This window comes from Lolium rigidum, chromosome 3 (genome assembly GCF_022539505.1).
Source record: "Lolium rigidum isolate FL_2022 chromosome 3, APGP_CSIRO_Lrig_0.1, whole genome shotgun sequence".
Taxonomy (NCBI): domain Eukaryota; kingdom Viridiplantae; phylum Streptophyta; class Magnoliopsida; order Poales; family Poaceae; genus Lolium; species Lolium rigidum.
The window spans coordinates 185,784,409-185,856,497 of record NC_061510.1 but is presented as its reverse complement, the minus strand read 5'-3'; the positions used below and the strand labels follow the sequence as shown (position 1 = coordinate 185,856,497).

The window sequence follows — 72,089 nt, the reverse complement described above, 5'->3', positions numbered from 1 at the left end:
ATCAAAGGGTGGTGCATTGACATTACCTTGGGCTTTATCCTTACCTTTCTTGTCCTTACTCTTTGGCTTAGGGAATGTATGGCTACCCCCGGGTGTAGAGGTGAATTTTAGGGTGCCTTCTCTCACGTCTATGACTGCTCCCAATAATTTCAGCGAGGATCTTCCGAGTGTGATTTGTCCTGTTCCTGCACATTCAATGACAAGGTAATCAATGGATATTGTTATCCCAAGAATAGTTGTATGCACACCCGCAGCTATCCCTTTAGGAATTATAACGAGTTATCAATAAGAGTTATTCCTTCTCCCCCTTCGGTGAATTCCCAAAGTTTCAAAGATTTATGAATACCCTTAGGCATTAGGCAAAATTCAGTCATAATATCACAATTAGCACGAAGAGTTTGGTCACCTATGACAATTTTAATAGTAGGATTCCACAATGAAGGTTCGAGTTCACTAAAACTTGATCAAGACGGTTACGAATATATCCATAATTTTCATTTAAGCGAGATGCACTTATCTCAAGAGTGTTTAATCTATTATGAATGCTAATAAGGGCTGAATCAAGGTTATTAGATGAATCATGTGATGCAACCAACTTCTTTATGGCATTAAAAGCTTGATCCCCATTACAATGAAGGAAATCTCCTCCCACTAGAGCATCCAAGGCATATCTATAGCGAATCATAAGACCAAAATAGAAATTACTAAGGAGCAAACTTAGAGTCATTTGAGGTTCAGTTTTACGATAAGAAGTAAAAATCCAGGACCAAGCATCTTTAAAACTTTCCTCATCCCCTTGTTTAAAAGTAAAAACTAATTCCTCAGGTGAAGAAGTAACAGGTACAGAGCTAGACATGATAACAAAAGTAAACTAAATGCGAGTAACTAATTTTTTTGTGTTTTTGATATAGAGTGCAAGACAGTAAATAAAGTAAAACTAGCAACTAATTTTTTTGTGTTTTGATATAATGCAGCGAACAAAGTAGTAAATAAAATAAAGCAAGACAAAAACAAAGTAAAGAGGTTGAGAAGTGGAGACTCCCCTTGCGGCGTGTCTTGATCTCCCCGACAACGGCGCCGGAAAATATGCTTGATGGCGTGTATTTCACACGTTCGTTGGGGAACCCCAAGAGGAAGGTATGATGCGCACAGCAGCAAGTTTTCCCTCGAGAAAGAAACCAAGGTTTATCGAACCAGGAGGAGCCAAGAAGCACGTTGAAGGTTGATGGCGGCGGGATGTAGTGCGGCGCAACACCAGGGATTCCGGCGCCAACGTGGAACCTGCACAACACAATCCAAAGTACTTTGCCCCAACGAAACAGTGAGGTTGTCAATCTCATCGGCTTGCTGTAACAAAGGATTAACCGTATTGTGTGGAAGATGATTGTTTGCAGAGAAAACAGTGAAACAAGTATTGCAGCAGATTTGTATTTCAGTATTAAAGAATGGACCGGGGTCCACAGTTCACTAGAGGTGTCTCTCCCATAAGATAAAAGCATGTTGGGTGAACAAATTATAGTCGGGCAATTGACAAATAGAGAGGGCATAACAATGCACATACATGCCATGATAAGTATAGTGAGATTTAATTGGGCATTACGACAAAGTACATAGACCGCCATCCAATCGCATCTATGCCTAAAAAGTCCACCTTCGGGTTATCGTCCGAACCCCCTCCGGTATTAAGTTGCAAAGCAACGAGACAATTGCATTAAGTATGGTGCGTAATGTAATCAATAACTACATCCTCGGACATAGCATCAATGTTTTATCCCTAGTGGCAACAGACACAGCACAACCTTAGAACTTTTCATCACTCTGTCCCGGTGTCAATGCGAGCATGAACCCACTATCGAGCATAAATACTCCCTCTTGGAGTTAAGAGCAAAAACTTGGCCGAGCCTCTACTAATAACGGAGAGCATGCAAGATCATAAACAACACATATGTAATAACTTGATAATTAACATAACATGGTATTCTCTATCCATCGGATCCCGACAAACACAACATATAGCATTACGGATAGATGATCTTGATCATGTTAGGCAGCTCACAAGATCCAACAATGAAGCACAATGAGGAGAAGACAACCATCTAGCTACTGCTATGGACCCATAGTCCAGGGGTGAACTACTCACTCATCACTCCGGAGGCGACCATGGCGGTGTAGAGTCCTCCGGGAGATGAATCCCCTCTCCGGCAGGGTGCCGGAGGAGATCTCCAGAATCCCCCGAGATGGGATTGGCGGTGGCGGCGTCTCAGTAAGGTTTTCCGTATCGTGGTTTTTCGCATCAGGGGTTTCGCGACGGAGGCTTTATGTAGGCGGAAGGGCAACGTGGGGGGCCACACGGGGGCCCCACACCACAGGTCGGCGCGGCCAAGGCCTGGGCCGCGCCGCCCTATGGTGGCGGCCCCTCGTGGCCCCACTTCGACTCCTCTTCGGTCTTCTGGAAGCTTCGTGGCAAAATAGGACCCTGGGTTTTAATTTCGTCCAATTCCGAGAATATTTCGTTACTAGGATTTCTAAACCAAAAACAGTAGAAAACAACAAGCTGGCTCTTCGGCATCTTGTTAATAGGTTAGTTCCAGAAAATGCACGAATATGACATAAAGTGTGCATAAAACATGTAGGTATCATCAATAATATGGCATGGAACATAAGAAATTATCGATACGTCGGAGACGTATCATGCGCTCACAGCCGTCCAAACTGATTCCAGAGAGCGGCTCTTGGTCGTCTGCATCCCAAATATTCATGGCAGCCAGTGAGATCTCTATTGAGTCATCTGCATGAACGACCTCCACTTCATCTCCATCCCATCGTATGATGCATTGGTGCATTGTGGATGGAATGCAACAGTTAGCGTGGATCCAATCCCTTCCTAGCAGGACAGCATAAGTGCTTTTGCTGTCGACGATGAAGAACGAGGTAGGGATGGTTTTTCGGCCCACGGTTAAATCCACGTTCAGAACACCTTGTGCTTCTGATGCTTGGCCGTTGAAATCACTTAGTGTGACGTTGGTCTTGATCAAGTCTTCGTTAGAGCATCCCAAACGTCGTAGCATAGAGTACGGCATTATATTGACTGCCGCTCCCGTATCAACCAACATCTTGCTGATAGGCTGCCCATTGATGTAACCTCTCAGGTATAGGGCTTTCAAATGCCTGTAGCTCCTCTCTCGTGGCTTCTCAAAGATAACTGGCCGCGGACCGCAGTCAAACTGTGCTACTGGCACCTCTTCAGTCTTTGGCGTACGAAACTCTGTCGGCAGTATGAACACCATGTTTGTATCAGCCGATGTCTCTGCATCGGCTTTTGTCTGTTTGGGGCGCCACATTTTCTTTGGCGGGCGCGTCTCCGTCTCCAACGTTTGCTGAATTTTCACGGCCAGATCAGGCCGTGCTTTCCTCAACGTGTACAGGTACTGTGCCTCGGCTTCCTCTAGGTTCCGTAGCCGCTGCACCCTACGCTTCTGGGAATGGCTGAGTCCATCAGGGCACCACCTTGGCCGGTGATACCTATCTTCTTCTTCATCTGACTCCTCGAAGCCTTCATCTCAAGATGACTCAGCTCGTCCGTTCTGAGGTGGGAGAGGCCCTAGACGCTTGAACACTGAAACTTCATTTGTTCCCTTCCTTTGCTGTTGTAATATCCCAGGTATTGGGGTTACAAAAATAGAGGAAACAGATGTGTGCATTGCATTCATGCATAGAAAATCTGGGGAATTTTCGCGCTTTAAAGTAAAACGATCACGATGGCTCGAAGTTTCACTTGACCTTGGTGGAATTGAAGTAGCTCATCAAGTCAAGCGCTATAAACCTCAATGTGACTTTGTTAAAACCTTGTTTTGGGGTAGAGATGATTTGATCTAAGGGGTTAGATCAAATGGAACTAATAATCAACACAACAACACTTTACTCAATGATCAATTGCTTGATCTTATAAAAGATCATAACATTGAATTCCTTGCCATAACCTATGAACATCAATCTATTTGGAAATCAAGTAACAATAATTGGAGAAACTATTCTTCACTTATCTTCTCCATGTCTTAAACTAACCCATGCACATATCATAAACCCTATGATATTCATTCTACTCTAGTCTTGGAAACATAACAAGGAGATCAACCCTAGAAATACATTTCTCTATTCCAAATTATTAAGCATCAAACTTAGAGAGGTGAGAGTCCTATTAATTATTAGAGAAGCAATGAAAAACCTTGGAGATAAATAGCCATATGATCACAACATCATTTTCAAGAGAAACCTTAGAGTATTATTGAAGTCCTTCCCAAAGGAGTGAGACCATTCATACTAATCCTAGCTTCACCTAATTTTAGAATAGATGACAACCTTTGAACTAAACAAATAGGGGATAAACCATTTCATCATGGTGTGGGAGATAACCAACTATCAAATGAAATAAGGCATATCCATGATACATACCTTAGGAAGCCAAACCTTTGATCATTACAAATTGGGTAATGTACATATACCATAAGAATTGAGAGTAGAAGCAATTGAGAATAAATTATTCATGATAATGCCATGATCATGCTTTGGAGAAATAGAAGAATAAGTCATAAGTTAAACCTTATATGATGAGTAGATATCATTCACCACATGAACTTATAGGGAGATCACTAGTAATCACCCCTAGACTTACATTACAAATCTATCCTGTGAACCATTTGGTGATCATAAGTAGAATCCTACCATACCTACATTTCATAAAATAAAGAACCTAAGAAAACCTTAGAGTAAAACTCCATATTTAATATGGTGAGAAACCATTCATCCATAAGACCAAAGTTAACTATAAAAAGAATTATTATCAATGAAGTTACTTTAATAATAAATTGTGGATAATAATAGAAGTTAATTAGTAGAAGATAAACCCAATTCTCAAATCCTTAGTGATTAGAGGAGCACATAAGATATGAAGCAAGTAACCATATTATCTTGGTTAGGGAGATTAAACCCTAGCAAAGGCAATATGATGCCATCCCAACTCTATAAACTAGAATTATATCTCAACCCTAGTTTATGCATCACTATGGTGATCATAATATAAACCCGAGACCATAATTGAGATTCAAACCAATTGCCATTAGATAAATATGATTAGAACTCTAGACTTGCAATCTCATTAAATCTTAGGCTTCAATTATTGAACCTAAGATTAGCCTAGTGCTAAATACTATAATTAAAACCATATGTGTAGTGATCAACTATTTATCTTTGTACCCAAGATCAACCATGATAGAACAATACCTACCTTAGATACTTTCAAAGATAATGATAGTGTTAACCTTAAAAAGGGGGATTATAATAGAAGCTACAAAACCCTAATAAGTCTGGTGCTCACATAAAATCATATGTAAGTCATCCACTTCTCAAATGGAAACCAAGTCTTAATAATAACCTCTGAAATATATTGAGTTGAAATTATCAACTCTAATAAATCATAACAGAATTGATTCACAAGAAAAAGGAAATTAAAATAAAAGAATATAAACTCATACCTATTTGCTATTTTGAACAAAACCACAAGTATGAAATATAATCTCTACTATTAAAAGCAAACTGGTGAATGCCTGGTGTCACATTTTTAGGATGGACAATAATACCCCCCACGTCTTTATCCTGCGCGCGGAACAAAGAAAACGCAATAATAATACCCCCACATCTTTATCCTGAAAATGCCACCCCGCTTCTTATCCCTAAAATTCAGCAACTAATTAACAGCAACCGCGTATACCTCTCGAAACGCGGAACTAACCGCAAATCACGTCAAATCCTCACCCACACCGACGCCTCTTGCGCCGCCCAGGGCTCAGCCGCCCGCGCCCAAGCCTCCTCGCCCAGCCACGGCCTCCTCCCACGGGCTCCATCCGCTGTGGACGGTTGAGATCCTTAAAACTCGCTAGATACAGATAAGAGATAACCTTTCCCCACTGTACGCGTTGGTATCAATTTGAGGTTTCTCGTAACTGAATCACCAATCCGTGCAATCGTGCTGGCAGTCCGGACTCCGGAGAAAATCTTCTCGTTTATTCCGCCGCCGCCGGTTCTGGACGACAGGACGAGACCAGCTGACACGACGTTCACGTACTCATGGTCTCCTTCCGACGCCATCGTACTCAGCATCTTGGGAGGCCATGGCCATGGATAGCCGGCCGGGATGCATGATGCATGGGCATGTGGTGATGGTAGCCGAGGAGGAGCTCGCGTACCCATCTTCTTTCTCCGGGTGCGGTTGCGGCAGCGTGGCTAGGTTCTTTACATTATCAATTTAACACATTGCCGCATTAAACTATGTGAACAATATAGTCAGCAAAGAACACTACTTTCTGGCAGCAAGAGCCTTTTATCATCTTTCCATTCATGAGATCATTAAACCTCTCAAGTACGCAAGTATAAAATCCCACGAGACATCTTCATGGTAAGGGGAAATCATAATACATGTGCATTTGAAAGTTGAGGTAATTCATATGATGTTAATTGTTTCTAGCTGCTGCTCTTTTTATGCAGAAACATCTTCATGGTAGGGGTAAATCATGCCAACATTTTTACTTTTATCTTCGGTGCAGATTTATTACCAATTCTATTCTGGTACATATTTGCTTAGATAGTCAGATACAACATGGTCTACAAAAACATAAGCTACATAACATTATCAATGAAAATTTTGACTATTGTCGTAGAAAACTAATTATGCAACACACATGAAAAGTAACCTAGGCTCCATGCAGTTTGGCTAATAGGTGGATCCATGTCTTACGAAACATGCCCCCTAATTTAATGTTGCATTCAGAAATGTGTTTGTCGACAATCTTTACTATTAAAGGTAAATCTGAAACCGAAGAATGTTTCTACATCATTATATCATAGACAAAAGTTAAACCAGATATTTCACACACCAATCTAATAGATGATGGTTCTACATATTCTGTTTCCAGTTGATTTGATTCATACATTGATTTTGAAGACCAATGACTGCAGGTTATCACTGATCTGATTCATCTAATGAGGATAAAGACAATGACTGTGGGTTTACTGTCGTATGGTATTTTCAAGATTAAACTTCAGTGATAAGCTAATAAATTTGGAACTTGAAGTGTTGCAGATGAACTACTAATCTTTACTATTAAGGTGAAACATGCAATATCATGCTTCTCATGATGCCACACTTATCACAATTTACATACTAAATGTCACTATCGGTGGAACTAACAAACCTTATCTTCACTAACTAACACACTTGGGTAACAAAATTATCTTATCTCAACAATATTTTAACCTTCCTGAGTATATGCGCCGGCCCGGCGCTGCTGGTCAAGCTAACAACTCTCAACAAAGTAGCAAAACAATAACAATCCACGATGTGGGTCGTCTGTTGTGCTTGCGTCCTCGCGTCCTTGACCTGCGTCCATGACCGCACCTGCCACGACGTTATAGAAGGCCATCGTTCTAGATGGAGAGGCAGTTGGGGTCGAGCAGCTTGGCGGAGGAAGAGGCCTGGTGCGGGCACGGAGAAGAACTGATTTTTCTTGCCAGCTCACGTGACATCGGCAACCACGCCATGTCTTCCCTTGTAGCCACCCACCCTAGGAGGTGCTCCTCTAAGTGGAGGAGCATGAATTCGGTGAACGCACGCAAGGTGTGGAACTTCCCGTGGACTCAAGTTACATGGTTCTGAATGGACACTACCTGCTCATGTTCCGCTCTTGGAGCTCTTGCCGACGGAGAGGAGCAATGCGCCGGAGTTGAAGCCACTTGCCCCGGTGCTCCTCCGGTCAGACGAGGCAGGAATTATGTTGAACCCGTGACCTTCACGGGGATAACTCGTTGGCCATATTGACGCTCTCTGTCGGGCAATAAGAGGCATGTGTTCTCATATGTTATTTGAACTATCGGGCATTTTCGTCCGTTAAATGAACTACCGTTTTCATCTGTTATAGGAATTCTTGTGCTACAACTGGGCATATGAACTATCGAGCTATAACATGTCTGGGCTATTAACATGCATGCATTTTCATTTTCTATGGTCCACCATAAAGCTATGCATTGAACACAATAATAAATGATTTTTTCTAAATGGAGGATTTTCCCGAGCTTCTGCATACAAATGATGCACATATATTTTTATTATATTATTGAACAAAGACTTAAGAGAGAGATACAAAGATCAACTCGAAGCCACCATCCTATCAACATCGCTACACCTATCGATGAAGGGGGTAATCATGAACAGGGCTAGTGCCTGATATCACACCAATGCACATCATCTAAAAACCGAAAATCCTCACCAAACCACCTATTGGCGAGTAAGAAGCACAACCGGTCTAGCAAACCCTCAGCATGCACCAACGTACACACCGTAGAGGTTGCTACCTCTGTCTTACGCGAACCCATATCCAAGAGGGATCAATGCATTGACCTTTCCAGGGTGCCCTCGACGCCGCCATGACGCCAGATGGAGCCACCGCCCTGTGTGCATCCATCATCCCACATTCATGATCGAGACCCCGCTGCACCATGCCGCCGACGATGGTAGATGGCATGTTCTCCCCTAGATTTGAGGTTTCCACGGAAATAATGTAGAGAGAGCCACCCCACCATAACTTCCTACGAGAAATACGACACCCACGAGCGTTGTCGTCGATGGTGGCATACACACCCGCTTCAGCAGCCGTACAAGCGTCTCCCCCTCACTGTGGAAGGTGGAGGAGGCCACATCTCTGCGTGACCGGTGCCATGGCCACACACACGCCGTCCCGAGGCGCCCGCTCAAGATCCTCCGCCGAAGCCACACCTCGTAGCTATGATGGAGGGACATTCTACTGCCACCATCATTCCCCCGCACGGTCTTCGCCCCACTAGGATCCGACGGCGGCGGGAGGGGAGATGGGGAGGGTGGCGGCTAGGGTTCCATACATATAAATTTGAATAATTGGTTAAATTTGGATAAATTTGGATAAATTTGTTAAACCGTGGCGAAGCACGGGCATTCAACTAGTCAAATATAAAATATTTGTTCAAAATAAAGAATAGTGTAATAGTCATTGCACTATGTCTTAATTCAGTTAACATAACAAGAAACCTGTAAATAAAATTTGAATTCAAATCAGATTCAAATAGAAAATAGAAAACTAGAAATAGAAAACAGAATAAGAAAAGAAATAAAGTAAAGGAGAGAAACCTTACTCGCTGGCCGCAGCAGCCCACCAGCAGCTCGGCCCAAGGAGCAGCCCTGGCCACGGCCCGGTCCACCGTAACCCTTCACGTGGCCAGTACGCGAGGAAGAAAAACGGCATCGTCTTCTTCCTCCGAGACCGACACGGCGACGGCCACGGGCATGTCCTCGTCGACGATTCCGACCGCGTCGGTCAGACGCAACCGTCCTGGAGTGGCCAGCAAGTCGTCCTCGTCAGTGCTTATCCAAGCACATAAAAAATCGGCGCCCAAATCAATCTCCCAGACACCGCCACCTCCCGATCGTCATCGCTGTCGTGTCGACGCCTCAGTGATCGCCTGAAACTATAAATAGGCCAGAAAGACCGCCGTGAAATCCTTGTTCCTCGACGCCACTCCATTCTCTCTAAATCGTTCTCTACCGCTCGATTTCATCCGGAGACTGTCGCCGGCGCCGGAGAAGAAGCCGACGATTTAAGCCATCCCCGAGCCAACCGAGCAGTTCCGATGATGCGCCGTGTCAAGTAGAGCCTCCAGGAGGAAGATAGCATCCAGGGAAGCATTGGGGAAGTCCAATTTGTCGATTTCCTTTCACAGTTCATCTCCGGCCTAGGAGAAATCAAGCTCGTTCCCGCTCACGATCGACGCCATCGACCCTCTAGGAAGAATCACGGTGAGCTTCCGCGTTTCTAGCACCTTCTATTGTATCCTAGATCCGCCTGTAGCTCGGATTTAAGGTCTTGCCGGAGTGCGCCGCCGCGGTATGGTTCGCCGGAGCTATCTCCGGTGACCAATAGGTGGCGGAAACACCTCCCTCGCACTCGCCCTGGAGAGGGGATTCCAACGCACTCTCTTGCGCATCGACCCTCTAGGAAGAATCACGGTGAGCTTCCGCGTTTCTAGCACCTTCTATTGTATCCTAGATCCGCCTGTAGCTCGGATTTAAGGTCTTGCCGGAGTGCGCCGCCGCGGTATGGTTCGCCGGAGCTATCTCCGGTGACCAATAGGTGGCGGAAACACCTCCCTCGCACTCGCCCTGGAGAGGGGATTCCAACGCACTCTCTTGCGCATCCTACGTATCCGGAATCGCTGTCGCCATCGATCGCTGACTCGCCGGCGTTCGGTTGACCGGCGAGATGACATGGCAGTGGGACCCTTCCGCTGGTTTGACCCAGTCAACTGCCAACGAGGCAGCCGACTCGGACCAGACCCCACCTGTCTGTGGCGGTGGGTAGCCCTGTCCGGGTAGCTCTAGTACTTGTTTTCATTTTATTTCAATTCAATTATTACTGCAACTTTGAAAATTTATATAAAATTCATATTAACTCGGAAAAATTCAAATAAGATATCAAAATTCTTAGAAAAGAAAAATTTATCCAATAAAAATATAATATGAAATTTTTATTTTTAATAAAAATTTAATTGTTTAATAATTGTTATTTAAGCATTTCCTTTTATCCTTTATTGAATTAAAAATTCAATAATTAGGAAAAATTCTCCTAATTAAAGAAAACCAGTAACTAAATAAAGAATACATTAAAACTAATTTTATTTATTTATTTATTGTGTTAAATCCTTATTAAAAGGATTTAAACCCTTATTAACAATTACCTTAATTATTAAAATCTATAAAAATAATAAAATGATAAATCCAATATTATTTTTATTTCAAAGTTATTAATAACTTCAACTTTATAATTAAGTTATTAACCTTAGAACTATTGGGTAATTAGGAGACCCTAGTTCCATCAAGAATAAAATTATAACCCATAATGTTATGTGGGATACTAAAACCCTAATACCATTTAGAACCCTAGCTCCACTACTTCAAATAAACCCTAAATTGTTTCCAAACTTAAACCCCAAGATAATATGTGATCATGTTACCCCAATAGTAGTCATAGAACCATAATTAGCAATTAAATATTTGACATGTTCACATGAAATGTATGAGCCCTATTATCAATAATTTAGTATTCTAGGCATGCATCCCTATCCAACCTAAATGATCAAATTAGGATCAACCAAGCCTAAAACCTAGTTTCTAATGCCAAAACCATCATCCTTATTCATCCATGCTTAGCATCACACCATTGTGATGAACTACAATAGCAACCATGCCAATATGATGCATCCTATTCCATACACACTAAACCCTATTAGTGTGAGATAATTATTAAACATCCTATTTAGGAAACCACCATTCCTTACTTAGTGAATTCAATAGCAAACCTTAGACAACCTCAAACCTAATTGCAATACTTCTTATTACTTAAGAAGTATGTTCTTCAAAAGTTACTCTTTTGAGGTAAATAGGGAGTAGTCATCAACCCTGCCTAACAGGACCTATACATCCTAGCTATCTATCACCACTAAGATATATCACCATGATAGCAACCATGTAAAAATACTTGCTTAGGATGCCTAGGCTTAACTCAAACTACAAGCCCTAGGTGTTGATGAATCCAACTATGTTGTGATCCATCTTATACTTACTCCAGGAACTACTTGGAACCAGAATAAATTATAGCAACCTACAAACCTAATTACCATACTTGTTCTTTATCAAATTACATGTTCTTCAAAAGTTATTCTTTTAAAGTATAGGATAATCAATCATTAACCATGCCATATAGTACTAAAACTGACCACTGTTCCTTACTTGTTAACATTATGCCAATCCTCATTCTTTGTGTGCTCAATTGAATATTATGCTTTATTATCTACCCGTTTATAATACCAAGTAAATCACACCCGAATAAGAACCTTGTATGTGAATCACTCTAAAAGTGCAACACACCCTAAACCAATCATTACAACTCACCGATCCTAAATCATCGGGGTTAGGTCACGCTTAGAGCGATTGCATCTCATTCTTATGCATTATTGCATCCTTGCCAATCTTTTAAACATCGTCCTTACCGGACGATGTTGCTATTTCAGAATTCGGAGTTATTACGTATCGAAGACCTTGCCTGCATAATCTTGCAGTCAATAAAGGCAAGTTCATCACTTGCTCATGTCATTTGATTATTTCTATCAAATTACTTGCAAAGTACTATGGTTACCACTATTGCATAAAAACCAAAACCACTACTTTCATAACTATGAATATGACTATGTGGTGGGCAATGGAACCATGGATTGTGTTGATATGGTGGAGGTTCCATTGCACGGGTTTATATCCATCTAGGATTAAACAACAAATGTCGCCAGATGATTCTTGTGCCAGTAATACCCGTGTTAACCATAAGATCCGGAGTGGGACGGAGTAGTCAAAAGTGTTTCCACCTCTCGTTCATCAACGGATGCGCTTTACCGTAGTACACTTGTAATCCAAGGGGGCAAGCTGGTGAGGCTGGGGAGTCCTAAGTCCCCACGGCATAGTCCGTAGTACACTTGTCGCCCGAAGGAGCAAGATGGTGAGGCTGGGGAGTCCTAAGTCCCCACGGTATTGCGATCTATGATGGGTTGCAGCCACCGGCGTAGGAGTGTATGGTAGAGCCCAGCATTGTTGTCGTGGTCGGGGTCCACCTTGAAATCTACAGGAATAATGGGACCGACATGGACCCAGGGTCGGCGCATGCAACAACGAGTGGGTGTTCGAGGTAGCGGAGGAACATGATTGGCTAGACCTTATACCGGGCCTCACACCAAAGGAAGTGTGGACGAGCCTGCAACTCGGTTGGCACCAAGGTTAAGATCTCTTATGGGTAAAGCAACACACCTCTCGCGAGTGTAAAGAACCGTGACTGTCACTCCCTGTTCCGGGATATGGAACTGCGAACGCGGCCGGAAAGGAGCTCCATGAAGTTCTAGTAAACCGGTGAAGGCCGACGGACATAGTTCTTCTGAATAAAAGCAACCTTTTGAAGAAATGGTTATGAAAACTTGCATTGGTATTAGACTTTCTGGTCTAATGTCGTAGCTAGTGCATTAAACACCTCTTTCCTATAATGAACTTGTTGAGTACGCTCGTACTCATCCCACTCTTAAATCCCCGCTTAGGTATGGAGGCATCAAAGGAGGATCTACGAGTGCAACTCAAAGGCCGAGGAGTCAACAACTACTTCACGAGACAGGACCCTATCAGAGGAGTTAGATACCACATCCAACAAGGGGAAAACCTAGTTTAGCCATAAAAGGGAACTAGCTTCCTCAACCTAACTCCTATTTAGCTAGAGTCTATTCTTAGCCTCTGTAGTTAGTGTAATACTCTACAAATAGAGTTCGTGTTAGGATTAGACTACGAGTCATTCTCCTGGAGTTTATTTGCAGTTTTACCTCATTGTAAAGTAGGAGGCTGTGCTGATCTTCTGTAACAGAGTCTGTATGTAATTCTATAGACATGCCTTGGACCCGCATATGTTTCTGTTGTACCACTATGAGCGATATAATACTCGTGGAACGGTGTTTCATTGGTGTTATATCAGACTTGCATACTACACCATGCAGTGGTATGCCGGGTCACCACAGTTGGTATCAGAGCAAATGCTTTGACCTTAGGATTAAAACCCTTTAAAGGAGACCTATAGGATTGGTAGTGTCTATAGGAAGTTGTCTTAGATTAAACCAAATACTTCTTATGACTTGAGATGGATATTCACTTGAGAATAATCCTGACACACTTGAGTCAACATTTCTTACCTATATTTCCTAAGTAATGTTAGCTAGCTAATCTCAAATTATGTAGGATACTCATTAAGACCCTAAAATAATTGATGAGTAGACCACGAGTTGGTATACAATACATGGTAGTCCAAAGAGAGGATACAACCATAAGGAAGATATCCTAGTGGAAGATGTGTACCAACATATGTTATGATTAAGTAAGAGTTATCCAGACTCGGTAATAGGAGTTATATCAATTTATGAAGATAATTAAGATATCCTAATAGAAGATGTAGACCAAGTTAAGTAATGAGTAAGTAAAACTATCTAGACATGTGAAACAATTGATAGTAAGTGATAACTATGAGTCATATGAGGTAGTATAGACCATGATGAGTCAATCATGGGAAGTAAGAAAGAGGGATAGGAATAAAATATGTCTACTTCCATGGTAGAGTAAGAAATCATATATGATTCACCTGAGAGTCATTATGTGATGGACTAAAACATCATAAATAATTAAAATGAGTACAATAAGAAGCCAGTTGTTCAACAATAGTGCAAGAACTGTGTACTAAAAATATGGAAGTGTGCCAAGCACATCATGACCATATGCTTATAATAGAAACACTTGGAAGTATAGGAGTTATATCTTAATAGATATGTATTCAGAGTAACCATATTAGAACTAGAGGTATCATACAAAATAGTCCTCAATAGCACTTATATATGGAATATTACTAAGTTAAGTAGTACTTCCAAAGAAAATTAGGTTAACCTTAACCATCCCAAACCACTTTGTTTCAAGTATATCTCATTGCAAATGTGCAATTAAGGTAAAGGCTGAGACAAATAGTAGAATTCCCTAAATTCGTGCTAAGTATCACGATATAAACCTATGTTATGTGGTGTTATATACTACACATCGCAGCCTGATGTTTAGAGATGTCTTACTCAACTATATATTCAGGCTTATGATGGTGTGTATTATATGCACAAAGCTGAATCTTCTTGGATTTTATTGGATTTTCATTGTTTGACTAGATCCATACATGAAGTTTGACGTTGATATGCAAATGCATGTTGCAATATCAAGTCCTTACTTGATGCTATAGATCTAGAGGGTAATGGTAAACGTGTGAGGAAGTGACGAACTCTGAAGATCTTAAAGACAAGATGAAGGTTCATCAGAAAAAGGAAGTAAAGTTGTGGGAAGTAACCACAATACTCTGAAGGAAGTACAATCAGAAATTCATGCTTACCTCAACCGAGGAGTACTTTAGTACATAAGAAGCATGAAGGTAAGAAATAGAATGATTATGGTGAAGCTCAAGTAGATCCATAGTCAACATAGAAGAGGGAATGCATGGGAAATCACTTAGGATACTATAATCATAGTGTTAGCTAGTGGTTTTTCTTGCAAAATAAACCCTGAATGAAGGAAGGTGATATATGAAATCATAGCAGACATAAGAAGACCATAGTTGATACCAGAAGACCACAATTGGTATAATATCAATACTGTGAGATAAAGCAGAAGATGACTCGTTCAGTTGATCAAGAACCTATAATAGAATCCATTTATAGATATCAAATAGCCACAGTTGGTATAATAACCACAGTGGGTATCAGTTGGTATTACAAATAGTTCACGATTTAATTAGTTGTAACAAAAGTTTGTGAACAAATAAAAATCTTATCAGCCAAATAGCTAGATCTATAAACATTTAGTCAAAAGATTCACATTGGATGTCCACAATTGAGTGGATACACCACAAAGTTCTTTGCAAAACCTTCGAGGAATATAAATTATAAACAAGACCTATACCAATATTCTAATCATAAGTTTAATAGTTGGAAGAAAAGGAGTTGAAGACCTTAAGCAAACTCTAAGGGGTAGAGTAAAGATTGAGTTGGATGTTCAGTAACTCAATACTTTAAGCTATATAGAAGAAGAAGGTCTGAACTGAGAGGAAGTTCGATCTTATTTTCATAAGATTGTTGAACACTACTTTCAGAAGTATGTCAGACCAGAAGCCGAGGTTCATACCTCCAGGAAGTAAGAAGTGGACTATCACTTGAGAAAGTGAGTAGTATTTACTCAGAAGTACGGAAGTGCAAGTAAGCTAAGCTTAATTAAACTGGGAGAAGGAAAAATAGGAGACCAAATAAAGCTCAGGAAGGCCAAAGACTGAAGTAGATTGACCATACCAAAATCAAAGACTAATAGAATGATTCCTTTCATGGAACCTAAATACCCCAAAACAGTTATAGGTATCAACTATAAACCATGATTGGATGGACTAAATGAGTCTAATCTATTCTTAGGGAAATAAATACTCAAGACTATTTCCATGGTAATTACCTTACTAAGTACCATTATTGCACTTTTGGTAGTAAGGGAAAACAACCTATTTAACAATTAGGAGTTTATTATCATATTAGCTTTCAAATAAGACCAGTAGCACTAGAAGAAGTCTCAATCGTTGAATCTTCAATGAGAAATGAAACAAGCTTATAGAGTTGGAAGAAATCAAAGAATCAAAGTAAGAACCATGGTTCAGAGACAGACACTAATGGATTCCAGGAAGAATCTGGACAAGGGATATATTTAAATATATCCAACAAGATCAATACGGAGATCGAGAAAAGATATAGTCTGCACAAGTCAGATCCACACTCCGGAAACGTGAGAGAGTTCAAACTTCGAGGACGAAGTTTAGTTTAAGGGGTAGAGACTGTAATATCCCAGGTATTGGGGTTACAAAAATAGAGGAAACAGATGTGTGCATTGCATTCATGCATAGAAAATCCGGGGAATTTTCGCGCTTTAAAGTAAAACAATCCACGATGAATCGAAGTTTCACTTGACCTTGGTGGAATTGAAGTAGCTCATCAAGTCAAGCGCTATAAACCTCAATGTGACTTTGTTAAAACCTTGTTTTGGGTAGAGATGATTTGATCTAAGGGGTTAGATCAAATGGAACTAATAATCAACACAACAACACTTTACTCAATGATCAATTGCTTGATCTTATAAAAGATCATAACATTGAATTCCTTGCCATAACCTATGAACATCAATCTATTTGGAAATCAAGTAACAATAATTGGAGAAACTATTCTTCACTTATCTTCTCCATGTCTTAAACTAACCCATGCACATATCATAAACCCTATGATATTCATTCTACTCTAGTCTTGGAAACATAACAAGGAGATCAACCCTAGAAATACATTTCTCTATTCCAAATTATTAAGCATCAAACTTAGAGAGGTGAGAGTCCTATTAATTATTAGAGAAGCAATGAAAAACCTTGGAGATAAATAGCCATATGATCACAACATCATTTTCAAGAGAAACCTTAGAGTATTATTGAAGTCCTTCCCAAAGGAGTGAGACCATTCATACTAATCCTAGCTTCACCTAATTTTAGAATAGATGACAACCTTTGAACTAAACAAATAGGGGATAAACCATTTCATCATGGTGTGGGAGATAACCAACTATCAAATGAAATAAGGCATATCCATGATACATACCTTAGGAAGCCAAACCTTTGATCATTACAAATTGGGTAATGTACATATACCATAAGAATTGAGAGTAGAAGCAATTGAGAATAAATTATTCATGATAATGCCATGATCATGCTTTGGAGAAATAGAAGAATAAGTCATAAGTTAAACCTTATATGATGAGTAGATATCATTCACCACATGAACTTATAGGGAGATCACTAGTAATCACCCCTAGACTTACATTACAAATCTATCCTGTGAACCATTTGGTGATCATAAGTAGAATCCTACCATACCTACATTTCATAAAATAAAGAACCTAAGAAAACCTTAGAGTAAAACTCCATATTTAATATGGTGAGAAACCATTCATCCATAAGACCAAAGTTAACTATAAAAAGAATTATTATCAATGAAGTTACTTTAATAATAAATTGTGGATAATAATAGAAGTTAATTAGTAGAAGATAAACCCAATTCTCAAATCCTTAGTGATTAGAGGAGCACATAAGATATGAAGCAAGTAACCATATTATCTTGGTTAGGGGAGATTAAACCCTAGCAAAGGCAATATGATGCCATCCCAACTCTATAAACTAGAATTATATCTCAACCCTAGTTTATGCATCACTATGGTGATCATAATATAAACCCAGACCATAATTGAGATTCAAACCAATTGCCATTAGATAAATATGATTAGAACTCTAGACTTGCAATCTCATTAAATCTTAGGCTTCAATTATTGAACCTAAGATTAGCCTAGTGCTAAATACTATAATTAAAACCATATGTGTAGTGATCAACTATTTATCTTTGTACCCAAGATCAACCATGATAGAACAATACCTACCTTAGATACTTTCAAAGATAATGATAGTGTTAACCTTAAAAAGGGGGATTATAATAGAAGCTACAAAACCCTAATAAGCTGGTGCTCACATAAAATCATATGTAAGTCATCCACTTCTCAAATGGAAACCAAGTCTTAATAATAACCTCTGAAATATATTGAGTTGAAATTATCAACTCTAATAAATCATAACAGAATTGATTCACAAGAAAAAGGAAATTAAAATAAAAGAATATAAACTCATACCTATTTGCTATTTTGAATAAACCACAAGTATGAAATATAATCAAATATAAAATATTTGTTCAAAATAAAGAATAGTGTAATAGTCATTGCACTATGTCTTAATTCAGTTAACATAACAAGAAACCTGTAAATAAAATTTGAATTCAAATCAGATTCAAATAGAAAATAGAAAACTAGAAATAGAAAACAGAATAAGAAAAGAAATAAAGTAAAGGAGAGAAACCTTACCCGCCGGCGCGAGCCCACCACAGCACCGGCCCAAGGAGCAGCCCAGCCACGGCCCGACTCCACCGTAACCCTTCACGTGGCCGCACGCGAGGAAGAAAACGGCATCGTCTTCTTCCTCCAGACCGACACGGCGACGGCCACTAGCATGTCCTCGTCGACGATTCCGACCGCGTCGGTCAGACGCAACCGTCCTGGAGTGGCCAGCAGGTCGTCCTCGTCAGTGCTTATCCAAGCACATAAAAAATCGGCGCCCAAATCAATCTCCCAGACACCGCCACCTCCCGATCGTCATCGCCGTCGTGTCGACGCCTCAGTGATCGCCTGGAGCTATAAATAGGCCAGAAAGACCGCCGTGAACTCCTTGTTCCTCGACGCCACTCCATTCTCTCTAAATCGTTCTCTACCGCTCGATTTCATCCGGAGACCAGTCGCCGGCGCCGGAGAAGAAGCCGACGATTTAAGCCATCCCCGAGCCAACCGAGCAGTTCCGATGATGCGCCGTGTCAAGTAGAGCCTCCGGGAGGAAGATAGCATCCAGGGAAGCATTGGGGAGTCCAATTTGTCGATTTCCTTTCACAGTTCATCTCCGGCCTAGGAGAAATCAAGCTCGTTCCCGCTCACGATCGACGCCATCGACCCTCTAGGAAGAATCACGGTGAGCTTCCGCGTTTCTAGCACCTTCTATTGCATCCTAGATCCGCTTGTAGCTCGGATTTAAGGTCTTGCCGGAGTGCGCCGCCGCGGTATGGTTCGCCGGAGCTATCTCCGGTGACCAATAGGTGGCGGAAACACCTCCCTCGCACTCGCCCTGGAGAGGGATTCCAACGCACTCTCTTGCGCATCCTACAGATCCCGGAATCGCTGTCGCCATCGATCGCTGACTCGCCGGCGTTCGGTTGACCGGCGAGATGACATGGCAGTGGGACCCTTCCGCTGGTTTGACCCGGTCAATCGCCAACGAGGCAGCCGACTCGGACCAGACCCCACCTGTCTGTGGCGGTGGGTAGCCCTGTCCGGGTAGCTCTAGTACTTGTTTTCATTTTATTTCAATTCAATTATTACTGCAACTTTGAAAATTTATATAAAATTCATATTAACTCGGAAAAATTCAAATAAGATATCAAAATTCTTAGAAAAGAAAAATCTATCCAATAAAAATATAATATGAAATTTTTATTTTTAATAAAAATTTAATTGTTTAATAATTGTTATTTAAGCATTTCCTTTTATCCTTTATTGAATTAAAAATTCAATAATTAGGAAAAATTCACCTAATTAAAGAAAACCAGTAACTAAATAAAGAATACATTAAAACTAATTTTATTTATTTATTTATTGTGTTAAATCCTTATTAAAAGGATTTAAACCCTTATTAACAATTACCTTAATTATTAAAATCTATAAAAATAATAAAATGATAAATCCAATATTATTTTTATTTCAAAGTTATTAATAACTTCAACTTTATAATTAAGTTATTAACCTTAGAACTATTGGGTAATTAGGAGACCCTAGTTCCATCAAGAATAAAATTATAACCCATAATGTTATGTGGGATACTAAAACCCTAATACCATTTAGAACCCTAGCTCCACTACTTCAAATAAACCCTAAATTGTTTCCAAACTTAAACCCCAAGATAATATGTGATCATGTTACCCCAATAGTAGTCATAGAACCATAATTAGCAATTAAATATTTGACATGTTCACATGAAATGTATGAGCCCTATTATCAATAATTTAGTATTCTAGGCATGCATCCCTATCCAACCTAAATGATCAAATTAGGATCAACCAAGCCTAAAACCTAGTTTCTAATGCCAAAACCATCATCCTTATTCATCCATGCTTAGCATCACACCATTGTGATGAACTACAATAGCAACCATGCCAATATGATGCATCCTATTCCATACACACTAAACCCTATTAGTGTGAGATAATTATTAAACATCCTATTTAGGAAACCACCATTCCTTACTTAGTGAATTCAATAGCAAACCTTAGACAACCTCAAACCTAATTGCAATACTTCTTATTACTTAAGAAGTATGTTCTTCAAAAGTTACTCTTTTGAGGTAAATAGGGAGTAGTCATCAACCCTGCCTAACAGGACCTATACATCCTAGCTATCTATCACCACTAAGATATATCACCATGATAGCAACCATGTAAAAATACTTGCTTAGGATGCCTAGGCTTAACTCAAACTACAATCCCTAGGTGTTGATGAATCCAACTATGTTGTGATCCATCTTATACTTACTCCAGAAACTACTTGGAACCAGAATAAATTATAGCAACCTACAAACCTAATTACCATACTTGTTCTTTATCAAATTACATGTTCTTCAAAAGTTATTCTTTTAAAGTATAGGATAATCAATCATTAACCATGCCATATAGTACTAAAATTGACCACTGTTCCTTACTTGTTAACATTATGCCAATCCTCATTCTTTGTGTGCTCAACTGAATACTATGCTTTATTATCTACCTGTTTATAATACCAAGTAAATCACACCTGAATAAGAACCTTGTATGTGAATCACTCTAAAAGTGCAACACACCCTAAACCAATCATTACAACTCACCGATCCTAAATCATCGGGGTTAGGTCACGCTTAGAGCGATTGCATCTCATTCTTATGCATTATTGCATCCTTGCCAATCTTTTAAACATCGTCCTTACGGACGATGTTGCTATTTCAGAATTCGGAGTTATTACGTATCGAAGACCTTGCCTGCATAATCTTGCAGTCAATAAAGGCAAGTTCATCACTAGCTCATGTCATTTGATTATTTCTATCAAATTACTTGCAAAGTACTATCGTTACCACTATTGCATAAAAACCAAAACCACTACTTTCATAACTATGAATATGACTATGTGGTGGGCAATGGAACCATGGATTGTGTTGATATGGTGGAGGTTCCATTGCACGGGTTTATATCCATCTAGGATTAAACAACAAATGTCGCCGAGTGATTCTTGTGCCGTAATACCCGTGTTAACCATAAGATCCGGAGTGGGACGGAGTAGTCAAAAGTGTTTCCACCTCTCGTTCATCAACGGATGCGCTTTACCGTAGTACACTTGTAATCCAAGGGGGCAAGCTGGTGAGGCCGGGGAGTCCTAAGTCCCCACGGCATAGTCCGTAGTACACTTGTCGCCCGAAGGAGCAAGATGGTGAGGCTGGGGAGTCCTAAGTCCCCACGGTATTGCGATCTATGATGGGTTGCAGCCACCGGCGTAGGAGTGTATGGTAGAGCCCAACACTGTTGTCGTGGTCGGGGTCCACCTTGAAATCTACAGGAATAATGGGACCGACGTGGACCCAGGGTCGGCGCATGCAACAACGGGTGGGTGTTCGAGGTAGCGGAGGAACATGATTGGCTAGACCTTATATCGGGCCTCACACCAAAGGAAGTGTGGACGAGCCTGCAACTCGGTTGGCACCAAGGTTAAGATCTCTTATGGGTAAAGCAACACACCTCTCGCAGAGTGTAAAGAACCGTGACTCGTCACTCCCTGTTCCGGGATATGGAACTGCGAACGCGGCCGGAAAGGAGCTCCATGAAGTTCTAGTAAACCGATGAAGGCCGACGGACATAGTTCTTCCGAATAAAAGCAACCTTTTGAAGAAATGGTTATGAAAACTTGCATTGGTATTAGACTTTCTGGTCTAATGTCGTAGCTAGTGCATTAAACACCTCTTTCCTATAATGAACTTGTTGAGTACGCTCGTACTCATCCCACTCTTAAATCCCCTGCTTAGGTATGGAGGCATCAAAGGAGGATCTACAGTGCAACTCAAAGGCCGAGGAGTCAACAACTACTTCACGAGACAGGACCCTATCAGAGGAGTTAGATACCACATCCAACAAGGGGAAAACCTAGTTTAGCCATAAAAGGGAACTAGCTTCCTCAACCTAACTCCTATTTAGCTAGAGTCTATTCTTAGCCTCTGTAGTTAGTGTAATACTCTACAAATAGAGTTCGTGTTAGGATTAGACTACGAGTCGTTCTCCTGGAGTTTATTTGCGGTTTACCTCATTGTAAAGTAGGAGGCATGTGCTGATCTTACGTAACGAGTTTGTATGTAATTCTATAGACATGCCTTGGACCCGCATATGTTTCTGTTGTACCACTCTGAGCGATATAATACTCGTGGAACGGTGTTTCATTGGTGTTATATCAGACTTGCATACTACACCATGCAGTGGTATGCCGGGTCACCACAGCTGTCTGCATTCTGGGCAGTTATCAATTGTAGGCAATCGGCTCATTCCTGAGTCCCAGCAGTGTTTAAAGAAAGGACAGTCCCAATGCCTATCCATGTCTTCTTGCTCTCTTGACCTCCCTCTAGCGTGACGCTCGTACCCGTCGTTGTCTCTGTCATATCGACGATATTTCCTGTCATCTGCATCAGACCGACGATATCTCTCATCATCTACGTCATAGCGCCGACGTCGGTCATACTGCTGCTCATATTTGTTAAGGAGATGCGCGGAGAGTGGTCGTTGATACCGCACGCTTCTCACTTCTTCCGCAGTCAGGTACCGTCTGTTATCATATTGGGGCCGGTCGCGTGGATCGGCCTCCTCTTTATCCTTGCCACGGGAGTGACTGCTTTCTGCTTTATCCTTGCTATGGCGGTTCACAAGCCCTGCCATGTTGTTATTGAATGAGAAACCTGGCTGATGCTTCGTGGCATGGTTGAGCTCCACCATGTTGACGCCAGGAAACGGTTGCGTGTCCACCTTCATGGCAAATTGTCCGAAGATTAATCGGCCTGATTCTATCGCCATTTGAATCTGTCCGCGCAATACTTTGCGGTCGTTGGTGGCGTGGGTGAACGTGTGATGCCATTTGCGGTATGGCCTACCGTTCATCTCTTGTGATGTAGGGATTTTGTGGCCTTCGGGTAACTTCAGTTGTTTCTCCTTCGAGCAGCAAATCAAAAATCTGCTCAGTTTTGCTTAAATCAAAGTCAAACCCTTTTGGAGGCCCTGGTTGTTTCACCCATTTGCAGGACACGGGTACTGCCCCCCGAGCCCATTCAGCCACAGCGACTTCCTGATCTTCAGCAGCGTCTTCAACCTCTTCTGCCTCGACCAGGCCTATCGGGCGCTTGAACTTGTCCTGGTACAATTCTGGATGGCGCTGCTCATACGATGTTAATTTCTGGACCATATGCGCCAGTGAGTTGTACTCCACTTGGAAAGTTAGATCCTTGAGTGGCGCTGCGAGGCCTGCCACGGCCAGCTCGACTGCTTCTTTCTCAGATAAATGAACCGAATAACATCGGTTCTTGACAGTTCTGAAACGTTGAATGTACTCAGACACCGTCTCTCCTCGCCTTTGTCGAACCACTGTCAGATCGGCAATGCCAGCTTCGGTAGCTTCTGAATGATATTGTATGTGGAACTGCTCTTCTAGTTGCTTCCATGTCCGAACTGAATCTGGTGGCAACGAGGTGTACCACCCAAAGGCTGGACCCGTGAGAGATTGCGCAAAGAACCTCACACGTAGCTGGTCTGACGCTGAAACCATGCCCAACTGTGCCAAGTATCGGCTCACGTGCTCGATGGAGCTAGAACCTTCTGATCCACTAAATTTTTTGAAGTCAGGGAGCCGATACTTAGGCGGCAGTGGGATCAGGTCATACTCGTTGGGATACGGCTTGGAATAGCCGATTGTTTTCTTCTTTGGCAGGATACCAAACTGATCTCTCAAGATTGTACTGATCTGATCCATGGTATGAGCTGCAGGGGTTGAGCTTTCATGACTCATTGCGGTGGCATATTTAGCTAGCCACGCTTGTTTCTCAGCATCTGCTCCAGAACTCCCTCCTGCTCCAGTAATCCCTCCTGTTGTAGTCTGGATCGTATGCGCCCAGTTGTTGCAGTCCGGCACGTATGTGCACACGTATCCATGTGGGATCTCCTTGGGCGGCTCATACAAGAATTGGTAATCGCCAGGATCACCTCCAACCTTGTAGACGACGTATGCCGGTGAACCTTGTTGCTGTGGAGCCGCCAACGTGAATGGCAGTGGTGGCCTAGTGTGGAACGGTATCTCTCCCTGGTGAGTCCCTAGAGCAGGTCCTGACGGAGAATACTGATGCTTCATGATTTCTTGCACCACACGAAGCGCAACACGCTCAAGAGTGTTCACCAGGCTCTCAGAATGCCGATGTAGAGAATGAGCCACTGCGTAGTTAATTTCCTGGCGCAGGGCTCTGGTACGTTCCTCCGAAGGGAGAGACAGATCCAGTCCCTCGAACGCGCTTTCGGGTGTGAATCCTTTGAACCTAATGCCGTGCGAATGAGTCTTCTCAAAGAGCCGATGAGATCGGCTTCGAAGATGGCCTTAAGCTCATCGTACTTCTTCTTGTGCTCGTCAGGCAGATCTTCGTACTTGATCAGTTCGTTCGACATCTTGGCTGCAGATGTTGACGTGGTTGCTGCAGAAAATGTCCCACCGGGCGTGCCAGAATGTGTTGCCTGCCAAAACCCACCGGCGGGCAGTGGTTAAGCAACACGAAGAGCCGGGAAGCTACCAAGACTGCTGGGTGGGCCCTGGTGCCTCGACGTCGTCCCGCAATGCTCCGGCTCATGTCCTAGCGGTTGCAAGGGCGTGCCACCTGACCTATACCTGGTCAGGAAGGTGTTGGATTGCTTCGATTAGTCTCCTGCATGGTAGACACGTAAACATTAAATACGAGCCCGATCGGCTCTCAGGTTGCCATGTGGATCGGCTCAAAGAGGCGATTGCCCCATGGTTCACGTTGGATTTACGATGACATGGGGAACCTGCTTGATCAATACAAAGTTAAACCAATCTACGACAGTTTAGGGTTTTCACCGCATGATCGGAACATCCTACGCGTAGTTGAGCCTAATAGACACGAAAGATGATGGAAAACTAACCCTAAAAGAGGCCTAAAAACCAACATTAAGTCAATTCCCGGAACAATCCCTCTTAGGGCTAACAAACCACACCTCTCGCACTACCGGATCGTTCAACCCGTTTGTAAGGCCTAACCATACGGATATTAAACTAATCCTTGCAGAACAAGGAGCAACTATAACAGATCGGATCTACTAAATAACGAACAAGCAAGGTGCTGCCCTTACACCTAGATAGGTGTAAGGGCAGCTAGATATCGAGGGACGGCATAGCTAGGCAAATATGCATAAGGAAAGCATCAATGCGAGCCCCAAAACATCTACGATAAATAGTGCTACTCGCCATCAACAATGCTTCAGTACGAGCAACACAAGATAACGAATAAACGTATACTGCCTAGATCGCGAGATGCGATCTAGGCAGCATGATGCTTACCCGGAAGAAACCCTCGAAACAAGGGGTGGCGATGCGCCTGGTTTGTGTTTGTTGTGAACGTGATTGTCCTCCTTTCTCAATAACCATAGGTACATATTTATAGTCCAAGGGACTTTCTAATTCGGAAGTACACCCAACCGTGTACGGGCTAAACTCTATCTTTTAATTCTAAACTAAGATGCAATCTACTAATATTATACAGATACACGGGCAATCTAGCCCAAAATCTTCGCGCAAGGCCGCTTCATAGACGCTCCACGTGTATATCCTCCAAGCCCATATCAATTACGGCCCATCTCCTAATTTGGCCAAAATCTGGTGATAACAGGTTGCTACAGTAGTAACAACTTCCAAGACACAACAAAACAGTAGCAAAATAAAAACATGGGTTATCTCCCAAGAAGTGCTTTCTTTATAGCCATTAAGATGGGCTCGGTAATTTTAATGATGCTCTCGCAAGAAATAAGAGTTGAAGCAAAAGAGAGCATCAAAAGCAAATAAGAAACACTTTTAAGTCTAACCCACTGATGTCTACGGGTGCTTCTATTCTTGTAGACAGTGTTGGGCCTCCAAGAGCAGAGGTTTGTAGAACAGCAGCAAGTTTCCCTTAAGTGGATCACCCAAGGTTTATCGATCTCGGGGAGGAAGAGGTCAAAGATATCCCTCTCATGCAACCCCGCAACCACAAAGCAAGAAGTCTCTTGTGTCCCCAACACACCTAATAGGTGCACTAGTTCGGCGAAGAGATAGTGAAATACAGGTGGTATGAATGAATATGAGCAGTAGTAACGGCGTGTAGTTGATGGTGGTAATATGGTAGCAGTAGTAACGCAGCGATAGTAACGCAGTAAAACAAGTAAACAAGCAGCGATAGCGATATTTAGGAACAAGGCCTAGGGATTAGACTTTCACTAGTGGACACTCTCAACATTGATCACATAACAGAATAGATAAATGCATACTCTACACTCTTTTGTTGGATGATGAACACATTGCGAAGGATTACACGAACCCTCAATGCCGGAGTTAACAAGCTCCACAATTCAATGTTCATATTTAAATAACCTTAGAATGCAAGAAAGATCAACACGACTAAACCAAGTACTAACACAGCATGCACACTCGTCACCTTCACGCTATGTAGGAGGAATAGATCACATCAATACTATCATAGCAATAGTTAACTTCACAATCTACAAGAGATCATAATCATAGCATACGCCAAGTACTAACACGGATGCACACACTCGTCACCATTACACCGTGCGGGAGGAATAAACTACTTTAATAACATCACTAGAGTAGCACATAGATAAATTGTGATACAAAACACATTGCAATCATAAAGAGATATAAATAAGCACTTCACTACGCCATTCATAACAGGTGAGTAAGTATTCTCGTGAAATATAGCCTAAGAGACCCACACGGTGCACACACTCGTCACCTTTACACACGTGGGACAAGGAGTCTCCGGAGATCACATAAGTAAAACTCTCTTGACTAGCACAATGACATCTAGATTACAAGCATCATCATATGAATCTCAATCATGTAAGGCAGCTCATGAGATTATTGTATTGAAGTACATAGGAGAGAGATGAACCACATAGCTACCGGTACAGCCCCGAGCCTCGATGGAGAACTACTCCCTCCTCATGGGAGCAAGCAGCGGTGATGAAGATGGCGGTGGAGATGGCAGCGGTGTCGATGGAGAAGCCTTCCGGGGCACTTCCCCGCTCCGGCGGGGTGCCGGAACGGAGACTCCTGTCCCCCGGATCTTGGCTTCGCGATGGCGGCGGCTCCGGAAGGTTTCGTGGGTTTCGTCCTTCGTAATAGGGTTTTCGCGACGGAGGCTTTAAATAGGCGGAAGGGCAGCCTCGGAGGGGGCTCGGGGCCACCACACCATAGGGCGGCGCGGCCCCCCTCCGGCCGCGCCAGGGTGTGGTGTGGGGCCCCCGGGGCTTCCTCCGGCGGCTCTCGGGTGTTCTGGATGGTTCCGGGAAAAATAGGAACATGGGTCTTGATTTCGTCCGATTCCGAGAATATTTCGTTACTAGGATTTCCGAAACCAAAAACAGCGAGAAAACGAGAACCGGCACTTCGGCATCTTGTTAATAGGTTAGTTCCGTAAAATGCACGAATATGACATAAAGTGTGCATAAAACATGTAGATATCATCAATAATGTGGCATGGAACACAAGAAATTATCGATACGTCGGAGACGTATCGGCATCCCCAAGCTTAGTTCTGCTCGTCCCGAGCAGGTAAAACGATAACAAAGATAATTTCTGGAGTGACATGCCATCATAAACTTGATCATATTGTAAACATATGTAATGAATGCAGCAATCAAAACAATGGTAATGACATGAGTAAACAACTGAATCATAAAGCAAAGACTTTTCATGAATAGTACTTAAAGACAAGCATCAATAAGTCTTGCATAAGAGTTAACTCATAAAGCAATAATTTAAAGTAAAGACATTGAAGCAACACAATGGAAGATTAAGTTTCAGCGGTTGCTTTCAACTTGTAACATGTATATCTCATGGATAATTGTCAACATAGAGTAATATAACAAGTGCAATATGCAAGTATGTAGGAATCAATGCACAGCTTCACACAAGTGTTTGCTTCTTGGGGTGGAGAGAAATAGGTGAACTGACTCAACAATAAAAGTAGAAGAAAGGTCCTTCAAAGAGGAAAGCATCGATTGCTATATTTGTGCTAGAGCTTTTATTTTGAAAACATGAAACAATTTTGTCAACGGTAGTAATAAAGCATATGAGTTATGTAAATTATATCTTACAAGTTGCAAGTCTCATGCATAGTATACTAATAGTGCCCGCACCTTGTCCTAATTAGCTTGGACTACCGGATCTTTGCAATGCACATGTTTTAACCAAGTGTCACAATGGGGTACCTCCATGCCACCTGTACAAAGGTCTAAGGAGAAAGCTCGCATTTTGGATTTCTCGCTTTTGATTATTCTCAACTTAGACATCCATACCGGGACAACATGGACAACGAGATAATGGACTCCTCTTTAATGCATAAGCATGTGGCAACAATTAATATTCTCATATGAGATTGAGGATATATGTCCAAAACTGAAACTTCCACCATGAATCATGGCTTTAGTTAGCGGCCCAATGTTCTTCTCTAACAATATGCATGCTCCAACCATTAAGGTGGTAGATCTCTCTTACTTCGGACAAGACGGACATGCATAGCAACTCACATGATATTCAACAAAGAGTAGTTGATGGCGTCCCCGAAGCATGGTTATCGCACAACAAGCAACTTAATAAGAGATAAAGTGCATAAGTACATATTCAATACCACAATAGTTTTTAAGCTATTTGTCCCATGAGCTATATATTGCAAAGGTGAATGATGGAATTTTAAAGGTAGCACTCAAGCAACTTACTTTGGAATGGCGGATAAATACCATGTAGTAGGTAGGTATGGTGGACACAAATGGCATAGTGGTTGGCTCAAGGATTTTGGATGCATGAGAAGTATTCCCTCTCGATACAAGGTTTAGGCTAGCAAGGTTATTTGAAACAAACACAAGGATGAACGGTGCAGCAAAACTCACATAAAAGACATATTGTAAACATTATAAGACTCTACACCGTCTTCCTTGTTGTTCAAAACTCAATACTAGATATTATCTAGACTCTAGAGAAACCAAATATGCAAACCAAATTAGCAAGCTCTAAGTGTTTCTTCATTAATGGGTGCAAAGTATATGATGCAAGAGCTTAAACATGAGCACAACAATTGCCAAGTATCAAATTATCCAAGACATTTTACCAATTACTACATGTAGCATTTTCCAATTCCAACCATATAACAATTTAACGAAGCAATTTCAACCTTCGCCATGAAAATTAAAGGCTAAGAACACATGTGTTCATACGAACCAGCGGAGCGTGTCTCTCTCCCACACAAGCATTTATTCAACCAAAAACAAAAACAAAAGCAAACCGACGCTCCAAGCAAAGTGCATAAGATGTGACGGAATAAAAATATAGTTTCGGGGAGGAACTCGATAATGTTGTCGATGAAGAAGGGGATGCCTTGGGCATCCCCAAGCTTAGACGCTTGAGTCTTCTTAAAATATGCAGGGGTGAACCACCGGGGCATCCCCAAGCTTAGAGCTTTCACTCTCCTTGATCATATTGTATCATACTCCTCTCTTGATCCTTGAAAACTTCCTCCACACCAAACTCGAAACAACTCATTAGAGGGTTAGTGCATAATAAAAATTCACATGTTCAGAGGTGACACAATCATTCTTAACACTTCTGGACATTGCATAAAGCTACTGGACATTAATGGATCAAAGAAATTCATCCAACATAGCAAAAGAGGCAATGCGAAATAAAAGGCAGAATCTGTCAAAACAGAACAGTCCGTAAAGATGGATTTTATTAGGGCACCAGACTTGCTCAAATGAAAATGCTCAAATTGAATGAAAGTTGCGTACATATCTGAGGATCATGCACGTAAATTGGCTTAATTTTCTGAGCTACCTACAGGGAGGTAGACCCAGATTCGTGACAGCAAAGAAATCTGGAACTGCGCAGTAATCCAAATCTAGTATCAACCTTTCTATCAACGACTTTACTTGGCACAACAAAACACAAAACTAAGATAAGGAGAGGTTGCTACAGTAGTAAACAACTTCCAAGACACAAATATAAAACAAAGTATTGTAGCAAAATAACACATGGGTTATCTCCCAAGAAGTTCTTTCTTTATAGCCGTTAAGATGGGCTCAGCAGTTTTAATGATGCTCACATGAAAAATAGAGTATGAAGCAAAAGAGAGCATCAAGAAGCAAATTCAAAACAAATTTAAGTCTAACATGCTTCCTATGCATAGGAATCTTGTAAATAAACAAGTTCATGAAGAGCAAAGTAACAAGCATAGGAAGATAAAACAAGTGTAGCTTCAAAAGTTTCAGCACATAGAGAGGCATTTTAGTAACATGAAAATTTCTACAACCATATTTTCCTCTCTCATAATAACTTTCAGTAGCATCATGAGCAAACTCAACAATATAACTATCACATAAAGCATTCTTATCATGAGTCTCATGCATAAAATTATTACTCTCCACATAAGCATAATCAATTTTATTAGTTGTAGTGGGAGCAAATTCAACAAAGTAGCTATCATTATTATTCTCATCAAGTGTAGGAGGCATAGTATAATCACAACAAAATTTACTCTCCATAGTAGGTGGTACTAAAAGACCAATATCATTATAATCATCATAAATAGGAGGCAAAGTATCATCAAAGAAAATTTTCTCCTCAATGCTTGGGGGACTAAAAATATTATGCTCATCAAAGCCAGCTTCCCCAAGCTTAGAATTTTCCATATCATTAGCAACAATGGTGTTCAAAGCGTTCATACTAATATTACTACCAGCATGCAAATAAGATTCCATAGGTTTTTTAATTTTCGCATCAAACAATCCATGTTTTAAATCAGGAAATAGGATAAGAAGCTCATTGTTGTCCATTATGCCAAACTAGTGTAAACAAGAAACAAAAAGATGCAATTGCAGGATCTAAAGGAAATAGCTTCGAGCACAAACACAATGGTGCCAGAAAAGTACTGTTACCTGGAACCGGAGTATGAGTGCCTTTTTACCTTTCCTCCCCGGCAACGGCGCCGTAAAAGTGCTTGATGTCTACGGGTGCTTCTATTCTTGTAGACGGTGTTGGGCCTCCAAGAGCAGAGGTTTGTAGAACAGCGAGCAAGTTTCCCTTAAGTGGATCACCCAAGGTTTATCGATCTCGGGGAGGAAGAGGTCAAAGATATCCCTCTCATGCAACCCCGCAACCACAAAGCAAGAAGTCTCTTGTGTCCCCAACACACCTAATAGGTGCACTAGTTCGGCGAAGAGATAGTGAAATACAGGTGGTATGAATGAATATGAGCAGTAGTAACGGCGTGTAGTTGATGGTGGTAATATGGTAGCAGTAGTAACGCAGCAGTAGTAACGCGAGAAAACAAGTAAACAAGCAGCGATAGCGATATTTAGGAACAAGGCCTAGGGATTAGACTTTCACTAGTGGACACTCTCAACATTGATCACATAACAGAATAGATAAATGCATACTCTACACTCTTTTGTTGGATGATGAACACATTGCGTAGGATTACACGAACCCTCAATGCCGGAGTTAACAAGCTCCACAATTCAATGTTCATATTTAAATAACCTTAGAGTGCAAGAAAGATCAACACGACTAAACCAAGTACTAACACAGCATGCACACTGTCACCTTCACGCTATGTAGGAGGAATAGATCACATCAATACTATCATAGCAATAGTTAACTTCACAATCTACAAGAGATCATAATCATAGCATACGCCAAGTACTAACACGGATACACACACTGTCACCATTACACCGTGCAGGAGGAATAAACTACTTTAATAACATCACTAGAGTAGCACATAGATAAATTGTGATACAAAACACATTGCAATCATAAAGAGATATAAATAAGCACTTCACTATGCCATTCATAACAGTGAGTAAGTATTCTGTGAAATATAGCCTAAGAGACCCACACGGTGCACACATTGTCACCTTTACACACGTGGGACAAGGAGTCTCCGGAGATCACATAAGTAAAACTCTCTTGACTAGCACAATGACATCTAGATTACAAGCATCATCATATGAATCTCAATCATGTAAGGCAGCTCATGAGATTATTGTATTGAAGTACATAGGAGAGAGATGAACCACATAGCTACCGGTACAGCCCCGAGCCTCGATGGAGAACTACTCCCTCCTCATGGGAGCAGCAGCGGTGATGAAGATGGCGGTGGAGATGGCAGCGGTGTCGATGGAGAAGCCTTCCGGGGCACTTCCCCGCTCCGGCAGGGTGCCGGAACAGAGACTCCTGTCCCCCGGATCTTGGCTTCGCGATGGCGGCGGCTCCGGAAGGTTTCGTGGGTTTCGTCCTTCGTAATAGGGTTTTCGCGACGGAGGCTTTAAATAGGCGGAAGGGCAGCCTCGGAGGGGGCTCGGGGCCACCACACCATAGGGCGGCGCGCCCCCTCCGGCCGCGCCGGGTGTGGTGTGGGGCCCCCGGGGCTTCCCTCCGGCGGCTCTCGGGTGTTCCGGATGGTTCCGGGAAAAATAGGAACCCGGGTCTTGATTTCGTCCGATTCCGAGAATATTTCGTTACTAGGATTTCGAAACCAAAAACAGCGAGAAAACAGGAACTGGCACTTCGGCATCTTGTTAATAGGTTAGTTCCAGAAAATGCACGAATATGACATAAAGTGTGCATAAAACATGTAGATATCATCAATAATGTGGCATGGAACACAAGAAATTATCGATACGTCGGAGACGTATCACCCACTTCCTATGAAAAGGAATCTTGTAAATAAACAAGTTATGTAAGCATAATGCAATAAGCATAGGAAAACAAGACAAGCGCAACTTCAAGATTTTAAGCAAAAAGAGAGGTGTTTTAGTAACATGAAAATCCCTACAACCATATTGTCCTCTCTCATAAAGATTTTCAGTAGCATCATGAACAAACTCAACAATATAACTATCACATGAAACATTATTATCATGAGCTACATGCATAAAATTATTACTCTCCACATAAGCATAGTCATTACTATTAATTGTAGTGGGAGCAAATTCAATAAGATAGCTATCATTATTATTCTCATCACCATAATCATCATATATAGGAGGCATATTGTAATCATAATTAATTTTCTCCTCAAAACTTGGGGGACTAAAAATATCATTTTCATCAAAACCGACCTCCCCAAGCTTAAATTCTTCCATAGCATTAGCAATAATAGTGTTCAAAGAGTCCATGCTAATAACATTGCTACAACTTTGCAAACAAAGTTCCATGGGTTTTTTAATTCTCTCTTCAAACACATCATGTCCCAATACAAGATAAAGTTCATAAAGATCTCTATTTTGTTGTTGTTTTCCATTAAGCCTAACTAGTGAAGTCACACAACTTAGTGTTCTCAGGAGTATTCATTTTTAACAGTAATAAAGCAAACCGAATTAAATAAAGTAAAACAAGTAACTAATTTTTTTGTGTTTTTGATATAAAGAAAGCAAACAAGACAGAAAATAAAATAAAGTAAAGCAAGACAATAAACAAAGTAAAGAGATTGGATGTGAGAGACCCACATTGCAGCTTGTCTTGATCTCCCCGGCAATGGCACCAGAAAATTGCTTGATGGCGCGTGAAGCACACGACCATTGGGAACCCCAAGAGGAAGGTGTGATGCGTACAGCAACAAGTTTTCCTTCAGTAAGAAACCAAGGTTATCAAACCAGTAGGAGATGAAGGCCATGTGAAGGTTGTTGGTGAAGGAGTGTAGTGCGGCGCAACACCGGGGATTCCGGCGCCAACGTGGAACCTGCACAACTCAATCACAATACTTTGCCCCAACTTAACAGTGAGGTTGTCAATCTCACCGGCTTGCTGAAAACAAAGGATTAAACGTATGGTGTGGAGAATGATGTTTGCTTGCGATGAACAACAGAGAACAGAGATTGCAGTAGATTGTATTTCAGATGTAAAAGAATGGACCGGGGTCCACAGTTCACTAGTGGTGTCTCTCCAATAAGATAAATAGCATGTTGGGTGAACAAATTACAGTTGGGCAATTGACAAATAGAGATGCACATACATATATCATGATGACTACTATGAGATTTAATTAGGGCATTACGACAAAGAACATAGACCGCTATCCGAGCATGCATCTATGCCTAAAAAGTCCACCTTCGGGTTAGCATCCGCACCCCTTCCAGTATTAAGTTGCAAACAACGGACAATTGCATTTAGTACTCGCGCGTAATGTAATCAACACAAATATCCTTAGACAAAGCATTGATGTTTTATCCCTAGTGGCAACGAGCACATCCACAACCTTAGAACTTTCTGTCACTGTCCCAGATTCAATGGAGGCATGAACCCACTATCGAGCATAAATACTCCATCTTGGAGTCACAAGTATCAACTTGGCCAGAGCCTCTACTAGCAACGGAGAGCATGCATGAACATAAACAACACATATATGATAGATTGATAATCAACTTGACATAGTATTCAATATTCATCGGATCCCAACAAACGCAACATGTAGCATTACACATAGACGATCTTGATCATGATAGGCAGCTCACAAGATCTAAACATGATAGCACAAGAGGAGAAGACAACCATCTAGCTACTGCTATGGACCCATAGTCCAAGGATGAACTACTCACGCATCAATCCGGAGGCGGGCATGGTGATGTAGAGCCCTCCGGTGATGATTCCCCTCTCCGGCGAGGTGCCGGAGGCGATCTCCTGAATCCCCGAGATGGGATTGGCGGCGGCGGCGTCACAGTAACTTTTCTCGTATCGTGGCTCTCGGTGATAGGGTTTTCGCGACGGAGGGAATTTATAGGCGAAGGGGCAGAGTCGGGAGGCGCCCGAGAGGCCCACCCCATAGGGCGGCGCGCCCAAGGGTAGGGCCGCGCCCCCCTAGGGTGTGGCCGCCTCGTCACCCCTCTTCGTCTCCTCTTCGGACTTCTGGAAGGCTCCGTGGAAAATAAGACCGTGGGCTTTTGTTTCGTCCAATTCCGAGAATATTTCCTGTGTAGGATTTCTGAAACCAAAAACAGTAGAAAATAGGAATTGGCGCTTCGGCATCTTATTAATAGGTTAGTGCCGGAAAATGCATAAAAATTATATAAAGTTTATATAAAACATGTGAGTATTGTCATAAAACTAGCATGGAACATAAGAAATTATAGATACGTTTGAGACGTATCATGGGGGAAGAGAGGAGAGATTTTGGTGGTCCTGCAAGGTACAAAACAAAGAGAAGACAAGAAAATGAGAACACAAGGGAAATCAACAGCAGTCGAAAAATAGGAAACACAACCCGAAAGAAAACACTTACTTCGGGAAGAGCGTGGCTACCACTATATGGCTCCACGCGACAGGACGCTGGGACTTCGTGATTTTTGTTTAAGGAGGTAAAGCGGCGGACGAGCCTCTCCAAGTCCTTCACAGAAAGGTCCTTAGAAATATGGTCGACATCCTTAGCACCTGAATACATCCAAAGAGGATTTTTGCGTTTGTACACCCTAAAGTTCTTCCCCATCGGTATTTTGAAGCTCGTGGATGCGGGTCATCAGGGCGTCGGTGGCCGCCTTTTGTTCGGCTATGCCTTCTGTGTCCCAAGACTTGCGCCTCTGAATTTCTTCGATAGGATCAAACGGCGCGAGACCATACTCTTGGGAGAGAGAGGACTCGTCCTGGATGTACAGCCACTTCTTGCGCCAACCTTAGACGAAGTCGGGAAACTTCACGTCGAAATAATCGACATCGGGACGGACACAGATACAAACGCCACCTACATTGTAGGTGACGTTCCTCGAATTATTGCGCCAGAGGTAGAAGATGCGTTTTCAAAGGCCCCAATGAGGATGGATGCCCAGGAAACACACACAAAGAGTGATAAAAATAGAAATGTGGAGGAGAGAATTTGGGGTTAGCTGATGCAGCTGGATCCCATAGATGAACATCAAGCTACGAAGGAATTCATGGACACGAATGGCAAGGCCGCGAACGAGGAAGTCGACGAAGTTTACCCGGAATCCAATGGGAGGATGATGAGAGCTCTCATCTCCGGGCATATTCAGGGCCTCCTTCTTCAGCAGACCCATCTTCTTCAGCAACTTTTGATCTTGGGCGGAGATCTTCGACCGCTCCCAGCCTGAGACCTTGACCTTCTCCGCGAGCTCGTCGGTGACCGGAGCGCGGTTCTTGCACTGCTTCGTGCACGGAGCCATGGCGGAAACTTTGGTGGAGAAACAAGGGGGAAAGAGAGCGTGCGCGCGAGGAGCTCGAGCAGCAGCAATGGCGGAGAGAGGGAGATGAGATGTGCGGCGCATCGAAGGGGATGATTGAGGAGTAAAGGATGAATTTATAGAGAGAAGATGATACGTTCAGCCGTTGGATGAGAAGGGGGAGTGTTTTGAACCCTACGCGTGTCCAAAGGGTAAAAGGGTCTTACCGTTCCAAATTTACTAAAGGGAAGTTACTTCGCGCGTGCCGGAAATTACGGAGGATGTGTGTCCCCCACTTGCGCGACGTGTCGATGGCGCAGAGTGTTGGACCCACGACCCAGTGAGGTGACAGGAGTCGTGGCTTCCCAAGATGGGCATCGTGGCTATCGTCAGCAGTAACATCATTCAAAAAGCTTTGAGTGGTTCAACAAAATATAGCGACAACAAAACTTCGAGTTCTAAAAAAGAGAAACTTCGAAAGCCTATGATCAAATGCAAGCATCTGTTCATATGTTCGGGGGCTACTCTTACCAGAAGTATTGTCTATACTTCTGATAAGAGGATGAGGCGAAAGAAAAAATATAGAGTTGACAAAAATAGCAAAAGTTAAGCCTACAACCAAGTGCAAACACTCGGCTGTAGCCTCGAGGGCTACTCCCATTGGGAGCGCTGGTCGCGCACCCGGTGAAATATGAGGAAGAAAAAACAAGAGAATGACAAGACAATATAGAAGTGCAGATGAAGAATTATCACCGTACATCTTCGAGTTACACATAACTCGTCATGTACTCCCATCAGGAGATCAATATATTGTCATCAGACACATAGGGAGATCAAGATATTTTCATCAGACAACTCGAAGAAATTCGCAATTCCAACAGCCGACAAAGGCGTCCGACAATATATTCTCAGAGCGCGTCCGCCGCGGTAAAAACTCTGAACGTCGTAACATTTTATGAAGGTAAGTCCCTAGGATCCGTCCTGTGTGGCGTGGTATCACACCCGAATGCGTTCTTCCACTTTATCCGTATCAACAAATACAAAGAAAACTCCTAGCGGACGCATTAGGTACTCGATAAAACATAACTGGGATTCGATTCACGATAAGACCTTAAGCGGCGCGTGTCGAATTACGCCAGAATACCGAGTTCAAGTCCAGGGACTTGATCTTGAGGTAGGTTTATGCGGGTTTACCACAAGAGCAGTTAACTGGTACCTGACCCGTCAGATGAACCAACCCCATCTACCAATATCCCTGTACAAAATATATGTTAAGCAAAAATATTCGGCTCAGTGATATATAAAGATGCAACTCAATTCTACGATGGAGATTTTGTTTGATTCAACGATTCAAACAAAATCTCGGGGGCTACTGACATAGACTTCCCGAATGGGCCTGCCGAATAAAGTACCCGAGGTAAACTGAAGACCCATGACTTGAAGCTTTCAAGGCCCAGAAGCCCGGCGAACATCGATAAGGAATCTAGAGTTATGTTAGGAATCACAAATCATGTAATCATACGGGAAAGACTCGGATAGTTTTCCAGAGCTTGTAACTTGTTACTTGTATGACACGAAATCCCTCGGCTCTCCCTCCTATAGAAATGGGAGCCGAGGGGAGGAGAATCTATCGAATCTATTGTCAACACACACCCTAATTTCGGAGTCGAGCACCTTTTCGGCTGAACCTTCAAGATCTACTCGCCCTCTACTTTCTACGAAACCCTAATTCTACAATCCGTAGGCATTGACAAGTTGATACCTTGTCAGTGCTGCACCAGGAAGTAGATGAAGCCGCCTAGATGCAGTCGCCGCCGCCGCTGCCACCGTCGCCGACCGGAGATGCGTGCGCCTCTTGCCTGCTTGTCGACGGGAGGAGGAGCTCGAAATTTGGGGGAGGGGGGAGTGGAGTAGGGGGTTAGAAATAGGCCATGGGGCGCGGCGGGAGGTGACAGGATCCTTCCCGCCCCCTTTTCGCTTATCGCCGATGCGTGCTGCAACTCCCGTCATCTCCATCCTCGTCTCCGCACGTGCGCTGAAGATTCGGTTTTGCATCAGCCGCATTGGAGATTTGTCTGCACCGCTGGGAACTGCCGAACCGAGCGTTCCTCCAAGGCCTGGCCTGAAGGTGCTTTGAGAACCGGTTCGTGCAACAACGCCACTCAGCCCAGGAAACCAAACGAGCTAAAAATTGCTAGGGTGATGCAAGCCGAGAGGCGCCTACCAAAGGCACCCTATATGACTCGTATGGTAGCTGTTGGGCTAAGTTGCATTATTGCATGAAATGGACAGAAAAGCAAAAAAAAAAAAAAAAAAAAAAACATTGCGGGAATCCAATCAGGCCCTTAGTGCTTGCTCAGCCGACCTGTTTCACTTTCCCTTATCCAAAGAGACCAAACAAATCCCAGAACCGCACCGTCGCCTGGTATCGCCTCCGTCCCCCTCTTCCTCCCTCAGCTGCCAATGGAGACCAACGGCCCGAGGTGAGCCTCCAGATCGGCCTGGGCTCGTCAATGGCGTCACTGGCGCCGCACTTCAAGTGGGCCCCGTCTCCTTCCTCAGTCACTCACTTGCACCACCACCCTTCCGCATCGTCCACGTCTTCCAACTCCGGCAGGAGCTCCGGCCGCAGCCCCTTCGGCGTCCAGTGCGCTGTGACCTCTGCCGCTGCAACAGTCTTCCACGCTGACAGCGTCACTTGTGGGCCACTCCGCCTTGTTTACTCGTCTCCGGACACCGCGCCGGTTCTCCAGGTGACATTGTCTGCTTGGTTGTTCTTACATTGCGTTTTACATTGAACTTAACTGAAACGAGAAGGTTCGATATAACGAAGGAGTGGGCGTGATTACCCTAATTTTTCTCTAAATATGAAGGTCTCCTAGTTTATGTTGTTTGTGGGTGAGAATGTGAGCTGAATCAGTTGACCAGTTACGCTGGAATACCACAACAAAAAGAATTTTGCTCTAAATATGAAGGTCTCCTAGGTTATGTTGTTTGTGGGTGAGAATGTGAGCTGAATCAGTTGACCAGTTACGCTGGAATACCACAACAAAATTTGATGGACATCGAATAATGATACTTGTGGTGACGTCAGCACATCTAGCCAACGGGGTTAGACTTGCATTTGATGTTGTGTACACACCACTCTCTTAATTAAAAGACCGAGGGGCTCTTCCCCCCTCCTGCATCATACTTGTGGTGGCATTTTATATGAATGTAGCATATGATATCACTACATGTAGATGTAGTTATTTTTCTGAAACACCGTAAGGGGGAAGCCCCCTACCTAAACTTTTATTTAAAAGGAGCTAAGATAGGTCCGTGAGTTTTACATGCAGAGAATTACATGGCGGCCTCCGTGTCCGTGTCGGATACCTGGCCTGAAACTCGTGTCTGTGTCGGATACCGTATCTGATACAGATTCCTCCATGATACCCTCCGATACAGATAGAGCAGCGAGCCGACGGTGATGACCCGAGCAGCAGCTCGCAAGGCAGCCAGCTGCAGCCTAGCAAGATACAGTCCTTCCTCAGTTCCTCCTCTCTGGTGCACTCTTTTCTTCTCTTTATCTTCCTCCGATTGATTGTCATCTAATTGCAGCTCCATCTTCCCCTCTCTCTCTATATATATATCTTTTTTGTAGATTAGTATGTAATGGCACATCAACCTGTAAACTTTAAGGCTCCACTATGGAATCATGTTGCTATTTTCGAGAAATCAAATGGAAATGCAATTTCTGTGATCATGAGTGCAAGCCCATTTGTTGAAATCATCAGGGTGTTAAAATGTATCCCCGTATTGGCGATTTTTCAAAATGCCGTATTTTCATATCCATATCGGCCCGATACCTGTAACCACAGTATCGGCTGTATCCGTATCGATGCCGCATAACAGGGGAGAAACTAAATATAGATGCATAGGGAAGGGCGATCATCACTGCCATTCAGTTATCCAGCGCGACACAGCCTCCTTCTCTTCATTCTTTTCCCTGTGTGCCCATAATTTGCATGTTTCCATGCATTGCGTTTCCACCGTATGGACTGGAGCCTCAACATCATCAAAGACTTTTACGATTCATCGAGAGCCAAATCGTCCAGAACGTAGCAGTTACAGCCAAATCCCACGCTTTTGATTTTTTGCCGGGCATAGATGTCGCCAAGAACGACTGCTCTGTTCAGATTGATCTCAACTAATGCAAGGATTTCGATTGTGCGCCCGCATTCCAAAGCAAAGTGCTCCACGGTTTCTCTCTTTACACCCAAAAGGGCTAATTCATCATCCACAATGGTTTGTTTGAACAAAACCGATATGACTTTAATTCTACCCTTGATAATGAGCCAGGTAAACATGTTCCCTTTCTCTGGCGCTGCCCTCATGAGGTTATACAGGTTACTAACTGAAAAAGTATCAGATTTGTCCATTCTCCATTCTCTCTTATCCTCGTTTGAATTATTTAAGAAGACAGAATTAAGTGCCTCTTTCTTTCTTTCAGCTCTCTCAGAGGTAATGTGATTGAGGGGATAATCCACTCTCCACCCCTTCAACAATCAAGTACTGAGATATTTTTCCGGACAGCATGTAAGAACACCGCAGGAAACTGAATGGGAACCTCGTCTATTTATCCTTCCACAAGGATGTACTCTCCTCACTACCAAGCTGCACACAAGTTGCACTTCTGTATGTGTCTATGGACCCACTTATTTGCGCCCACAAGCTCTTGTTTGTGATAATGTTTGATCATCAAAATCTTTACCTTGCATATGCAAATTCAGAACCCATCTGGCCCAGGGGGAGCTAGGTTCCATAAGAATTCTTTGAACGAATTTTGTGAGCAGACATGTGCTTTGGATTTGCTTATTTTTGATGCCCAAGCCACCTTCCTCAACACTCCTGCACACAAATTCCCCTGCCACAAGACAGTCACTACCATTCGAATAACTTTTTCCTTCCCAAAAGAAGGATCTCGAAAGCATCTCAATCTCATCAATTACACATTGTGGGTGTTTTATACAAGACATGAAGTAAGCCGGCAGTACTGACAGCACAGATTTGGCAGTGTCAATCTCCCTCAGCGAGTGATGAAATCAAGTGAGAAACAAATATGTTTTTCCACCTACCGAAATATATCGCAAAAAGACCTCTCTAGGGAGCTTTGGATCTGACAGAGGCAGGCCCAAGTATGTTTGAGGAAATGAAGCAACTTCACAGCTAAGCTCTGATGCAATTTCTGCCCCCTCTTGCTCAGTCAAGTTGATTGGCACAAAAGTAGATTTCGAAAATTTTATCTTCAGCCCTGTGGTACTTGCGAAGTCATCGAAGATCTGTTTTAATTCTTTTGCTTGTTCAACATCCCCTTGAATCACAATCTGCGTGTCGGCGGCATATTGCAAGACAAGACACGGTTGATCATCCAGAACCGGGTGCCTAAGCGAGTCAGCTGCTGCAGTTTGTTTTATAATTTGTTGAAGCACTTCTGCAACCACAATAAACAGAAGGGGAGAGAGAGAGAGCGTATCCCCCTGACTCAACCCCCTTTTCACCTCAATCCATCTGCCCAGCAGGCTGTTTAGAAGAATAGCTGTTTTGGCCGAAGTGAGAAGTTCAGTCATCCACATTATCCACCTATCACCAAAACCTCTAGCTCGCATGATCTCAAACAGAGCTTCCCACAACCTGGTGTCGAATGCTTGACTTGAATCAAGTTTTAGAATCATAGCCTTCTTTTTCCTCTTTTTACAGGTTTGAACCAAATCCATAACATACATAAAGTTGCCAGCTATACACCTAGTTTTGACAAAGCCAGATTGATCTTCATTAATCAGTTTGATCATCCTTTGAAGGCGGGCCGCTAGAACTTTGGGAATCCATTTCGCCATGCAATTTAAAAGAGAAATGGGTCTGAAATTATTTGGCGAACTGTCATTCTCCTTTTTTCAGAGTAAAATCATATATGACCTGTTAATACTTTCCAGCCGAAGCTCTCCCCTGTAGAACTGCTCAAAGAACATGATCATATCTTTTTTAATTAAGTGCTAAAATCCTGGTAGAATCCTGACCCAAAACCATCAGGTCTTGGGCTTTTATCCGTGAGAATATCCTTTAAGGCATTCAAGATTTCTTTTCACTGAACGGATCAGTCATCCTCTCTAATTTCAAAAAGGTTTGGGTAGAGCTGCTGCAAGTCGATCACCGGGGCTGTCACGGCCACTGTCCCCATGATACCTTCTCATAAAATACACTGCTTACCATCCTGAGAGTAGTGGGGCAGGCCGTTAACTTGAATTACCTTAATCTGGTTCGATCTTAACCTAACAGAGGCCGTGGCATGGTAGAACCTTATGTCTTCATCTCCCAGCGCACAGCAATTGACTTTACCATGTTGCCTTGCTGCAACTGCAATCCAGTGTTCCCAAGAATTGACCAGGTCCATAAAACCTTTCCTGGGCTTCCAGCTGTTTTCATACAGAAAAACTTTTGACTTGGGAACAACCATGGAGGCTTCAATCTTCAAAGGACAGTGATCAGAGTTGACCCTAGGAACAGAGTGCAGCATTGTGTTTGGCATGAAAGCATCCCACTCTGAGTTGCCAAACACTCTTATCAATCCTTGTAAGTATGGGTGGATCTTGAAGATTAGACCAGTAAATTTTCGGTCAAGCAGTGGCAGTTCCTGAACCTGTAAGGGCTTGTTTGATTCATAGGGTTGGTATAGGAATTGTGTAGGATTTAGATCCTATGGGATTTTCTCCTACACTAGTTGTTTGATTCATAGGAACATATCCCATAGGAACTAATTCTATAGGAATCTTGTAGTGCAAATCCTATAGGAAAAAAACATTAGGTCATACCTCATGGAAAATTCTTTTGGCACAATCAAAGAGAACTCATCTTTCCATAGGATTCAACTAGGCATGAAATCCCAATCCTATGCTTTTCCTATTCCTATGTTTTTCCTATCCTATGAAACAAAAGAGCCCTAAATCTGTGAGCACCTCATTAAACCATTCTTGTTTCTGTCAGAGTAGCTCTGCCAGTGCTTCTATCTTCGCTGGAGCGAACAGTGTTAGTCCTCAGCGATAATCCACGAACCATCCACAACTTGCTGAACCTGTTTGGTCTCATCAAAGAACTCATCGCGCTCTGAGTCCACGGTTGGCCCATACACATTTATTGCCCAAAAATGAAACTCTGGATTCTCAGATTGGAGGTGAACAGTGAGAGATCTGTTTTTAGCAAAAGAGCTGCAACTTCTGAAGTTTTTCAAATTTCATGAAGATAGAATCTGAGAATTCCATGTAGATGTAATTTCACATTACATATTTACAAGTTCATAGCTAGTTCTACTGCTAGTAGCATTAATTGGCTTTCAGAAGATGCAATCAGTTGATAATTATAGGACTTGTAGCATTAGCAGGTCTTAGCATTAATGTGAAATTATGATTTTTCATTATATTTTGTAACATTTGTCAACAGAGAAATTTCGACACAGCTCTGGCATCAGAAATACTTCTGAACGAAGAGGCTGTTGTAACCGCTGCAGCTGCAGAGGCAGTTGCTCTTGCAAGAGCAGCTGCTGAAGCTGCCCAAGAAGTTGTTCATATGGTACAGAAAAATAGTTCCCCGCCCATGTTTAGACAAAAAAGGGAAGTGGAAAACTACTTGGCAAAAGAAATCCTTCGCACTGAAACATTATCGAGCAGTCTAAACGAATATAGTGATGGTTTTCTATTGAAGGACTTAGAACCATATGGCATTATCAGTGATGAAGCTGAGCTAGATGATGATACTGAGGACATTCAGCACATAGCTGTAAAGTCTGCACGTCAATCCGAGAGAAGAGCTCGGAGAACAAGGGCAGCAATAAAGGCAGGTGCAACAGTCCTTAGCTCACAAAAATTAGCAACATCTTCGAAGAAGAAGCGATCCAAAGGTCCCTCGACTAGCATGAATCCTTTAGGTTCCCTGTGGAAGATGACTGGCCGGAAACTTCTTACAGCAAAGGAAGAGGTTGAGCTCTCAAATGGTATTCAGGTGAGAGACGAGACCGCCATCTTACAAATAATCTGTATGTACTATTGGATCTTCTCATCTCAATGTTAAATTTGGCATTTGATGTATTTTGCCATGCTTAAGTTTCTACCTATAGACACTTCCAGAGCTGATGTCAGAAAACCCATACACTCTTTGAGTTTTCCTTTCAGTTCATGTTGCCAAGACGTTGAGGTTTACTCTGGTAATATTTTAGGTTCTACTGGGCCTTCTGCAAACAATATGTATACCCGGACATAGGCTGCACTGTTGTTTCCAGATACATGTACCATGCCGATGGATCAGTTAAAATTTGTTAAAGTGTTGTATTTTAACTAAAGTTTTAAACTTTTAGTTGTTTTACATCATGCGATTGTCATGGGCCAGGGGTGGGTGAAATAAATAAAATGAGTGAATTGTCTGTGCCCTTGCATGGTAATTTCTCGTGGCCACAATTGGCTCTTGGGTACTGTATCTCAAATGTCATTTGATGAAAATTAATGCATAATACTGATTTGGATTATGAAATGAAGAAATTTTGAGCATTGACTAAAAGACAGTTCACATTTCAAATAACACTTTGACTTTTAAATTATAGGGAAGGGTATGGAAGACTTCACTCTTGCACTCACACATGTGTGCCACACATGCAAATAGTTGGAGGGATCTACACATGTGTCTTATCTGTCTCATCTACAAGGCTTTTTTATTCTTTAAATTGTGTGTGTGTCGGGGGGAGGGGGGATATATTCAAGTGAAGTATCGAGGGGCATGTACAGTGGTTGATAAGACAGTCTTAGCTTATGCATGGCATGTTGAATAGAGAAGACAAAAGAGCATGTCATACAACTTAGAGTTACAACCAGCAATTATTGTTTGCATGCTCCTTAAATTATGGCATGATTAAAAATAAAATAGAAAACGTGTGACTTAGAGAAGGCATCTCCTACAATTGAGAAAAACATCTTATTTTTCTTGCTAAGAGACCATCTCTTAGCTAAGAGAAGACAACCCTCTTTTTTCGTTTCTCTCCTCCAACTCAGCAGGCATCCAACATGGCATTGCTAAGATAAGACTATTGTTCTTATGCTTTTATCAGCATATCGAAGCCTTGCATGAAAGGAAAACCTCAGTATGTATTTTTGCACAAATATGCTAATAGAATGGGCCTTGCAGAAGATTATTTTTGGAGGGGTCTGTAATAAATCAGTAATTGCACAAACTTTATAATTTCCCAATAGTATTGCAGTACGTTTTGGTGGAAGTGCAACATACAGATCCCTAACACGTTGCAGTTTTATCCTGTCTGAATACTTTTTCTTTATGCGGATGTAGACCAACTGCCACATGTTAACATCACCATTCACCAACAATACAAAATTAATTTGAGCATTGGTGGAAAATTTGGACTAAAAATCTGAATTAAATCTATTTCGAAACTAAAACCAAATTTCTAAAATATCATATTCTGAACTGGATGTAATATGTTGTTCTTTTTTATCCAGACTCAGTTTTCGAGCTTAATATGCAAGAAATTCCTTGAATTTGTGCAGGATCTCTTGAAGCTGGAGGCAATCCAAGCTGAGCTTGCAGAATACAATGGTGCTCAGCCAACCTTCCCACAGTGGGCAGCTGCAGCTGGAACTGATGAGAGCACTTTGAGGAAACGCCTGGATCATGGTATTCGTTGCAAGAACAGAATGGTAACATCTAATGTGCGACTGGTAATCTCTATCGCCAGAGAGTTTGAAGGTCCAGGACTGGAGCTCTATGATCTTATCCAGGTATATGGATGTAATTTGTAACTGTTGTGGTTAATAAGAGTGGTTACTGCTATGCTGTATTTAGCATTGGTATTTTATTTTTAGGTCTTCATTACAGGAAGGAATGCAGGGCCTTATAAGAGGTGCTGAAAAGTTTGATGCATCAAAGGGTTTTAGGTTCTCCACGTATTCTCACTGGTGGATCAAACAAGCAATGAGAAAATCCGTCTCCGAGCAAACCCAGATATTTCGCTTACCAGTATGTTCCCCTTCCTCCTTTTGCTGGTTACATGTTTTCATGCACTATTTTCTAAACCCAGCTGCTATGCTGATACTGGATGTGACTTTGTGCCTAATAGTACTATCATATGCATGGTGTGAGCAGAATTAAGTTAGACTACTGGTGAGGGTGAACCTATTCAATTTGGTGTCAATTCTAGTTGATGTTTAAAATGAGAAATATTAGTATATGCATCATGCCAGTTTTTTGATACATATGGTATTTTAACAATTAGTGTTGTCTTTTTTTCTTTCATATAAGGAAACACATTGCACATTGCTACAATATTACTTCTGTTGACTGCCACAATATTACTCATGTGGTTTTTGTTTTGTTTAATATTCTATGTTCATTGACGATTCAGGTTAACTTGATTCATGTTTGATTCTGCTACCATCTCAGTTCATTTGCTTCAACTTTCTTTACAGTACGAACATATAGCAATTTATATTTGATACTTATCTTTTAGCAACTGGTCCTCTTAGCTCCAATATTTCTTACATTGGTTTTTTCTGATTAGTAGGCTCACATGGTTGAGGCAAGTTATCGTGTGAAGGAGTGCACAAAACGACTTCGTCGTAAACTTAAAAGACGACCCTCTAACGAGGAAATAGCAGTGGACATTGGTATGCCTGTCAAACGAGTTGAGGCGGCAGTAAACCTCCCAAAGTATAGTGTATCTCTTGATAGCAAAATTGGTAGCACAGACATGACTTACCAGGTGCTGTCTCGTTCACATTTTGCATCTCGCATGTCGTTCCTGTCCTAGAACTCAAACGAGAACTTGCTTCCATTTTCAGGAGGTCACAGCTGATCCCAGCGCTGAGACAGCTGAAGAAATGCTGAATAGAATATCAATGAAGAAGGATGTGCATCAGGCACTCGATACCTTGAGCCCACGTGAGAGGCAAGTCGTCAAGCTGAGATTTGGAATCGATGATCTTAGGATAAGAACTTTGCAGGAGATCGGTAATATCATGGGTGTCAGCAGGGAGAGGATTCGTCAGATCGAGTCTGGTGCCTTTAGGAAACTGAGGGGCAAGAAAAAGGTGAAGTCTTTGAAGGATTATCTGGTCCCTGTAGGCAATTGGTGAACTTTTTCTCTGCACAAAGCATTTCTCTCTCGAATTTAGTTTTGTTTTCGAGGATCCTTGTACCATTTATGTAGGTCCAGTTGTAAAATACGTTATCAGAGTATTTGTTTTCCCAGAGTTCCATAATGTAGTTCAAACGAAGGAATAAATAATTTTTGCCCAGACCCACTCGTCTCTACTCTCGACATCAACACCCATTGGATGACATAGTACTTCATGCCGGTGCATTGTGTGTGGCACATTCTGACGATACTCCTACAGCTACATATCCTCTTGTACTTCAAATACAAGAACATCTTCTCTTGTATTTCAAATCCAAGGACATCTTTTGTATTTCAAATACAAGGACATCTCGCAAGAGCCTGTGTGTTTCAACTAAATTATCAGGTACCTTCGTTACTAGAAATCATTCCTAATATATATAAGAATATGATGCTGTCTAAATCAAATGTATTTAGATTATTTAGGAATGAATCTAGCATGAACGTCAAGCATTGGATTAGGAACGTGCATGGAGATGGCAGCATGCCTACAAGGATTCAGGATGATGTTGCCAGCGAGGATTTCGGAATATTGAAGCCACCATAATGAAGCAACGATGCTTGGACGAATTCTACAAGTTACCCCATCATAAAATTCGTCAAAGAGATATTTTTGTGCTGCGTCACCTTATTTTATGGGCCAGACCTATGTATTTTCGGATTAGGTAGTTTAGGGAATTTTAAAAGGCCATATGAGTGGATGAAGGCCGTGTATTTTCGGCCAACCCAATCTGGTTGGACGAAAATCCCTTCACTTTCTCGATATATATCCCTCTGTAGCAGTCATTAGAACTTGGATTTTGATTAGACTAAAAGTTAGCCATTGCTGCAACTTTTCATGTACTTCTTTTGAGACCAACGTCCAGAACAAGACCGACTATTCGGAATCACACCTTTTCAATAAACCTTTCATCTATATCCGCAAATTTTTTGATTACATTATTAGTTCTTACTTGTTCTCGATTTCAGGTAGAAATTAAGACCTTTTGATCAGGCTGGATCCGCAAAATCAGTACCTGAAGATTTTCCTAGAGATTGCATTGGCGCACGAGCTTTGCACGTATTGTCGGATCGTCAAGCACGAGCTCCACCAAAAAATCGACATATCATCCTCTTATCGAAAGATCGGAGCCCTATCAAATGGTATCAGATCCCGCCAGTTAGATTGGAAAGTTTGTCTCCTTTATTTGTCCTAGGCAGTCTTGGGCTGAAGATTAAAAGTTACAGAGCTACATCAGCTTATCTTTCACCTCAGATTCATACTTTGCACTTTCGGGCATTGTGCCAAGTTGTTTCCTCCACGATTTGTTCATCTATTCGTCACATGCCATATTATTATCTTTTCAAGCTACCAGTATCAATGAGCTACATCTGTTGGACTAACTATTGGCGGGCGTTCCATTAAGTGTTTTTTATGTGTCTTAGACTCGCGTCTCTAGTATAGTCTAGCCTAGAACCAACACTTAACAATTTTGAACAATTTTTAGCTTTACATTGATTATCGTGGTTGTAGTTTCACATATATTAAACCTACCTACAGCTCCACATATGTCTACACCGTGTGTTGTACATTTGTCTGACAATCGCTTTGTTCAATCTTCGGAGTTACTTGATACTGTTGGTTGCCGATCGCCACCTCCTGAATGGTAAGGAACTTGTAAGAATTTCACATTTTGCAATCCTGTGAGAGGCTTACCACCACATCCTAGTAGTTGATAGGAACACATACTTGTTATTTGTTTCTTGTTTTCTACTAATTATGACAGATTTCGGCATTACGAGTTCTTGGACTATGTCTATTCTTGGAGATGTTCCATATGATGTGACGAGTTCCCCACCACCACTACAACATCGAGGACCAAAGGTACAAAATAAAATCTTCCACGAACCTTCGGTTTATATGCCAATATTTGAAGGTTTCCTTGCTCCGATATGTATCTTGACTGGGAACTAGAAATAGATGTTATCCTTGCACGTCATTTTTGTGAACACAATCAAGTACGGGCTGCTGTTAGTACTTTCTATGTGTATGCTTCTACTTGGTTGGATGACTTTTGTGAATTGTATCCTAATTATATACCTACTACTTGGCCGGATTTAAAACTTACAATGAGATATAAATTCGTCCCTTCAAGTTATACTTGAAAAATGCTTCATAAACTGGAAAATTTAGAACAAGGTAGTGACACTGTGGAAGAGTATTATAATGCGTAAAAAATTACCTTGTTTCATTGTGGTTTAGAAGAAAGTGAAGAATCTTTTATGGACAGATTTTGGGACGGACTAAACCATGATATTTAGGATTTACTCATGCTTGAGAAATATTATTCTATCAATTGCATGTTTCGTCTTGCTTGCAAAGTTGAACAGAAAATAAAGAAACATCTACATGGGACCAACGAGTGTAAGAAAGCGATGGATTTTTCTGCGTCTCCGCCAACTATGATTGATGTTTCAAGCTACCTCCAACGGTACCTCGTTCATGTGAAAGAATTTTACACGTTAATAGCAAAGGTACTGATTTTGTTACTTCAAATAAAATTGATCACTGCCATGTCAGTGTTACTATGCCTTGTTTTGAGATAGAAAAAAATTTGGTCACACCATCTATATTAGAGGATTGGGGTATTAATTTAAATTTGTTATGTGATCAAACAACTGAGATAGATGATTGTTTAAGTGCACCTATTGTTGATTCTAATTCGTGCTTTGATACGAGTGAGACCCTTGAGATAAGTGACACTGAGAATGCACCATGTGACATGCGTTTTGAATCTGTGTTGGATAATATAAAATTGGTTCATAATGATGAAGTTTCAGCTAAAATTTCTCAAGTTAATTCTTTGTGGTCTATTATATTGGATTCTCCTATATCTTTGTCAGATGCTACATGTAACATTGCTGAACTTGCATGTTTAAAAAGTATATACATCCTAGATTTTACTTTTAATTTGATTGGAGATTATGGCGTAGACAATGCTTCTATGGTGCATACGATTTGCATCATGTGTGATGAACTTTCTTATTTAATGGAAGAAAAATCTATGAGTATGCTCAATCATTTTGATATGACTTCCGGTAGTGCTATAGACTTTATGCCAAATAGCTTGTTGCATGATCGCTTATCTAAGGTGGGTGTAGCATGTGATTTGGAGACTTCAAATCATGGTGTACCATTATTGGGATGGTTTAATGATAAACATTCTAAATTGAAAGTTAATACGATATGCTTCACTTATATATGCAAACTGAGTTTTGATACATGTTTGAATGTGACTACTAAAATTTTGAGCTACTACAATACTGGTATATGTACAAAATTAAATGGGCAACATGAGAGAGCTGTTAAAACGGATGACAGATACATATACCATGCATATACCTTGTCTCTTTTGTTAGCATGTTTACAGAATAAACATCGCCGAGGATGGCTTTTCTTTCAAGAAAGGGAGGATGATGAGGACATCATTACCTCCAATTTGAAGGCATATTTTGGTGAAAAAGATGAGACTATGTCGAGAACAACTTCAATTCAAGAAGGGGAAGATGATGAGGATATCACTATGATAGATACAACCGATACTCCTACAGCCACATATCCTCTTGTACTTCAAATACAAGGACATCTCGCAAGAGCCTATGTGTGATTTGGAGACTTCAAATCATGGTGTACCATTATTAGGATGGTTTAATGATAAACATTCTAAATTGAAAGTTAATACGATATGCTTCACTTATATATTCAAACTGAATTGTGATACATGTTTTGAATATGACTAGTAAAATTTTGAGCTACTACAATACTGGTATATGTACAAAATTAAATGGGCAACATGAGAGAGTTGTTAAAACGGATGACATATACATATACCATGCATGTACCTTGTCCCTTTTGTTAGCATGTTTACAGAATAAACATCGCCGAGGATGGCTTTTCTTTCAAGAAAGGGAGGATGATGAGGACGTCATTTCCTCCGATTTGAAGGCATATTTTGGTGAAAAAGATGAGACTACGTCAAGCTAGGACGACTTCAATTCAAGAAGGGGAGGATGATGAGGACATCACTATGATAGATACAACCGAAACTCCTACAGCCACATATCCTCTTGTACTTCAAATACAAGGACATCTCGCAAGAGCCTATGCATTTAAACTAAATTATCAGGTACCTTCGTTACTAGGAATCTTTCCTAATATATATGAGACTATGATGCTTGAAAGAGCAAAATCTATCCTTAGTGTTTTGTGTGTTTGATAACAACACTAAAATGAATTTCACCGTGTGCATAGTTTGCTTTGAATAGATTTGCAGGTGCACGATGTCCTCGCTGAACACCTCAGGATCGGAAGAATCAAGAGTAGCTTATAGGTTTTTTGGTTTTGTCTGTGTGTCGCGAGGTGACATGGTTGGAGAGGAAAATAGGAGAAATCAGTTCCAGCTTGACCGGTAGTACCGGTACCAAGAGCGGTAGTACCGCTATCGCTATTGGTACGTGTCACCAGTACCGCAGCTGCCTTCGCACGAGGGAAGGGCTTGCAGGATGCGTGCCGGTACCTTGACCGGTAGTAACGCTCCCAAGAGGTACTTCCGACCAGGTACCACTTTGGTACCAGTCATTGCAAGGTACGACACTACCACCCTGGTACCGCCATGGTACCGGTCTGGAGTCCGGGACTCGCAGAGACGCTGCCGGTACCTCGGTACCGGCAGCGTAGTACTGCTTGAGTCCCACGTGGCAGCACTGCAGGCCTCTCTCGAACCGACAGCGGTAGTACCAGTCGTGCGGGAACTGGACTTAACGGTTGGATTTTGGGGGGGGGGCTATAAAAGGGGCCCTTCTTCCCCAGCTCGTTTCAAGTCTTCTCTCTCTCTCTCTCCACCATTGTTACTGAGCTCAAAACCTTGAGGATCTCCCTCCCCATCCAACCAATCTTGCCCAAAGTTTGAGGATTGGTGGAGGATACCCCGATCTATAGTTCTACCAAGATCGATTTCACCAATACCACCTAGTCCTTAGTGGATCTTGATGTTAGGGTTCCTATTGTGGGATCTGTTGGAGATGAGCTCCTATGGAGGTTAGCTTGGAGTTGTGCTAGCCCAATAGGGTGTTGGGAGCCTCCGGCGTTGTGTAGCTCGCCCCAACCTTGTGAAGGAACCGCCGCCTCGACCGGCTACTTAGTGGAGAAGGGAAAGCTCCTTCGTGGGATTTCCTCGAGGAACAAGGTGAGGCCTGTGTGGCCGTTGGACCTTCATGGTCCACACCTCCTCAACGCAGACATACTCCCTCTTGTGGGAGGAACTGCGGGAAACACATCGCGTCTCCCCTCCGCTACCCCGGTTGTCCCGCTCCATCTCTCTTACTATCTTGTCGGTTCCTTTACTTGTTGCATCGCATAGGTTCATACTAGGTTCACCATAGTTGCTAAAGTTGCCACCTTTACTTCCGCATCGCATATAAAATTGAAAAAGATATAAAATTGTGTAGCGACCATTCACCCCCCCTCTTGTTCGCTACCGATCCATTCAAGTGGTATCAGAGCAAGGTTTTCTTGCTCGGGTTTTACCGCCTAAGAAATGGCTACGTTGGATGACCTCAAGAAATTGGAGTCATCCATCTTAAGCCAAATGAAAGCTATGTTGGTGGAGTTGGTTGCTCCAAAACCAAACCCCACCATAGATCCTAAGGCAAGTACCGATGTTTCTCCACCAAAAGCTAATCAATTTCCTCTTGTTGACTTTGTCTCTCAAAATGCCAAAGTCCCTCAAGAGGAGGAGCTTGGGGAAATCGGCACTTCATCAAAAGGGAAGGATGAACCACCGGTTGCAGAACGTTTAGGGAGTAATCATGCGGTGCCACCACAAAGTTATTACACTGTAAATGTTGCGATTCCAATGCTTCATATAGTGTCTCATGGTTCACCACCGCTACTTGAATCCAATAGTTTAAAAATTGGTAGTTCTTAATGCGTTCTTAATGCATTCTCATGTGCGCAGCGCTTCCAACGAGCTATGGCGTATCATTGAGGAAGGTTAATCACCAGGAGATCCAAGAAACTTGACAATAAGAGAATTGGTGGATGACCAACTCAACGCCACCGCCATCCACATGATCCACATGGCCGTCACACCCAAGGACCACGCTCACATCCGTTCCCTCAAGACCGCCAAAGAAGCATGAGATAAACTCGACAAGCTCTTCCTTGGAAATGAGAGCATTAAAAGCTCTCGTTTCGATGAAGTGAACAACATGGCTGACAACTTCGTCATGATTGAAGGAGAATCTCCCGAAGAGATGTACCGTCGCCTCATCGCTCTTGTCGTGCAAATGCAAGATCTTGGAGCAACTTTTGTGGATGACCATTGGATCAAAAGAAAGTTCTACAACGCTCTCCTCCCTTATGAGGAAGTCAAGTTGACGGACATCTGCCAAAATGCCTCCTTCCGCGCTATGACATCCGATGAGGTCCTTAGCGAAGTCATCGCTTTGGACATCTCAAACAAGAATGCGGAGGATCTTGTTGCATGTGCTCAGAACACCCGCAAGCCCAACCTCGCATTGAAGATGAAGGAGCATGAAGCAAGTGAAAGTGATGAGGATCCCATTGAGTGGGGTCCGGATGATCTCAAGACCAACTAGCATGAGTACATGGCGCTCGCCGCCAAGAACTTTTGGGATGGGAACAAGACTAGAAGCTCAAGGCCAAGAGGAAGCTCAAGATACTCGCCTCGTGACTCTCCAAGAAGTTTCTCCAAGAGCCCAAGGGAAGGGAAAAGGGGGAGGACTTGCTACAATTGCGGCGATAAAATCCACTTCGTCGCGGATTGTCTCTATGAGAGAAGGGAAGACAATGGTGGGAGGCTCCTCCGCAAGGACAAGTCCAAAACCTTCTCCAAGGGATTCTCCAAGTTCTTCTCCAAGCCGGTGACACCAAGGTATCCTTCACCAAGAATCCTAAAGCATTCATCATCCGTGAGGAGTATTCTCCAATGAAGGTGGAGAACATGATGACAAGAGCTCGAACAAGGAGGACGAGGGAGTGGCCGCCATCGCCATTTCCACTCCCTCCAACTCCCTATTCGACTCTCCTAGTGAGAACCTCGTCACCAACAATCCCGTTGCCTTATGGCAAAGTTATCATTGGAGGTAGCTTCACCTTCCAAACCTACATCTTCATCTAATGCCTTAACTATTGATGATGCCACTAGCCTTACTATTAAGCATGAGGTTGTGGGTTTGGATGCTTTTCTCACTAACATGCAAGGGGATACCAAGACACATGTTGAGGCTTTCATGGCTCAAATTGGTGCAGCTCAAGATCTTCTAGAGGAGAAGGAGAGGTTTGAGAGGGAGGCGGCAAATAAGATTGCCTCTCTTACTCAAGCTCATGAGGAGGAGAAAAACTTGCGCATGTCTCTTGAAGAAAGTGTTATTAATCTTGAAGTCTCTAACAATGCTATTATCTCCCAACTCACCAAGGATCGAGATTATGCTCTTGCCTTGGTGGGTGAGCTCAAGAAGGAGAGGCTTTCTCTTAATGATGACCACACTAAGTTACTTGAGGAATTGGAAACCCTCACCAAGGACTACAAATCCTTGGAGAGTAAATTTGAAATTCTCTCTAAGTAAAGTGATCACCGTCAAGGGGAAGCTCACAAGGAGAAAAAGTTCAAGTGCCTAACTCTTGTTGTGACGAGCTTGTAGATCAAGTTGCCTCCTTGAAAAGGCATAATGCATTGCTCTTGGAGGTCAATTCTCTCCAAGAAGAATCCTTGAATGAGTATTATCTCTTGAGAAAGGAGAAGGTACCATGTTGCAATCATGAAGAAGAGATCGCAACTCTAGAGAATACCAAGGCCAAGCTCTTGGAGCTGAATGGGATGCAAAATGAGTCCTTGATGGAGTGCATCCACATGAGCAAAGAGAAGGTTACTTGTTGTGATCATGAGGATGAGATTGCCACCTTGAAGAGGAGCAAGGCCAAGCTCATGGAGATCAATGCCATGCAAGAGGAAGTCTTGAAGGAGTACTTCCCCTTGAGCAAGGAACGAGTTTGTTGCAACCATGAAGATGATATCGCCACATTGGAGAGGCACAAGCGCTTGCTCTTGAAGATGAACTCTCTCCAAGAAGATGCATTGAAAGAGCATTTCCGGGTGAACAAGGAGAAGGAGGTCCAAGTGTTTGATATCACTCATCCTTTCCCGGAACATGAAGATGAAGTCAATCATTTGAAGGCAAAGATTGATAGGCTCCAAATCCAAGCCACTTACTTGGAATGAGTCCAACCATCTAGCTCTTGCTATGGACCCATAGCCCAGGGATGAACTACTCACGCATCACTTCGGAGGCGGGCATGGCGATATAGATGCCTCTGGCGATGATTTCCCCCTCCGGCAAGGTGCCGGGAAGAGCTTGAGAACCCCCCGAGATGGGTTCTATGATGGTGGCCGCGACGGAACTTTTCGTGGATGGAGGCTCGGGTATTCATGGTTTTCCCGAGATCGGGATTAAATAAGCGGAGGGGCGATGTCGGTGGAGGCCAGGGTGGCCCACACCACCCCTAGGCGCGGGGGGCCTAGGGCTAGGCCGAGCCAAGGGCAGGTGTGGCCGCCCTGCTGCCCCCATTCGACTCCCCTCTGGACTCTGTCTTCGTTAAGGAAAAATATTGACATCGGCTTTTGTTTTGTCCAATTCCGAGGATATTTCCTGTACAACTTTTCTGCAATACAAAAACAACAGAAAACAGGGAATTGGCACTGCGGCATCTTGTTAATAGGTTAGTGCCGGAAATTATATAAAAGTGCAACGAAGTGTAAGAAAAACATATATAAATTGGTGTAAAACAAGAATGGAGCATCAAAATATATATATACGTTTGAGACGTGTCAGTGACAAGGGTTGGTTATGGCATCACCGACTAGCACATGAAAACATGAGGACTTTGCAAAGCCTCCACAAGGGGGGCCACATTCTCGGACTAAAATAAGATGTTTCCTTTTGCAAAGATCGTGTTTGTAGGGATTGCGTTCAAGGAAAGATGCATGGAGCTCCACACAAGGCCAAGACAACCATTTCTACCACAAGGTACTTGGAGCTTCTACATGTTGATCTCTTTGGTTTGCCGTCTCATGAAAGTCTTGGAGGAAAGAAGTATTGCCTCATCATCATCGACGACTACTCGAGATATTGTTGGGTATTCTTCTTCAAGTACAAGAGTGAGACTCAACGGACCATGATGGAGTTTGCCAATCAAGTTCAACGCAAGTACGACACCACGATCCTCGCAATAAGGAGTGACAATGGGATGGAGTTCAACACTACAAGAAAACCTTCCAACAATGACGTTTTAATAGTGACGCTGCTGGAAAACGTCATGAGCCGTTGGAGGGGGGGACCGTAAAAAATAATGACGTTCTTGGAAAAACGTCGTTACCTGTTTAATCCAAAACGTCCTAGTATACTAGATTCTGGACAACCAATGAGATGGCTCGGACACACCTCCCACGGATTGCCTCATCGAGGACGATCTGAACCATCGAAACCTTTAACTTCCACATCCAACAACATTATTTTGGTGGTCAAGCCTTTTCAGTTTTTGTTTCGAAATTTTTTAAGGGCGAGCGCGGGTACCTCAGCTCCAGGAAATTTTTGGTGGGCGTGCACTGTAGGATAACGTTGCATAGAAAACAAAAATTTTCCTACCGCGAACACGCAATCCAAGCCAAGATGCAATCTAGAAGACGGTAGCAACGAGGGGGTATCGAGTCTCACCCTTGAAGAGATTCCAAAGCCTACAAGATGAGGCTCTTGTTGCTGCGGTAGACGTTCACTTGCCGCTTGCAAAAGCGTGTAGAAGATCTTGATCACGATCGGTTCCGGCGCCACGAACGGGCAGCACCTCCGTACTCGGTCACACGTTCGGTTGTTGATGAAGACGACGTCCACCTCCCGTTCCAGCGGGCAGCGGAAGTAGTAGCTCCTCTTGAATCCGACAGCACGACGGCGTGGTGTCGGTGGTGGTGGAGAACTCCGGCGGAGCTTCGCTAAAGCTACGCGGAAGATATGGAGGAGAGGGGCGGCTAGGGTTTGGGAGGGGGTGGCCGACCACTTCAAGGGGGCGGCCAGCTTGTGGTCTTAGGGTGGCCGGCCCCCTCCCTTGGCCCCTCATTATATAGGTGGATCCCCAAGAGTTGGTGTCCAAGTCTTCGAATAAGACCCGAACCAAAAACCTTCCAAAGGGAGGGGAAACCTAGCCAAGCTAGGACTCCCACCAAAGGTGGGAGTTCCACCTCCCATATGGGGGGTGGCCGGCCCCCTAAGGGGGAGTCCACTTGGGACTCCTCCCCCACTAGGGTTGGCCGGCCATGGAGGTGGAGTCCCATGTGGACTCCACCTTCCTTGGTGGTTTCTTCCGGACTTTTCTAGAACCTTCTAGAACCTTCCATAGAACCTTCCGCGACATTTTAATTCACATAAAATGACATCCTATATATGAATCTTATTCTCCGGACCATTCCGGAACTCCTCGTGATGTCCGGGATCTCATCCGGGACTCCGAACAAATATTCGAACTCCATTCCATATTCAAGTACTACCATTTCAACATCCAACTTTAAGTGTGTCACCCTACGGTTCGTGAACTATGCGGACATGGTTGAGTACTCACTCCGACCAATAACCAATAGCGGGATCTGGAGATCCATAATGGCTCCCACATATTCAACGATGACTTTAGTGATCGAATGAACCATTCACATACAATACCAATTCCCTTTGTCTCGCGATATTTTACTTGTCCGAGGTTTGATCTCGGTATCACACTATACCTTGTTCAAACTCGTCTCCTGACAAGTACTCTTTACTCGTACCGTGGTATGTGGTCTCTTATGAACTTATTCATATGCTTGCAAGACATTAGACGACATTCCACCGAGAGGGCCCGGAGTATATCTATCCGTCATCGGGATGGACAAATCCCATCGTTGATCCATATGCCTCAACTCATACTTTCCGGATACTTAATCCCACCTTTATAACCACCCATTTACGCAGTGGCGTTTGGTGTAATCAAAGTACCTTTCCGGTATAAGTGATTTACATGATCTCATGGTCATAAGGACTAGGTAACTATGTATTGAAAGCTTATAGCAAATAACTTAATGACGAGATCTTATGCTACGCTTAATTGGGTGTGTCCATTACATCATTCATATAATGATATAACCTTGTTATTAATAACATCCAATGTTCATGATTATGAAACTAATCATCCATTAATCAACAAGCTAGTTAAGAGGCATACTAGGGACTCTTTGTTGTTTACATATCACACATGTATCAATGTTTCGGTTAATACAATTATAGCATGGTATATAAACATTTATCATAAACATAAAGATATATAATAACCACTTTTATTATTGCCTCTTGGGCATATCTCCAACAGTCTCCCACTTGCACTAGAGTCAATAATCTAGATTATATTGTAAGGAACCTAACACCCATGGCATTCTGGTGTTGGTCATGCTTTGCCCTAGGGAGAGCTTTAGTCAACGGATCTGCTACATTCAGATCAGTGTGTACTTTGCAAATCTTTACTTCTCCATCTTCGATGTACTCGCGAATCGAGTGGTAACGCAGCTTGATATGCTTCAGCCTCTTGTGTGACCTTGGTTCTTGTGCATTGGCGATGGCACCCATGTTGTCACAGTATATGACTAATGGGTCCAATGCACTAGGAACCACACCGAGCTCTACAATGAACCTCTTCATCCATACCGCTTCTGATGAAGCCTGCGAAGCCGCTATGTACTCCGATTCCGTTGAAGACTTCGCCACCGTGCACCGCTTCGAGCTTGCCCAGACTATCTGCAGCACCATTCAATATAAACACGTACCCAGACTGTGACTTAGAGTCATCAGGATCAGTGTTCCAACTTGCATCGGTGTAACTTGTTACAACGAGCTCTTGGTCACCTCCATAACAAAGAAACATATCCTTAGTTCTTTTCAAGTACTTCAGGATATTCTTGACCGCTGTCCAGATGTTCCATTCCTGGATCACTTTGATATCCGCTAGTCAAACTAACGAGCATGCGCTATATCCGGTCTTGTACATAGCATGGCATACATAATAGAGCCTACTCGCCGAAGCATAGGGATCCGATTCATCCTTTCTCTTTCTTCTGCCGTAGCCGGTCCTTGAGTCTTACTCAAGACCTTGACTGGTAACATAGGTAAAAACCCTTTCTTACTTTCGTCCATTCTAAACTTCTTTAGAATCTTGTCCAGGTATGTACTCTGTGATAGCCCTATTAGGCGTCTTGATCTATCTCTATAAATCTTGATGCCTAATATATACGATGCTTCACCAAGGTCTTTCATTGAAAAACTGTTATTCAAATAACCTTTTACATCTGCTTAATAGTTCTATATCATTCCCAATCAATAATATGTCATCTACATATAATATCGGGAATGCTACGAAGCTCCCACTCACTTTCTTGTAAATACGGGCCTCTCCATGACATCTGTATAAAACCGAAGTCTTTGATCACCTTATCAAAGCGTCGGTTCCAACTTCTTGATGCTTGCTTCGAGTCCATAGATTGAACGCTGAAGTTTGCATACTTTGTCAGCATTTTTAGGATCGACAAAACCTTTGGGTTGTACCATATACAACTCTTCCTCAATGTCTCCATTAAGGAACGCCGTTTTGACATCCATCCGCCAAATCTCATAATCGAAAAATGCAGCTATTGCTAACAAAATCCTCACAGATTTTAGCTTCGCTACGGGTGAGAAAGTCTCATCGTAGTCAACTCCTTGAATTTGTCGGAAACCCTTTGCGACAAGTCGAGCTTTATAGACAGTAATATTACCATCAGCATTTGTTTTTCTCTTGAAGATCCATTTATTCTCGACAGCCTTTCGGCTATCAGGTAAGTCTACCAAAGTCCATACTTTGTTATCATACATGGATCCCATTTCGGATTTCATGGCTTCTTGCCATTTGTTGCAATCTGGGCTCATCATCGCTTCTTCATACGTCGCGGGGTCCTCATCATTGTTATCCACAATCATGACATTTAGACAAGGATCATACCAATCAGGAGTGGCACGTTCCCTTGTCGATCCGCGAGGTTCGGTAGTTTCCTCGTTCGAAGTTTCATGATCATTATCATTAGCTTCCTCTCGTTGCCGGTGTAGACGGTACAGGTACAACTTCCGGTACTTGCGCTACTCGATCAACGAGTATAGATTCATTAATCTCATCGAGTTCTACTTTTCTTCCGAGTCACTTCTTTAGTGAGAAATTCTTTCTCAAGAAAGGTTCCGTTCTTAGCAACAAAGATTTTGCCTTCGGATCCGTGATAGAAAGTGTACCCTATAGTTTCCTTAGGGTATCCTATGAAGACGCATTTCTCCGCTTTGGGTTCTAGCTTGTCCGGTTGTAACTTTTTACATAGGCTTCGCAACCCCAAACTTTAAGGAACGACAGCTTAGGTTTCTTATTAAACCATAATTCATACGGTGTCGTTTCTACGGATTTTGATGGTGCTCTATTTAAAGTGAATGCGGTCTGTCTCTAATGCATAACTCCAAAATGATAACGGCAAATCGGTAAGAGACATCATAGAACGAACCATATCTAAGAGAGTTCGATTACGACGTTCGGACACACCGTTTCGTTGTGGTGTTCCCGGCGGTGTCAATTGTGAAAGTATTCCGCATTTCTTTAAATGCATGCCAAACTCATAACTCAGATATTCACCTCCACGATCGGATCGTAGAAATTTGATCTTCTTGTTACGTTGATTTTCTACTTCACTTTGGAATTCCTTAAACTTCTCGAAAGTTTCGGATTTATGTTTCATGAAATAGATATACCCATATCTACTCAGATCATCTGTGAAGGTTAGAACATAACGATAACCACCGCGTGATGCTACGCTCATTGGTCCGCACACATCGGTATGTATGATTTCCAATAATTCATTAGCTCGCTCCATCATACCAGAAAATGGAGTCTTAGTCATTTTTCCCATCAGACATGCTTCGCATCTATCAAGTGACTCAAAGTCAAGTGATTCAAGTAATCCATCGGTATGGAGTTTCTTCATGCGTTTCACTCCAATATGACCAAGACGACAGTGCCACATATAAGTAGAATTATCATTCAATTTAATTCGCTTAGCATCAATGTTATGTATATGCGTATCACTACTATCGAGATCTAATAGAAATAAGCCATTCTTTTCAGGTGCTCGACCATAAAAGATATTATTCATAAAAATAGAACAACCATTATTCTCAGACTTGAATGAATAACCGTCTTGCATTAAACAAGATCCAGATATAATGTTCATGCTCAACGCAGGTACATAATAACAATTATTTAGGCTTAAAACTAATCCCGAAGGTAGATGTAGAGGAAGTGTGCCGACTGCGATCACATTGACCTTGGATCCGTTTCCAACGCGCATTGTCACTTCATCTTTCAGCAGTTGTCGTTTATTCTTTAGTTCCTCGTTTCGAGTTACAAATATGAGCAACCGAACCAGTATCAAATACCCGGGTACTAGAACGAGAACCAGTGAAATGAACATCTATAACATGTATATCGGATATACCTTCTTTCTTCTTCTTGACAAGGCCGCTCTTCGGATCCGCCAAATACTTGGAGCAATTACGCTTCCGAGTGTCCCTTCTCCTTGCGGTAATAGCACTCAAGCATCGGGCTTAGGGCCGTTCTTAGGTTTCATAGGAGGCGTGGCAGCTTTCTTGCCACCCTTCTTGAATTTTCCCTTAGACTTGCCCTGTTTCTTGAAACCGGTGGTCTTGTTGACCATCAACACTTGGTGCTCTTTCTTGATCTCAATCTCAGTAGCTTTTAGCATGCCAAAGAGTTCGGGTAACTCCTTGTTCATGTTCTGCATATTGTAGTTCATCACAAAGTTCTTGTAACTTGGTGGCGGTGATTGAAGGACACGATTAATCCCCGATCCGTTAGGAATCACTATTCCCAAGTCATCGAGTTTCTTCGCATGCCCGGTCATGGCGAGCATGTGCTCACTAATGGAGTTGCCTTCTTCCATCATACAGCTGAAGAAATGTTTCGATGCTTCATAGCATTCCACGACCGCATGAGTCTCAAAAATAGCTTTCAGCTCATTCATCAACTCATGAGGATCGTGGTGCTCAAAACGTTTTTGAAGATCGGATTCCAGACTGCACAGGATGGCACACTGAACTTGAGAGTACCGAGTTTTCCGAGTCTCGTAAACAGCTTTTACTTCATCGGTTTCAGTTTACAGGGAGGGTCACCTAGCGGTGCATCAAGCACATATTGCAGATTTCCGCCGAGAGAGGAAGATCCTCACATGACGGAACCAGTCGGTGAAGTTGCTACCGTTGCTCTTAAGCTTTTCTTTCTCTAGGAACTGGTTAAAATTGATTGGGGACGCCATCTCTACAACATATATTTGCAATAGTTTAGACTAAGTTTATGACAAAATGAGTTCAAATTTTAATTCAACATAATTAAAAATCTAGGTGAACTCCCACTCAAAACAATATCCCTCGCATTGTCTTAGTGATCACACGAACCAAATCTACCGCACCTAAACCCGATCATCACGAGAAAAGGTGTGATTTCAATGGCGAACACTCAAAGTGTTCATCATATCAATCATATGATTCATGCTCTACCTTTCGGTATCATGTGTTCCGAGACCATGTCCGTACATGCTAGGCTCGTCAAGGCCACCTTAGTATCCGCATGTGCAAAACTGTCTTGCACCCGTTGTATGTACTTATTGAATCTATCACACCCGATCATCACGAGATGCTTCGAAACGACAAGACTTGATAACGGTGCTACTAAGGATGAACACTTTATTATCTTGAGATTTTAGTGAGGGATCATCTTATAATGCTACCGTCGCGATCTAAGCAAAATAAGATGCATAAAAGGATTAACATCACACGCAGCTCATATGTGATATGATATGGCCCTTTTGTCTTTGCGCCTTTGATCTTCATCTCCAAAGCACGGACATGATCTCCATCATCTTCGGGCATGATCTCCATCATCGTCGGCGTAGCGTCAAGGTCAATGGCGCCGTCTCCATGATTGTCCTCCATGTAGCAACTATTACAACTACTTTGAAATACTACTCAACATGAAATATAAAGACAACCATAAGGCTCTGCCGGTTGCCACAATACAATAATGATCATCTCATACATATTCATCATCACATTATGGCCATATCACATCACCAAACCCTGCAAAAACAAGTTAGACGCTCTCTAATTTGGTTTGCATATTTTACGTGGTTTAGGGTTTTCGATATAGATCTAATCTACCTACGAACATGAACCACAACGTTGATACTAATGTTGTCAATAGAAGAGTAAATTGAATCTTTACTATAGTAGGAGAGACAGACACCCGCAAAGCCTCTTATGCAATACAAGTTGCATGTCGAACGAGGAACAAGTCTCATGAACGCGGTCATGTAAAGTTAGTCCGAGCCGCTTCATCCCACTATGCCATAAAGATGCAAAGTACTCAACTAAAGATAACAAGAGCATCAACGCCCACAAAACCATTGTGTTCTACTCGTGCAACCATCTATGCATAGACACGGCTCGATACCACTCGTAGGATAACGTTGCATAGAAAACAAAAAATTTCCTACCGCGAACACGCAATCCAAGCCAAGATGCAATCTAGAAGACGGTAGCAACGAGGGGGATCGAGTCTCACCCTTGAAGAGATTCCAAAGCCTACAAGATGAGGCTCTTGTTGCTGCGGTAGACGTTCACTTGCCGCTTGCAAAAGCGCGTAGAAGATCTTGATCACGATCGGTTCCGGCGCCACGAACGGGCAGCACCTCCGTACTCGGTCACACGTTCGGTTGTTGATGAAGACGACGTCCACCTCCCGTTCCAGCTGGGCAGCGGAAGTAGTAGCTCCTCTTGAATCCGACAGCGACGACGGCGTGGTGTCGGTGGTGGTGGAGAACTCCGGCGGAGCTTCGCTAAAGCTACGCGGAAGATATGGAGGAGAGGGGGCGGCTAGGGTTTGGGAGGGGGTGGCCGACCACTTCAAGGGGGGCGGCCAGCTTGTGGTCTTAGGGTGGCCGGCCCCCTCCCTTGGCCCCTCATTATATAGGTGGATCCCCAAGAGTTGGTGTCCAAGTCTTCGAATAAGACCCGAACCAAAAACCTTCCAAAGGGAGGGGAAACCTAGCCAAGCTAGGACTCCCACCAAAGGTGGGAGTTCCACCTCCCATATGGGGGGTGGCCGGCCCCTAGGGGGAGTCCACTTGGGACTCCTCCTCCACTAGGGTTGGCCGGCCATGGAGGTGGAGTCCCATGTGGACTCCACCTTCCTTGGTGGTTTCTTCCGGACTTTTCTAGAACCTTCTAGAACCTTCCATAGAACCTTCCGCGACATTTTAATTCACATAAAATGACATCCTATATATGAATCTTATTCTCCGGACCATTCGGAACTCCTCGTGATGTCCGGGATCTCATCCGGGACTCCGAACAAATATTCGAACTCCATTCCATATTCAAGTACTACCATTTCAACATCCAACTTTAAGTGTGTCACCCTACGGTTCGTGAACTATGCGGACATGGTTGAGTACTCACTCCGACCAATAACCAATAGCGGGATCTGGAGATCCATAATGGCTCCCACATATTAAACGATGACTTTAGTGATCGAATGAACCATTCACATACAATACCAATTCCCTTTGTCTCGCGATATTTTACTTGTCCGAGGTTTGATCTTCGGTATCACACTATACCTTGTTCAAACTCGTCTCCTGACAAGTACTCTTTACTCGTACCGTGGTATGTGGTCTCTTATGAACTTATTCATATGCTTGCAAGACATTAGACGACATTCCACCGAGAGGGCCCAGAGTATATCTATCCGTCATCGGGATGGACAAATCCCATCGTTGATCCATATGCCTCAACTCATACTTTCCGGATACTTAATCCCACCTTTATAACCACCCATTTACGCAGTGGCGTTTGGTGTAATCAAAGTACCTTTCCGGTATAAGTGATTTACATGATCTCATGGTCATAAGGACTAGGTAACTATGTATTGAAAGCTTATAGCAAATAACTTAATGAAGAGATCTTATGCTACGCTTAATTGGGTGTGTCCATTACATCATTCATATAATGATATAACCTTGTTATTAATAACATCCAATGTTCATGATTATGAAACTAATCATCCATTAATCAACAAGCTAGTTAAGAGGCATACTAGGGACTCTTTGTTGTTTACATATCACACATGTATCAATGTTTCGGTTAATACAATTATAGCATGGTATATAAACATTTATCATAAACATAAAGATATATAATAACCACTTTTATTATTGCCTCTTGGGCATATCTCCAACATGCACCACGAACCCAGACCCGGCTCTAGAAAGGCAACCCGCAGCCGTATCCCTTCCCATTCGACAAACCCTAGGCGCCTCCTCATCCCTTCCTCCCCCTCAGTCGCCGCAGCCGCATCGCAGGGATGGACGTCGGTTTCTTCATCCTCGACGCCAAGTCCTCTGCCCTCGGCCTCCCCACGAAGCAGCGAGCCGCCCACCACCACCACGGTCCAAACAACATCTCCACCCCAATCTCCTCCAGCCTCCTAGGGCACCCCAATCAAGTGATATAAGATTTTAGGTTGCTCGGTGAGATTTTACTGATTTTCCTAGTGTAGATTGCATCGCCTTCATACCTAAAACCCATGAAAAAGCGAAAAATATATTAGGTTTAGATCATCCGCCCCATAGCCCCTGCCACGCCTTTGTATTGTCTTTTCAGTTTTGCATAGTTGAATTTGTGTCTGCATCTTCGTGTTGAGTTGCTGGTCTTATCGTCTAGTTCCTTTAGAGTTTCGAGTTCTGGTCATAATAGTCACGCCGCCGCCCGCTCGCACCATACGTAGATCCCCTCCGTCACCGCCATATACTTCCGCCACTGCCATATACACATGCCATATACTTCCGCCACTGCCATAGACACCTGCCATATACTTCCGCATCTACCGTATACTCCGTTTCCTACCGCGACACGGATTTGTGCTGTTTCTCTGCCGCGACAGAGTCCGTGTAGACTAAGGTTTTCATGTTTTCCTTAATAGATGCTGCCTTCTAATTTCGTCTGTGCCGTAGAAAAGATTTCCGTGAGATAAGTTTCGGCCGCTAGTAAACAATTGTGAAGGAGAGCAAAAAAAATATTTTCTGCCTACACTAGTTTTCGGCCGTGGAGATCACTTTTCGCCACTGGCCGTTATAACGACATTTTTTGACGCCTGCGCGCTTTCTGGAGCACTTTTTAGAAATTTTACAATTTTTTCTGAGGCTATACTGTTTTTAGACCTCGGGAATCAGTTTGAGACACTCGCCATCATAGTGATTTTCCGCATCTCGATTCGCCACCTCATCGCTGCTCGTTGCTTGTCTGCCACACTGTGACCTCGTTAGTATTCTAGGCTCGCGTCTCTAGTACGGTCTAGCCTAGGACCAGCATAGTACCGTTGTTGAGCATACTTTCAATATTGCATTGCTGTTTTGACAATTGATGTTTTGCTACCATATTAGCCTTCCTGCAGCTCTACATATTGTCTCCACGTGATCTGTGTCGGCACCGGGTGATCGCTTTGGCAATCTTTGGAGACGATGTTCCTTGCTTGTCTCCACATCACCTTCCCCCTGTTTGGTAAGAACTTGTAAGAGCTTTGTATTTATCTTGACGAATTGCGCATGAACCACCATATTCTGTAGTTTGTAGGCATATACATTTGTGCTTTCTGAGTACTAATCATGACAGGAACCACGACGGACGTTGTTGACCTATCTAAGATGACGAACGCGGAGTTGCATGCTCACTTCACCCACCTTTTGGGTGGGCATGCACACAACGTAGATGCGCGCCTTGGTGACGTTGACGCCAAACTCACCGACGCGCTGGAGAAGATGGATGGCCTCGAGGAAGCTTTCAACTCCAAGCTTGACACCAAATTCCAGGAGGTCTTGGCTCGGTTACAGCTGCCTTGCGACAATGCGCGACGACATGCACGCCACGTTCCTCGTGCGGAGGTACCTGCGGTGCTACTGCTGCTGCACAGGCCGCGCATGAAGCGCCTTCTGATGAAGGATACGATGATTATGGAGGGGAGGACGAGCTGGTAGATGAGAATGTGCTGGACGGCGAGGAGGTCGAACAACCTGCGCCTGGTCATCCACGACGATACAACCGCAACGCTCTCCCACCTCCACGACCGGTACGTGATGATGATCATGTTGCAAAACTTAAATTGAATATTCCGCCATTTGAGGGTAGATATAATCCTGATGCATACTTACTTGGTAACTGGAAGTAGAGCAACGCTTTGCATGTTTACGCTATCCTGACCATTTGCGTGTTAGTGCTGCTACTTGTGAGTTCACAAATTTTGCATCTATTTGGTGTTCTGAACATTGTAGAGTACATCATGCTAATATTCCTACTACTTGGGTTGGCTTAAATCTTGCTATGCGAAGCATTGATTACTCATGTGCTAGAGCTTTTTATTTTGAAAACATGGAAACAATTTTGTCAACGGTAGTAATAATTCATATGTGTTATGCATAAAACCTCTTATAAGTTGCAAGCCTCATGCATCGAATACCAATAGTGCTCGCACCTTGTCCTAATTAGCTCAGATTTCCATGGATTATCATTGCATTACATATGTTTCAACCAAGTGTCACAAAGGGGTACCTCTATGCCACTTGTACTTTGGAATGGCAGAATACCACATATAGGTAGTTATGGTGGACACAAATGGCATGGGTTTTGGCTCAAGGTGTTTGGATGCACGAGAAGCATTTCCTCTCAGTACAAGGCTTTGGCTAGCAAGGTTGTTAGAAGCAAACACAAGTATGAACAGGTACAGCAAAACTTACACAAGAACATATTGCAAGCATTATAAGACTCTACACTGTCTTCCTTGTTGTTCAAACACTTTTACCAGAAAATATCTAGACCTTAGAGAGAGCAATCATGCAAACCAAATTTCACAAGCTCTACAGTAGTTCTCCACTAATAGATTTAAACTACATGATGCAAGAGCTTAAACATGATCTATGAGAGCTCAAAACAATTGCCAAGTATCAAATTATTCAAGATAATATACCATTTACCACATGAAGCATTTTCTGTTTCCAACCAAATAGCAATCAACGAAATGGTTTTCAACCTTCGCCATGAACATTAAAGTAAAGCTAAGAACACCAGTGTTCATATGAAAAAGCGGAGCGTGTATCTCTTCAACACAAGGAATGGTAGGACCCGATTTTATTCAAACATAAACAACAATAAAAACAAACGGACGCTCCAAGTAAAGAACATAAGATGTGACGGAATAAAAATATAGTTTCACTGGAAGTGACCTGATAAGTTGTCGATGAAGAAGGGGATGCCTTGGGCATCCCCAAGCTTAAATGCTTGAGTATTCTTGAAATATGCAGGGATGAACCACGGGGGCATCCCCAAGCTTAGACTTTTCACTCTTCTTGATCATATTATATCATCCTCTTCTCTTGACCCTTGAAAACTTCCTCCACACCAAACTTAAAGCAAACTCATTAGAGGGTTAGTGCATAATACAAATTCATATGTTCAGAGAGGACACAATCATTCTTAACACTTCTGGACATTACCCAAGGCTACTGAAAGTTAATGGAACAAAGAAATCCACTCAACACAGTAAAAGAGGCAATGCGAAATAAAAGGCAGAATCTGTCAAAACAGAACAGTCCGTAAAGACGAATTTTTCTGAGGCACTTAACTTGCTCAGATGGAAAAACTCAAAACTAATGAAAGTTGCGTACATATCTGAGGATAATGCATGATTTTTCGCTGATTTTGTTTGATTCTTCTACAGAGAGAAAAACGCGAATTCGTGACAGACAGCAAATCTGTTTCTTTGCAGAAATCCATATCTAGTATCAACCTTCTATTAGAGACTTTACTTGGCACAATAACATGATAAGGAGAGGTTGCTACAGTAGTAACAACTTCCAAGACTCAACAAAACAGTAGTAAAAATAAAAACAACATGGGTTATCTCCCAAGAAGTGCTTTTCTTTAACGCCTTTCAGCTAGGCGCAGAAAGTGCAAATCAAGTATTATCAAGAGAAGAAGTATCAACATCATAATTTGGAGTTTTCTCAACTATGCATTGTATCTTATCTATGTAAGAAACTCCTTTTCATTACCTTTGGGCTTACTATCCTCCTCAGATAAATTTTCAGGAACAATCCAATCAAAATTCTTTTCTAATGCCTCATGCATTCCTATGAGTTTATAAGGTATTGGTATTTTAATCTCCCCCTCACAATTGGCTTTATTAGTGTATCTTAGCCTATATTTTTCCCTCCTTTCAAGGATATTTGCAAAATTTGATGAGGACATCCCTACCTCACTACTACCTCCGTCATTGCAAGATGAAGATGAAGCTGTGAAGCTCAAGTCCAATGAAGTTAGGATTGGACCAATGACACGAGCTCGTGCGAAGCTACTTAAACAACAGGTGAACTTGTTCTTAAACGATACTGTGATTGATGAGAACTTTATACTGCCTAAGTGCTATTACTTATGTATGATCAGGTACGAGGAGGGAGCAAGCATCGCACGAGGAGGAGAGGAGCAGCTGGACCCAGAAGATGGACGTGAAGCTGGACATGGAACTGGACATGAAGACATCCCATGGACGCGCGAGGGAGGAGCGGGAGGCATGCGCGAGAGGGGAAGCTGAAGTTCAGGCCGGTCCCAGGCCCGGTCCGACCGGATTCTGCGCCAGGTCATCCGGTCACAGACCCGGTCCGACCGGATTCTGCGCCAGCCAGCCCGGTTTCAACCGGACGCGGCGCTTGTGCCATCCGGGCACTATCCAGTAAGCCCGGGAGCTTCACCCGGTCACCACCCGGTGCCAGGTCCGGTTTGAACCGGACCGGCCGGTCCCAGACCCGGTCGACCGGCCGCCAGACCGGCCGACTCCGAGTCTGTCTCGACCAGATCTATTCTGGGTCGGTTATTTCCGTACTTTTTCGACCCGAGGTCGTCCCGAACGCCTATATAAGTCCCTGGGACGCCCCCAAAGTTGCTTAAGACCACGTTTAAGATAAACCCTAGTTCTTAGTTGTTTGCTCTGCAAAACTATTGAATACTACTCTCCAATTCGCATCGATCTGGAGTTTTATGCTACTGAAAGTTTGTGTGTGATCTGCTGTTCCATTGGGGATTAGAAGATTGCAATTTACCGCTTCGTGGTCGGCGGCTACGTGCGCAAGTGTGTGGAGTTGCGAATATCTTGCGGGGTTGAGAGCTGTTGCATTGGCATCAGGAATCAATCGAGAGACTTCGTCGGCGTCATACAAGTTATCCTCCTCATCATCATCGATTCCATCCGCTGCTACCATCACGTGTTCATCAACACCCGTCGCTTACTGAGAAGATCGGGCCACCCCGTATCATCTTGGTATCAGATTTCCAGTTTTCCTCGGTAAGCCATCCACAATCCACCCCATAGTTGAGTTGTGAGTGTTTTTCCTATCCAGAAAAAGCCATAAAAAGTTAGGGTTAGGGTTTGCCATAGCCTTAGATTGCACTAATTTCGAGTTTTAGTTGCTTTTCGTAGTTGTTTTTGCGTATCTTTATCTTTCATCTAGTAGAATTGTTAGGGTTTGTGTTTTCTTTATCATCTAGTTTATCATAGTGTGTCAGTTTTGTTACTCCGAGTCCACATAGCGTACAGTGTGCTTGTTCCCAACCATAGACACAGCCTATCGATATAAAGTGACTAGGAACTTCCCCAGAAGAGACTAGTTTTACCGCTCGACAGGCTGCTCGTTAGGGTTTTGGTGCTTTGCAATTTCTGTTGGCCGTG

At 42.7% G+C, this 72,089-nt stretch overlaps 1 protein-coding gene across 1 annotated transcript; it reads left to right on the top strand.

The window, feature by feature from the left end:
- The first annotated feature begins 39,277 nt into the window (after positions 1–39,277).
- LOC124702819 (RNA polymerase sigma factor sigB-like) lies at positions 39,278–48,230 on the top strand. Its single transcript, XM_047234995.1, has 6 exons — positions 39,278–39,650; positions 44,371–44,928; positions 46,479–46,709; positions 46,807–46,947; positions 47,492–47,689; positions 47,769–48,230. The coding sequence occupies exons 1-6, from the start codon at positions 39,411–39,413 to the stop codon at positions 48,060–48,062; spliced, it is 1,662 nt and encodes a 553-aa protein (XP_047090951.1). The 5' UTR covers positions 39,278–39,410; the 3' UTR covers positions 48,063–48,230.
- Positions 48,231–72,089: the final 23,859 nt, after the last annotated feature.

Bases quoted from the DNA above. Each gene is read 5' to 3' on its own strand.
- LOC124702819 (XM_047234995.1), top strand. From the start codon at position 39,411: ATGGCGTCACTGGCGCCGCACTTCAAGTGGGCCCCGTCTCCTTCCTCA. The intron at 46,710-46,806 runs GTATATGGATGT...TCTTCATTACAG, and splicing joins AGCTCTATGATCTTATCCAG to GAAGGAATGCAGGGCCTTAT. The intron at 46,948-47,491 runs GTATGTTCCCCT...TCTGATTAGTAG, and splicing joins CCCAGATATTTCGCTTACCA to GCTCACATGGTTGAGGCAAG.